At 43.2% G+C, this 64458-nt stretch overlaps 1 protein-coding gene and 15 non-coding genes across 16 annotated transcripts in view; 1 reads left to right on the top strand and 15 right to left on the bottom strand.

Annotated features, from left to right (window-relative positions):
* Window positions 1-27093: 27093 nt before the first annotated feature.
* trnav-cac (transfer RNA valine (anticodon CAC)) lies at window positions 27094-27166 on the bottom strand. The gene has a single exon. It is a non-coding gene; the product is annotated as a tRNA-Val (tRNA).
* A 126-nt stretch (window positions 27167-27292) lies between these two features.
* On the bottom strand, window positions 27293-27365 carry trnav-aac (transfer RNA valine (anticodon AAC)). The gene has a single exon. It is a non-coding gene; the product is annotated as a tRNA-Val (tRNA).
* Window positions 27366-28148: 783 nt separating this feature from the next.
* Window positions 28149-28221, bottom strand: trnav-cac (transfer RNA valine (anticodon CAC)). Its single transcript has one exon. It is a non-coding gene; the product is annotated as a tRNA-Val (tRNA).
* Window positions 28222-28347: 126 nt separating this feature from the next.
* trnav-aac (transfer RNA valine (anticodon AAC)) lies at window positions 28348-28420 on the bottom strand. The gene has a single exon. It is a non-coding gene; the product is annotated as a tRNA-Val (tRNA).
* Window positions 28421-29203: 783 nt separating this feature from the next.
* On the bottom strand, window positions 29204-29276 carry trnav-cac (transfer RNA valine (anticodon CAC)). Its single transcript has one exon. It is a non-coding gene; the product is annotated as a tRNA-Val (tRNA).
* Window positions 29277-29402: 126 nt separating this feature from the next.
* Window positions 29403-29475, bottom strand: trnav-aac (transfer RNA valine (anticodon AAC)). Its single transcript has one exon. It is a non-coding gene; the product is annotated as a tRNA-Val (tRNA).
* Window positions 29476-30258: 783 nt separating this feature from the next.
* trnav-cac (transfer RNA valine (anticodon CAC)) lies at window positions 30259-30331 on the bottom strand. The gene has a single exon. It is a non-coding gene; the product is annotated as a tRNA-Val (tRNA).
* Window positions 30332-30457: 126 nt separating this feature from the next.
* Window positions 30458-30530, bottom strand: trnav-aac (transfer RNA valine (anticodon AAC)). Its single transcript has one exon. It is a non-coding gene; the product is annotated as a tRNA-Val (tRNA).
* A 783-nt stretch (window positions 30531-31313) lies between these two features.
* On the bottom strand, window positions 31314-31386 carry trnav-cac (transfer RNA valine (anticodon CAC)). Its single transcript has one exon. It is a non-coding gene; the product is annotated as a tRNA-Val (tRNA).
* Window positions 31387-31512: 126 nt separating this feature from the next.
* trnav-aac (transfer RNA valine (anticodon AAC)) lies at window positions 31513-31585 on the bottom strand. Its single transcript has one exon. It is a non-coding gene; the product is annotated as a tRNA-Val (tRNA).
* A 783-nt stretch (window positions 31586-32368) lies between these two features.
* On the bottom strand, window positions 32369-32441 carry trnav-cac (transfer RNA valine (anticodon CAC)). The gene has a single exon. It is a non-coding gene; the product is annotated as a tRNA-Val (tRNA).
* A 126-nt stretch (window positions 32442-32567) lies between these two features.
* trnav-aac (transfer RNA valine (anticodon AAC)) lies at window positions 32568-32640 on the bottom strand. The gene has a single exon. It is a non-coding gene; the product is annotated as a tRNA-Val (tRNA).
* A 783-nt stretch (window positions 32641-33423) lies between these two features.
* On the bottom strand, window positions 33424-33496 carry trnav-cac (transfer RNA valine (anticodon CAC)). Its single transcript has one exon. It is a non-coding gene; the product is annotated as a tRNA-Val (tRNA).
* A 126-nt stretch (window positions 33497-33622) lies between these two features.
* Window positions 33623-33695, bottom strand: trnav-aac (transfer RNA valine (anticodon AAC)). Its single transcript has one exon. It is a non-coding gene; the product is annotated as a tRNA-Val (tRNA).
* A 981-nt stretch (window positions 33696-34676) lies between these two features.
* trnav-aac (transfer RNA valine (anticodon AAC)) lies at window positions 34677-34749 on the bottom strand. The gene has a single exon. It is a non-coding gene; the product is annotated as a tRNA-Val (tRNA).
* A 27743-nt stretch (window positions 34750-62492) lies between these two features.
* LOC141323507 (uncharacterized) overlaps window positions 62493-64458 on the top strand; it is a 5776-nt gene continuing 3810 nt past the window's right edge. Inside the window, exons 1-3 of the mRNA XM_073833483.1 lie at window positions 62493-62506; window positions 63126-63572; window positions 63633-63825. Coding sequence (XP_073689584.1) covers window positions 62493-62506; window positions 63126-63572; window positions 63633-63825 — 654 coding nt within the window. The remainder of the gene's footprint in view (window positions 62507-63125; window positions 63573-63632; window positions 63826-64458) is intronic.

Here is a 64458-nt window from a genome sequence, read left to right as displayed (position 1 = left end):
CGCGAGTCTGCTCCAGCTAAATTACAAAAACATGACAACAGAACCTACAACTAACGCTAATTTGGTTCATACTTTTAAATAACATGCACTATCATATAAAAAACAGTCATCAGATTGATAAAGTTTCACATTTAAACACTTACCGCTGAATCCACCGAATGAGACCACGCACGTCAGACAGCTCTGATGATGCTGCCACAGCTGCCACACTCGAAAAAGACGGAATTCACAGTAGTTTCTTGTAAAAGCCCCGTGCCTGCATTATTTTCACAGTAAAAGTCTAAATATGGTATTATTTTGTGAATTATCACAGTTAAAACCTGTGAAGTGGTAATAATGTAATTAACTGTGAAATATTACAGTTATATCTTGTGAAATCCTGGAAAAAATTTACAGTGTAGGCTTTATTTAATAATAAAATTAATAGTGCAGCATGCATCTCACTCTGGGTAAAAAGCTTACCACGAGTTATGTTAAGAATGACATTTCCAAAACTGTAAAAGGTAAACAGTTTACTGTCTTAAGTGCACTCATTTATTTAGTCTACAAATTAAAATAATAATTATAATAATTATTATCAGTATTATTTATGGTGAGCATTGTCACAGAGCACCTTCTCCCAAAAACGTCTCAGGTTACGTATGTAACCCTGGTTCCCTGAGGGAATGAGACACTGCGTCCTGAGACACTTTGGGGAACGCCATTGGCGGGCCGCACTCTGAGTCATGTCCAACGTCCAATGAGAAACGGGAGTGACGTCACAGGCGCGGTGACGTCATCGACCAGGAAGTATATAAGCACGTGCGTTTGAAGCTGGCGTCGGCTTATAGGAATGAAGCGAGCGCAGCAGGGATGCGGGAATTATGGTCCGAGACGCAGTGTCTCGTTCCCTCAGGGAACCAGGGTTACATACGTAACCTGAGACGTTCCCTTCCGGGAACTCTACACTGCGTCCTGAGACACTTTGGGGAACGAGGTATCAATGCCCCCATAATTTCCAAGGCCCTGCCCAGTTTTTGTCTGCTAGGCCAAGAGTGGAAAAGTTGTGTCTTGGTACACTTCAGCCTGGGAAACTTGCCAGGACATGAGTGATAATACATCTCTGTCTGTGGAGCCCACCAGACAAGAGGGAGAGAATGTACCTCGGCCCTCGGGCACACGAGGTTAGCATAATCCAGTGTCTGGAATACTTACCTGATGAGACACTATGGAAACTCCGCCTGGTGATCTTGCCAGGACGCGAGTGATAATGCATCTCTGTCTGTGATAAACCACCAGACAAGAGGGATAAATGAGCCTCGGCCCTCAGGCACACGAGGAGAAATGGTAGTCCTTTGTCTGCGCTACGGCCAGAACAAGAGGGACAAGAAGAAGTGCCTGGTGAACGTGCCAGGACACTGGAATACATCTCTGTCTGTGATCACCACCAGACAAGAGGGATAAATGAGCCTCGGCCTCAGGCACACGAGGCTAGGGTTCTCAACCGCTGCCTGTCACAAGACCAGTGCAGGGGGAGAAAAGGCTCCTCGGCCCTTGGGCACACGAGGAGAAATGGTAGTCTTTGTCTGCGCTACGGCCAGAACAAGAGGGACACAAGAAGTGCCTGGTGAACGTGCCAGGACACTGGAATACATCTCTGTCTGTGATCAACCACCAGACAAGAGGGATAAATGAGCCTCGGCCCTCAGGCACACGAGGCTAGGGTTCTCAACCGCTGCCTGTCACAAGACCAGTGCAGGGGGAGAAAGGCTCCTCGGCCCTCGGGCACACGAGGAGAAGTGGTAGACCTTTGTCTGCGCTACGGCCAGAACAAGAGGGACACAAGAAGTGCCTGGTGGACCGCCAGGACACTAGAAAACATCTCTGTCTGTGATCAACCACCAGACAAGAGGAACACAGGCCTCGGCCCTCGGGCACGCGAGGCAGGATATCACACCTTCGCCTGGAGGACTGCAGGTCGAGAGGGTAGAAATCCTTTTCCTCCATAGAGGAAAGCGCCTATAGCACCTCTGGGCCTAGCAATGCTAGGGCTGAAGGACGACTGAGCCAGGAGTGACTCTGAGGTCTAGTTCGTAGAATCTGACGAACGTTAGAGGTGAGGACCAACCCGCCGCACTGCAGATGTCCTGGATCGGGACACCTGCCATCAGAGCTTTAGGGCTGCAATGCCTCTAGTTGAGTGAGCCTTGACTCCCATCGGGGATGGGAGACCAGAGGACTCATAGGCAGTAGAGATGGCATCAATGATCCACTTACTGATAGTAGGCTTGGAAGCCGGGCACCCCCTCTTAGGGGGCCGTAACAGACCAAAAGTTGCTCTGATTTACGCCACAGGGCAGCTCTGTGGACATAAGTGTCCAGTGCTCTTACTGGACACATTAAGTTATACTTCCTCTGGTCGTGCTCCACGAATGAGGAGGGTAAAAACGCTTGGAGCGTTATTGGCTGTGGTGTCGCTGATGGGACCTTGGGTACGTACCCAGCTCGTGGGTAAAGGAATGCTTTGGCCAACCCAGGGGCAAAGTCAATGTAAGAAGGGGCACTGAAAGGGCCTGCAGGTCCCCGAATCTCTTGAGAGATGTCAGCGCCAGCAGCAGTGCTGTCTTTAGGGTAAGCATCCGATCGGAGGCCTCCTCCAGAGGCTCGAAGGGAGGCTTACACAGCGCCTCCAACACCACAGCTAAGTCCCATGTAGGGACTTTCGGTCTTGCACGAGGCCTCAGCCTGAGTGCACCGCGGAGGAAACGTGAGACCAGGGGGTTCTTGCCCACTGAAAGGCCGCCATGAAGGGCGTGGTAAGCCGATATAGCCGCCACGTACACCTTCAAGGTGGAGTGAGCTAACCCAGCGGACAAACGAGTTTGCAGGAACTCCAGCACTGTACCAACCGGGCAGTGACTGGGTCTAAGCGGCGTTCATGACACCATGACGCAAACAGGTTCCACTTTAGGCCATAAAGTTTCCTCGTAGAGGGAGCTCTGGATTGAAGGATGGTCTCAGCAACCTCGGTTGAGAGACCAGCTTCTATGAGTTGTGCCCCCTCAGGGGCCACACCCATAACTTCCACTTCTCTGGGTGGGGGTGGCATATTGCGCCCCCAGCCTGAGAAAGAAGATCGCTCCTGACAGGAATCTCCCATGGAGAGCCGTCGAGGAGGGCGATTATATCCGAGAACCATACTCGGGCCGGCCAGTACGGGGCTACTAGCAGCAGCCGTACTCCGTACCGGCGCACTCTTTCCAGAACTCCCGGAGCAGAGCGATCGGGGAAAAGCGTACAGACGAAGCCTCGGCCACGTCTGTACCATGGCATCCAGTCCGAGAGGAGCTGGAGGAACTAGAGAGTACCAAAGGGGACATTGCGATGTCTCCTGAGTCGCAAGAGGTCCACCTGGGCTTGACCAAAGACTCTCCATACTGCTTCACCACCTGAGGGTGAAGCATCCATTCCCCGGGCCTCAGCCCCTGCCTCGACAGGACGTCTGCTCCCACATTGAGACGTCCAGGAATGTGAACTGCTCTCAATGAAAGAAGCTCCCTTGTGACACAGGATGATCTGGCACGCCAGCTTGTATAAGGGGCGTGAACGCAGACCTCCCTGGTGGTTTATATAGTAGACCACCGCCGTGTTGTCTGTGCGGACCAGCACGTGACGTTTCTCAGGTCTGGAAGGAAATGCTTCAGAGCCAGGAACACTGCCAACATTTTCTAGGAAATTTATGTGCCAAGAGTGATGCCGGTCGTTCCATAGGCCTTGGGCGGAGCGGCCACTCATGACCGCTCCCCACCCGGTGAGGGATGCATCTGTCGCTAGCGTGACGCGGCGACAAGGAGCTCCCAGCGCTGGACCTTGTAATAGGAACCAGGGCTTTTTCCACATGACTAAGGCACGTAGGCAGCGCCGCGTGACCTTGATCTTGCGGAATGGGTTCCCCCTCGGGGAAAACCCTTTGGTTTTGAAGCCACCACTGCAGTGGTCTCATGTGCAGCAGTCCAAGAGGTATCACGTGGAATGCAGCTGCCATAAGACCTAACAGTACTTGGAACTGTTTGACAGTGAGTAGCAGGCTAGCTTGACGCATTTGCTGCAGTAAGATCGACTCGATCCGAGCAGGTGACAATCGTGCCTGCATCGTGGTCGGAATCCAGATTACACCTAGATAAGTGGTTCTCTGTAATGGAGACAGCACACTTTTCTTGGCGTTGAGTCTCAACCCCAGCTTTTTCATGTGAGCAAGAACAACATCTCGATGTTGAGCCGCTAACTGTTCTGAACTGGCTAGGATGAGCCAGTCGTCTATGTAGTTGAGTATGCGGATGCCCTGGAGTCGCAGTGGAGCCAGAGCAGCATCCACACACTTCGTGAAAGTTCGGGGAGAGAGCGCTAGGCCGAACGGAAGAACTCTGTATTGGTAAGCTTTGCCCCTGAAAGCGAACCTGAGGAACTTCCGGTGTTGAGGAAGGATGGAGACGTGAAAGTATGCGTCTTTCAGATCTATCGTGACAAACCAGTCCTCGGACCTGATTTGAGACACGACCTGTCTGACAGTCAACATTTTGAACTTCAGTTTTCTTACTGAGAGGTTTAGCTGTCTGAGATCTAAAATGGGCCGCAGGCCCCCATCCTTCTTGGGAACAATGAAGTACCGGCTGTAGAACCCGGATTCTCTGTGATGAGGAGGGACCACCTCGATGGCCTCCTTCCTCAGGAGAGTATTCACTTCCTGTTCCAATACCAGAGCCTGCTCGGGGCCTACCAGAGTAGGAAATACCCCGCTGAAAGGCGGCGGCTTGGCGCCGAATTGAATGCAATAACCTTTCTCTACAGTACGCAGGACCCACATAGAAATATTTGGCAGTAGTTTCCACGCTGCCAGAAATTCTACTAAGGGAACCAGCCTCTCGAGACTGGTCTCTGGATTTATTAGAGGAGCTAACTTGGTGACCTGTAGCAGCGAACTGGCAGGATGCACCTGAAGTGAGCGCTCTAGAGACCCCCGTGGGGGTGGCGAACTCTCTGGTTCCGCTACGTTTCCGGGCGGAAGGACCAGAGAATGATGTTCGCGGGAGACTGCCGCGCCCTGTAACACCGGCAGGGTTAGCTGACGAATCTCCTGAGGGCCCCGAAGAGAGGTGGTCACCGTACTCCTCAGAGGCGGTGAAGCACCTAAGTCTTCGAGAGGGGCTGCCCTCATTGGCCCTGGGCCACGACCATCAGGGCCGTTTAGCCGCGGTCCTCTTAGACTGTAGGACGACCCTCAGGTCCGGCCTAGTCTTAGAGGACCCCGGCTTGGAGTGTTGCTGAGCCCGCCCTCTAGGCTTAGCCGGAGGGGTGCGGGTAGCAACACTCCTTTTCTGTGCATCCCGGTGCGAGGAGCTAGCTTGCGGCTGGGGCTGCTCCCGTCCAGCAGCCCCAGAGGAGTAAGTGCGGCGAGGAAGAAACCGCTGGAACGCCGCTGCCTGCCTGCGGGCCTCCTGGTGTCTGCTGACAACAGTGTCCACAGAGTCACCAAAGAGGCCAAAGGGCTGCAGGGGGGCGTCCAGGAGCGTGACCCTGTCCTTCTCCTTCATGTCGGACAGGGTCAACCAGAGATGCCTCTCCGCGGCCACCAAGGCTGCCATAGACCGCCCAATGGCACGGGCGGTCTCCTTGGTGGCGCGGAGCGCCAGGTCTGCGGTCCTGCGCATCTCTGTGACGCTCACTTCCTCACCGTCACTAAACTCCTTCAGCAGGTCGGCCTGGTATGCCTGGAGCACAGACATGGTGTGTAGGCAACCACCAGCCTGACCTGCTGCCGCATATGCCTTACCCATCAGACCAGACGTGATCTTTAGTGGCCTGGTGGGTAAGGACGGAGCCTTCAGGGACGATGCCAGGCCGGGAGACAGATAGCTCGCTAGTGTCTGCTCGACCTGGGGCATCGCCCTGTAACCGTATTCCTCCATCCCCCCCACATTACCGTAGTAATCAGAGGCGGGGGAGAAGAGACGCGAGGAATACGGTTTTTCCCACGATCTCCTGATCTCTTTGTGGAGATCGGGGAAAAAAGGAAGGCTCCGTTTGGGAGGTGCTGGCTTTGCCCGCAGGAAGCGCTCATCGAGCCTGCTTCCCTGCGGTTCATGATCTTGTGCTGGTGGCCAACTGATGTTAAGCTTGGCCACCGCGCTAGTCAGCACCTCCACTAGCTCCTCGTATTGGGGTGAATGGGGGGGCGGTAGTGGGGTGTCAACGCTCTCAACATCAACCTCCTCGGAGGAAGACAGAAGGAGCGCTGACTCCTCCTCTTGGAGGGAAGGAACCGCAGTGCGGGCTTCCTCATCCAAGAGGAGGTCATACGATCCGCTGGGTGAGGAGAGAGATAGGGGATCACCCGTCTCAACTCCCTCCAGCAGATCTACCTGCGAACCCCATGAGTGCAGCTGCCGCTCCGCCTCAGCGGAAGCGGGGCCAGACCCACGGGGAACGCTAGTGAAAGCCCCCTCCTCAAAGAGGGCTTTCCGGGAACGGAGCAACCGCAGCGGCATTCGCTCGCACTGCGGGCAGCCAGCCCCCTCAAGGGCTGACCTAGCATGCTCCGCTCCCAAGCAGACTACACATAGATCGTGTGTATCCCCACCAACAATGAAACGTTGGCAGGGAGGGACACACTTTCTATGTGGCTGCTGAACCGCCTTAGAACGTGCGTTCTTAAAAGAACGTTTTCCCCCTGGCATTTTGCTCAAATAAAAGTAGTGCAAACTGGCACTAAAAAACAGCAAAATGCAGAACAGACAGACAATAACACAGAGCGCTCTCACTGAATGACAAAAGCTGACGCCAGCTTCAAACGCACGTGCTTATATACTTCCTGGTCGATGACGTCACCGCGCCTGTGACGTCACTCCCGTTTCTCATTGGACGTTGGACATGACTCAGAGTGCGGCCCGCCAATGGCGTTCCCCAAAGTGTCTCAGGACGCAGTGTCGAGTTCCCGGAAGGGAACAGTAATAATACTTTAAAGACTTGTAGTATGTTCTTTATGTTAAAATAAACGTTTTCCTGCTTATTCTAGAAGAGTACATTGAGCCCTTTAAAAACTTTAGAACTAAATTGTGTTTTATTCAAGGAACCAAAATAACACATAATGAAATAGTAGAAACTGACCACATACAGACAATTATTAAACAATAAAGAGTTGTAGTGTTTATTAGGGTCAAGTTAACATTTTCTTATGTGTTCAGGAACAGTCCATCAAGCCTTTTAAAAGCTATTGAACTTCATCATGTGTCATTAAAGAAACCTCGGTAATTAACACAGTAATAGCAAACAAAACTACACTTGAGGCACAAATTGTTTATTAAATTTATACTTCAAACTTCCCGGGGTGACGAAACACGGAAGAGCGACACTAGAGCGTCAGTGGACAAAAGAATATTGCATCCGTATTGGTTTAACACTACCATTGAGAATGAATGGGAAACGGTTTAGGGCTGTTTAGCTAAACTATTCTCGGCTGCCGCGCGGGAGGTCCCCAGTTCGAAACTGGGTGGAAACAGCTACTGGCTTTTTCCAAAATTGCTTAAGCCAGGCTCTGCTGCATTCTTAGTCAACACTACAAAGGCCTCTTCTGCCAAGTAGTGTTAAAAGAAGAGAGGCTCCCCGTCAGGTTTCTGTAGTGGTCATCACGTTCGCTTTACACGCGAAAGGTCCTCGGTTCCAAACTGAGCGGAAACAGCTTTTTGCCTTGGACGTAAAACATTAATTGTTTGCATCGTCAGACGAGAGATTTAGTAATCTTTTCCTTTATAGGTTTTTCAACAAGCGATCACCACGAGATTGCTGGCTGTCTTCTCTGCACAAGTTTCTGTAGTGTAATGGTTATCACGTTCACCTCACACACAAAGGCCAGCCGCACGTAGGTGTAGAGCGCTGACTAGCCAATAGGAACAAAGGACGGCCCATGGAGGCGGGCCGAATAAATTACACACAATTAGAGGTTCGAATCCCGCCTCGGCCACAAATAACGCAAAATGAATTTGTAATCGTCTTTCATGTAGATAAACTCTAAGAACGATTTACATATAATAAACGAACTTTGTGCACAAAGATAAAATAAAACTTTAAATAATTATTCTTGTGTAGAATGTACAAAATGTGCAACAATCTTAATAAACATTTACATTATAATAGGGTGTAGTTATGTTTGATATAGAAAATATTTGAATGTGACTAACTGATAATAACATTTTGATCATATTTTAGACCTCTATGTTTAAAGAGACATTCACTTCATATTTGTATAACTATGTTCAGAAAACCCCTATATATGAAATATAACCAATAAACAGCAAAAAAGTAAGTTTCTAATTTTTATTTATAGGCCTAGTTCAATAATATACATATTATATAAAACTGAAAGAATGTAATTACAGTACAGTACTAACCAAAATATATAATAGTTAAATATATATTAAATAATTATAGATTAAACAACAATAATAAAATCTAAAGTTGTGAAGAACACAGGAAAAACTAGAAAAATATGTTCTTTATTAAATAATTATGACCAATTATGAATGTTTAATAGTAACAGTTATTAACATTTAGTGTTTACAAACCTGAGCAAGATAATAACAATGCAAGTCTATAAAATTAACTTAAGTCTATAAAATTAACTTAAGTCTATAAAAGTCTATTAACAAAACACCAAAACACAATGCAAATGTGGCCAATACTGGTACTTTAATGAACAAATGGGAATAAATGAAACAATTTAAATTTAAAGATTAAATAATAATGATAATAATAACAAAATCTAAAGCTGTTTAAAACACAAGTGGAAAAAAACAATTAAATACAGAGTTTAATAGTAACAGTTATTATACTAACGTTTAGAAAACTAAGCAAGATCAAATAACAATGCAAGTCAATAAAAAAACAAAAAAAAAACAACAACAATGCAAGACAATATTACTTTTGGTATTTTAATGAACAAATAGAAATAAATTAAATAATTTTAAATTATAGAATTAATAATAATAATAATAATAATAATAATAATAATAATAGAAACTTAAGTTGTAGATAATACAGGAAAAGACATGAACAAATATTTTAAAATTAAATAATTATATACAGAGTTTAACAGTAACCGTTATTAACATAAACTGGGCACAAACTGCAAGTCAACAAAATAAAACCCCACTTAAATACAAGGAAATACAATACTTGTGGTATTTCAATGAACAAATAGAAATAAATTAAATAATTAAAAAAATAATAATTTTAAAAGTGCAACAAAATATATATACCCACATACATAACTTTGTGCAAGGATTATTATTGGCAAATGACATGCCCAGACCTCAAATACTGTTTTGTAACACAGTGAAGTCATTTTTTCTTTTCCTCCATCCACCTCTGTTTCTCAGCCTCATAGAACGGAGACTGCTGAAAGTCTCTCCACGACATTTCTGCATTCATTCCCTGAGCCTGATAAAGGGAAAACACTTTAGCAGGACAGTAAATGTATTTGCCAGCCACTCCAGGGAAACCAGCATGTATATGAGGACTGTTGGGTCCTTGTTTTAGTGGCAGGTGGCAGAATCTGCACAAACGACCAGAAGGATGCTCCACTGCTGACTTCCGCTTGCTCCTCTCCTCAGTGACCTTCTTCCTTTCTGCCCCTCTTTGCTTAGAGGCCTCTAGTTCCCGCTGAAAAAAAGGAGTCTCTGCAAAGTCTTCAAAAGGCATTCTTGTGTTCGTCAGGCCCTCTGCTGAATATGTGTCAAATACTTTCTTGGAGCAGTAGAAGTATTTAACATCACTACCTTGATAAAAGAAATGAATTGAGGAGCCATCACCCATGTATCGAGACTTAGGCTGGCCACAGGCTAAACATGATCTAGTTTTTTTTTTTTTGTGGTGCCTGCTGCTGTTGTTGTTGCTGCTGAAAGGCCTGCTGCTTCTCTACGATGTCCTTCACCATCTTCTCGAGTGCTGTCTGGTCCAGAGGGACAGCCTCAGGAACAGTCTTTGCAGGTGGATTGACTGGGGCAGGTGGCAGTACTGTCACTGGGACACTGGTAGTTTCACTACCTGAGTGAAGACGCTGCCACAACTGTTGTGTCTCCAAGAGCTTTTCTGGGCTGGTGTTGAGAGAAGCATTGGTGTTCTTTTTTTTAGCAAGGTGTTTTATGTACCTGCTTATGTGCTGCTTTGTGGTTGAGTGCAGAAGGCTGTTGGGGTCAGTGCAGGCACTCTGTACCATAGCAGCATATTCAGCATCCACCTTTGTAAGTAGGTCCTTGCTCCCATGGTGCTTAGCCAGCAAACTATCAATGGCATTTCTCATTGGATCCGTCCATCTGTTATGGTCCAACACAAAGACTCTGCCACCTGTCTTAATCGGTCCAGTGCGAGCAGCACAGGGAGAAGCAGCTACAGGCAGTGGTGATGTGCTTGGGAGTTCTAAAAGAGATTCACAAAAGTACTAAATTAAGTATTTATTTTTTGTGTGCATAGATGAGGCAGACAGAATACACACATTGACGCCTGTATGCATAATATAATTACCTGCATCTAATAGACACTCCACAGATGTTTGTTCCTTCACTGACACAGCACTTGGAGTGGAAAACTGGTGAAAAATGACTGTGGGGTGGTCTCTGGTTCTGGAGCAAGAGGGGTCTCAGCAGAAGAGGTATCGTCTAAGCATTCCTGAAATTGAGCAAAATGAGTGTAATAAAAAAGTTAGTTTTTTTAATCAATAGTCATAGTCTGTTATCAAAAAAGTTTAAAGGCTCACCTGAGATGGAAATGAGAATGGAATGCCAGATGAAGACACTTCTTGCATCTCTGCATCTCCTAGGTCTGTCTTCATGCTTTTGTGTTTGTCAAAGTCAAGAGGCACAGGTCGACAGCCTGGCTCCACATATTGCAGGCCAAACCTCTCTCTTGTGTCCCTGCTGGAGATGTGCAGAGCTGGATATTTGGGTTGCCCTGTCACTCTTATAGATGCCCTGTTTAACTCCATCATCAAAGCAGGGTCAGACACTCCAGGTAAGACAACCCATAGGCAGCTTCAGGTCCACTAGCCGCTGATAATTCCAGCGCGCCACACCAGTCATTCCCTGTGCCTGGAACAACTCAGGAGAGACGCGATTGCCTGTTACCCACTGAGCCTGGTGAAAATGAAACCCCTCCTGCTGGGAAGTGCCTCTGACGGGGATCCAAATGGGGACAGCAGCTCCATCACCCTTGACATGATTGAGCTGTAGGGTTCCACCATGCCTGTAGAGGATTCCTTCCTCCACCTCAGGGTCACTTAGGCAGCCTCTAAGAATGTGGATACGCTGAATCCACCACATTTTTAACATTGATGGTTTAAAAAGAAAGATGTTGTTGGGATCCTTTGCCAGATGGAAATGGTGAAGCACTTCTTCCACTCTTTGGAGCAGCTCTCTGGGATGTGGCACTTTTGTCCTGCAGTGCTCTCTGATGTGCTGCTTGGTGGGATTAGCAGGCTCGATACCACAGAATTTGTATGCGTTCTTCAGTTTTTCCATGTCACTTTGATCAACTACAGAGAAGGCAGAAGAGAGGAACTGGCAGAATGAGCTGTACAGAGGATGGTGCTCCGAAAAACACTCCCTGGTGAACCGCCGCATACAGTGAAACAAGTCCAGTTTAACAACCATGTCCTCATTGAACTTCCGGCAAGCGGCATGTAAATTCTTGAGGTTTCCTGATGTAACCTCTGCCACAATAGCTTCAGTGGTCCTCCAGGCTTCCCACTGCTGGTGCTCATAAGGTCCTGGGTCCATCACTCTGAAAGCGGCACAGCAGTCCCTAATTACATAAAAGGGGAAAGTTAAATTAAGTTTAATGTATTTGACATGCATAACCTTGATTCATGATTCATACCTGTCCACCCACTGGTACTTGGCCTTGGGAATACCAGCAGCACTGTAGCGATTGGCCAGCCCACAGTACATTGACTCCAGGGAGTGCTCACTTTCACTCTGCAGCATCACCCAGGACAGAATCATCCAGTTCTCATTCATCACAGCATAGGATGACATTGTGCCAGATGAGAGGGTCACTTTTCTAGCAACTTTGCGTGTGTGATCTGACCTGAACACCTGTCCAAAAGTGCCTTGTAGGAGCTGAGTGAGAGCTGCTTCCTGCCGCTGATATTCATGAAGAAGGCACTCTACTAAATAGTGTGCAGAGACAGACACCCCATGCCACCCATCAGTGTCTTCGTAACCCCCAAACGGTCCAGGTGTGTCATCCTTCCTCAGTGCCCCAGTGATGGTTTTCTGACCATACAGCCCTGCTTCAGCATCCCTGAAGTTCTGCACACTGAGAAGGTAGGCCAGATGGGCTCTTTCATATTTAAGGTGAAGCGCCTCAGACAGCTGGTTGGCCATGTCATTAGGGGATTTTCCAGAGCGCCTCAGTTCATCCATTACTGTTTTACAGATTGCCTTCTTATGGGTGAGGAAGGCTGGCAAGATGTTTGTGAATCGCTGTGGTAGCATGTCTAGCCACTGAGGTTTATCAGCGAACCAGTATTTTTTGCATGCCTTACAACACAGACGTGAAGCAAGGATGTAATATTGGCTGGTAGTACCAAGGACCACTCGGGGTCTTCCCACACCAGAGGACACAACATTAGGACTTTGACAGCCGTAGAGACAAGGCAGGATGTAATTGTTCCTAAGCCTTTCCATTATACTGTGCTCAGGTTTCCAAATGAAAAAGGGATGGAGCTGGAAGTATTTGGGTGACGGAAGACCAGTGTTTGTCTCTATAAGCTCAGGCTGAGGTGGATAGCGCCACAAGGAGACCATATTCATGAGGTTTCTTACTGGGTATGATCCTGGCCAGAGCCCCATGGACTCCATCTCTGTCTTCATCCAAATTTTTTGATGAAGAGAACAGTTCCAGCGGCTAATATCTTGCAAGTAGCTGGGAACAGGTGCTTCTGTCTGTGCAGATGGCATTGATGCAGGAGTTGTAGGTGCTGATTGTGCTGCAGGAGATGGTACAGAGCCATCAGTCTGTGAAGAAGGCATACTGGGACTGGGAGGACTAGAGACTGCGCGTGATGTCGGCAGAACTGCATAAATCCCAAAGTAAAAGTAAATTTATTAATTTATATTTATATATATATATATATGTGTGTGTGTGTGTGTGTGTGTGTGTGTGTGTGTGTGTGTGTGCGCACGTGTGTGTAAAACACTGATTGCACATGATATGCATTTAACTGTCTTTACCTTTTTTGGCCAAGTAGCTGGGAACAGGGGCTTTGGTCAGTGCAGACGGCATTGGTGCAGGTGTTGATTGTGTTGTTGCAGGTGGTAAAGAGACTTCACCCCATGGAGAAGGCCTACACACAGGAACTGATGTAGATAGAGGCTGCAGCAGACCTGCATGAAACAGCACAAGGAGGAAATTAAAAACATAACAAAACATCTAATTCACATGATGTGTGGTTAACTATCTTAACCTTTTTTGGTCGAGTAGCTGGGAACAGGGGCTTTGGTCAGTGCAGGCGGCATTGATTGTGTTGTTGCAGGTGGTAAAGAGACTTCACTCCATGGAGAAGGCCTACACACAGGAACTGATGTAGATAGAGGCTGCAGCAGACCTGCATGAAACAGCACAAGGAGAAAATAAAAAAAATATATTAAAACACAGAATGTATACAATGTGTATTTAATTGTCTTGACTACATTAAACTACTAGAATCATTGTTTATTCTATCATTCTATTTATTCTTGTAATGCAAGTTATAATAAACATTCCACAACAACAAATAAGACCAGTTTAAATACCATGCATACAATTCATGAAGTGCACTCACCCTCACCACTGGCATGTTCAACCCTTAACAGTAGTTAGAACAAAAGAACATGTTTTTTAGAACAGGCAAGAACACTGCCAAAAAAACAACTAAGATAATTAAATTCAGACATGGAGGATCAGAAGTCTGTATGTAACAGAATAAGCCTCCAAATCTGATGTGATAAATTAACCTGCTGTAGAAAAGACTGTGGATCCCATGGCTTCAGATGATCCTGAAAATTAAGCATTACAATTTGAATAGTTTTCCTCCAGTGTGTGCAATTTAATGCGTCATAAACATGCTGAACTTGACATGGCTCTGTCTAACACACATGACGTGATTCTTAATTCACTTACTCAGCTGTGTTAGATATTTTGTTGGAGAAAGACTCAGCATAATTTTCTCCAGTTCTTCATCCTCCTCCATCACTATAAAACAAAATCAATGCATCAGTAGGCTTTAATAATCAATATAAGCAAATTTGCATGAATTTTATTAACTTACCAGGCTGATCAGAGGCACTACTGGAAGTAACAGGTGGTCTTCCAGTAGAAGCTGATGGTGATTGCAATGGAGGAGTGTTTATCGTTAGCTGTTTTTGCTGCAGTTTTAGAAGATACTGCTGCAAGTTGTACATTTTGCTGCCTGGAACACACTTCTGCTTCATTATAAAGAAAGCATATCCATCTGCCCTGGTATCCCAAATTTTTCTCCAAGTATCTTTTGCTCTTGTTCCAAATCCAACAGTATTGTCATCCTCTATCAAAACTGGCACTGGATTTGGCTTTTGAGACAGATACCGTTTAAGATCCTCAATTTCCTTAAAGCTTCTTGAGTATTCAAGAAAGGAAATGAGGCTGTCCTTGCAAGGACCCTCTGGGTTAAACTGCCCAGCCTGTTCTTCTTCCTCAACCTTATCGAACAGGTACAAAGCATAGCCGACATCATTCTCCAATAACCACCTGAAAGGCTTGCCCTTGTACTTGCCGAACTGAAGAATGTATTCTCCCAACACCTCTTGCCTGTCAGAGACATCCCCTCCTCTCTGTAAGACAACAGAACGGGCATTTCCGGCAACATGGCACTTCCGGCTTTGCTACTGTTCGGACGCTTTTGCTTACTGCTCCGCGCTTTGCTCCCTACTTTTGAACTTTTCTCCGATTTTTCAAATATTTAACTTCAGCAGATGAGCACAGTGCTCATACAACACATTTTTGATACAAATATCACGAAAAAAGGAGACTTTTTGCCTCCCACTGCCAGCAGTTTATATTCCGGAGACGGGAAAACACAGCTGCCTACTTTCAACAGACAAGAAAGAAAATGCCTCTTCTGGAATCTACTTGCTGCACAAACTGCCACAGACTTCTACAAAGGATTGTGATTTTAGAAACAAAGTTACTTGCTGGACTTCCAAAACAGGCGGAACACACAGAAGATCATCATCACGGACCCCCTCAGCATACAGCCGGTGAGTCCTGTGAATCTAGTCAATATCGACAGTTTAGAAATGTAGAGGAACAAGCCAAAACTGATCGACACACAAATCGATGGCAAAAACAGGGAGCGAGACCCAAAGGCACTCGAGACATCAGACTATCAAGAGTATCTCGTATTGCTGCGGTATCATCCTCTACCCCAGATATGGCCACGACAAGGCTTGCAAAAACTGTTGTTTTACCACCCCCTATACAGCTAGAAAACAGATTTGATGCATTAATGAATGTGGGTGAGGAATCCCCAAATGTGACTGAACATATATCATGTCAGCCAACTGCTAACATTGCTATAAACAGGCGCGCAAGGTCGAGCAGACAGCGGCACTCAGCTCAGAGCGCAGCCGAGCCCAGGACTCTGATAGTGGGGGACTCCATTATCAGAAATATCAGTAGCAGAACTACAACTACATGCTGCTGTCCTCAAGCAACCGTCTCTGATGTGAACAAAGAACTTCCGAACATTCTAATGAAGCACAAGACTGCAAATCGAATCATCATCCATGTGGGAAAGAACGATATTCGGAAAGAGCAGTCAGAACTCCTAAAGAAGGATTTCGGTGAACTCATTGAAACACTTCAAAGACTTGAAATTCAGTCGTTCATCAGTGGACCACTCCCAGCAAGGGGAACTAACATGTTTTCACGGTTGCTTGGACTGAATACCTGGCTACAAAGAACCTGCAGTCTAAAAGGAGTCAACTTCATTGACAACTTCAATCTTTTCTGGGGCCATAGAGAACTGTTCAAACTGGACGGCCTTCACCCAAACAAACTTGGTGCCAGAGTGCTTAAGGACAATATCTACTTTTCACTCCGGCATCCTTCAGTAGAATGTGTGAGTCTACCCAACATGAATGGCACACACACACTTGGACAAAGTGACGACAGGACATCTTATCAGCTTCAGAGTCATCATGTGGCCAACACAACCAACAAGGACACTGACAACGCCACGCAGCCACAACAAGCACTGCTTATGGACACTTTACTGGCTGAGCCCTGCGCACAGAGCTTATCACAGACAGACTCAACACCGAAGGACGACTTTCTGGTAAACAGTCAGAGAAGCCAGGACAACAACATTTTCCAGCCACCGGAAACTCCAGAGCCAGAGCTCCATTCACCAGACACATTATCCCTCTCTCCAGCATCTCCACTTCTAAGCTTCTCACAGAAAATGGAGGAACTGGTATATGCTGGAACCAGACTCTCCCACTCTTTTGCTGCAAGCCCCCAGTTATCAACTAAAAAACGGCAGGCGCCACAACCACCAAAACCTGTGGGCCCAGCTCACCCTCCTCCACCTGTGAGAGCTCTCCGGCCGCTGCCACAACGCCAGGGCTCAAACCCTCCTGCACCTGCTGTGAGTGAACCAAAAACAACTGATAACAGCTCTCAGTGATATGTGTCGGGTCCCCGCTACGGTAACAGCAACAATCAGGAATGTTTACAAAACAAGCGGGAACCCAGTGTGCCTGTAGCTTTCCCTATTTCTGTTTTAATATGTGATAGAAAGTCTAAGGCCCTCTCAAATCGTAAAGTTCACACATCTAATCTGAGGCTTATTAGGCATCAAACTAAGATTGCTCTAGAGACAAAAAGTGATGCCATCAAGCTAGCATTTTTAAATGTTCGCTCACTAAAAAATAAATCACTTCTGATCAATGATTTTATAACCACAAACAACCTGGATTTTATGTTTTTAAATGAAACATGGTTAGAAGACAGCGCTTATCAAACAGTCCTCAATGAAACAGCCCCTCCTAGATTTATTTTCATGAATGTCTGCAGAGCTGTTAAGAGAGGCGGCGGCGTAGCTGCCCTATTTAAAGATGTCTATGAATGCAAACAAGTGTCATTTGGTCAGTACTTGTCTTTTGAATATCTAGGGATTGTGCTGAAAGGTGCTCGCATTCTGTTTATCATTATTTACAGGCCCCCAAAATACTCTCCAGCCTTTGTTGAAGAGTTCACAGAACTGCTATCAATGATTTGTTCAGAGTTTGACTGTTTTGCTATTGCAGGGGATTTTAATGTTCACATAGACAATGCAGAAAGCAAAACTACAAAAGAAATTATAACAGTTTTGAACACGTTTGACCTGATTCAGCATGTGCATGGGCCCACACACAATCGTGGACACACTCTTGATTTACTCATCAGTAAGGGTCTAAACATTTCATCCACTGTTATCAAGGATGTAGCACTATCTGATCACTTCTGTATTTTCTTTGATATATTGATCTCTGCTACCACTGAATCTAGATCTGTCTCTGTCAGGAAGAGATGCATTAACGATAACACGAGTGTGCTATTTATGAAGGCTATATCTTCGATGCCAAGCATTTCTGCAGACTCTGTTGATTTTCTCCTGGACTCCTTTAACTCAAAAGTTAAGAATGTCATTGATGACATTGCACCTATAAAAAACAGAAAGATAATTGGACAGAAATCACCGTGGAGAAAATCAACAGCAGTACAGATAATAAAAAGACAATGCAGAAAAGCTGAGCGGATGTGGCGGAAGACAAAACTTGAAATTCACTATAGCATCTATAAAGACAGCCTTCATGCTTTCAATGTTGAACTAGGTAAAGCTAGACAAACATTCTTCTCAAACCTTATAAACAGCAACTTAAACAACACTCGCACTCTTTTTGCTACCGTTGAGAGACTAACAAACCCCCCTAGTCAGATCCCTTGTGAACTGTTCTCTGACAGCAAGTGCGATGAGTTTGCTTCCTTCTTTTCTGAGAAGATCAATAATATCAGAAAGACAATTAGCACACCCTCAAGTTATGCAGAGGTCAGACAGATTCGACCGCAATTTCAAAAAGAAGTCATTATGTCTACTTTTGAAGAAATCGATAGCAACATTTTGGAAGAAACAGTAAAGCACCTCAAATCGTCAACCTGCCACCTCGACACACTTCCCACATCTTTTTTCAAAAGTGTGCTTAGCTGTTTAGAAGCAGATCTTTTAAAAGTGGTGAACACCTCACTTCTTTCTGGGACTTTTCCAAACTCCCTGAAAACTGCAGCCGTTAAGCCCCTTCTGAAAAAGAAAAATCTTGATAACACCATATTGAGCAACTATAGACCAATATCAAATCTTTCTTTCATAACCAAGATTATTGAAAAGGTTGTTTTCAATCAGCTGAACCACTACATAAACTCAAATGGATACCTGGACCATTTCCAATCTGGCTTCAGACAACATCATAGCACAGAGACAGCGCTCATAAAGATAATAAATGATATTCGCCTAAATTCAGATTCTGGCAAAATATCAGTGCTGGTATTACTAGATCTCAGTGCTGCGTTCGACACTGTCGATCATAACATTCTTTTAGATAGACTGGAAAACTGGGTCGGGCTTTCTGGGATGGTTCTCAAATGGTTCAGGTCATACTTAGAAGGGAGAGGCTATTACGCAAGTATAGGAGAACATAAGTCTAAGTGGACGTCCATGACATGCGGAGTCCCACAAGGCTCAATTTTAGCGCCGCTGCTGTTCAGCCTGTATATGCTCCCACTAAGTCAAATAATGAGAAAGAACAAAATTGCATATCACAGCTATGCAGATGATACCCAGATTTACCTAGCCTTATCGCCAAATGACTACAGCCCCATTGACTCTCTCTGCCAATGCATTGATGAAATTAACAGTTGGATGTGCCAAAACTTTTTACAGTTAAACAAGGAGAAAACGGAAGTCATTGCATTTGGAAACAAAGATGAAGTTCATAAGGTAAATGCGTACCTTGACACTAGGGGTCAAAAAACAAAAAATCAAGTCAAGAATCTGGGTGTGATTCTGGAGTCAGACCTCAGTTTCAGTAGCCATGTTAAAGCAGTAACTAAATCAGCATATTATCATCTTAAAAACATTGCAAGAATTAGATGTTTTGTTTCCCGTCAAGATTTGGAGAAACTTGTTCATGCCTTTATCACCAGCAGGGTAGACTATTGTAATGGTCTCCTCACCGGCCTTCCCAAGAAGACCATTAGACAGCTGCAGCTCATACAGAACGCTGCTGCCAGGATTCTGACTAGAACCAAAAAAATCAGAGCATATTACACCAGTCCTTAGGTCCTTACACTGGCTTCCAGTTATGTTTAGGATAGATTTTAAAGTACTTTTACTTGTTTATAAAGCACTCAATGGCCTAGGACCTACATACATTGCAGATATGCTCACTGAATATAAACCTAACAGACAACTCAGATCACTAGGATCGAGTCAGTTAGTGATATCAAGAGTTCACAAAAAACAAGGGGAATCCGCTTTTAGCTATTATGCCGCCCGCAGTTGGAATCAGCTTCCAGAAGAGATCAGATGTGCTAATACATTAGCCACATTTAAATGCAGACTCAAAACTCACCTGTTCAGTTGTGCATTTATTGAATGAGCACTGTGCTACGTCCGAACAGTTTGCATTATTTTATGTATAATCATTTTTTTTTTTTTTTTTATTCTTTATTTTTCCATTGCATTCAGAAACAGACATTCACAGTATACACATTACGTGCACATATTTCTTGCATCTGTTGTCTGCCCTAATTGCCGACATAGTAAACATACAGCTATAGCAACAGTTGAAACTAACAGACAACAAAAAAAAAAAAAAACAACACAAGACATACAACTATGTACAGATATGGAGTGATCTTACTCTTGCATACTCTCATACATCATAAGTACTGGTTTGTGAAAATAAAATCTGGCCTATGAGGCGTGACATATTTGACCCAGTTTTCCCAATATGATGTAAATTTATCCAATTTGTGATTAACAAAAGCTGTTATCCTTTCCATTTTATAGATGTCCATTGTAATATCCATCCATATATTTATGGTTGGGCTCTCCGGTGATAACCATTTTCTGGTAATACTCTTTTTACAGGCCACCAGCAAAATATTTACTAAATGTTTATCCCTTTTCGGCCATTCCTGAGGTACGTGTCCAAAAAACATAGTCTTACTCTCAAGGGGCATTTCACATTTGAAGATATACTGTAGAGCGTTGTGTATTTCTCTCCAATAGTCCCTCAAAACAGAGCAGTCCCAAAAAATATGGTAGTGGTTTGCACTTTGATTTCCACAGTTCCTCCAGCAGACAGGGGAGTTATTATCATAGTGAGACTTCTGGGAGGGTGTTATAAAGTACCTAATCAGGCTCTTCCAGCCGAATTCCCTCCATTTTTGGGAGCTGGTACACCTCCATTGATACCTCCATATTGCCGTCCATTCTTCCTCAGATATATTTATCCCTCCTTCCTTCTCCCATTTTATTTTAATATATGAAGTTGAATGTGATTTCAAGTCCAGTAGACCCTTATACAGACATGAAACAATTCTATCAATAGTTTCTGAGTTATAACTTTTTATGAACAAATCAATCAAACGTGTGCCTGTCTTTGTTACATTTTTCATCTTCGTATCAACATAATGCCGTAGCTGCAGGTATCGATGGAAATCTTGTTTTTCTAATAAGTATGTCCTTTTAAGCGATTCAAAACTAAGCAATTTTCCATCTTTCATTATACTACATAGGTCTGTTATACCCTTAGCTATCCAATCCTTGAAACTAGAATCCAATTTATTAGGTATGAACTCTGAGTCGTAAGCACACCATTTAAGAGCTATAATGTTGGCCTCGAGTTTATGTTCCTTTATGATTGTTTTCCATGTTTTAAGGGTCCATTTCACCCATGGGTTATCAATATTATTTATGTAGGTTTGTAAGTTATTATCAGCTAAAGTTGCCTGAATGGGAATGGGCAACATTTTTTCTTCAAGATTTTTCCATTGGGCAGTGTATGACGGGTTACACCAGCATATCACTGCTCTCATCTGCGCTGCAAAATAATAATATCTGAAAAAAGGCAAGCCCCATCCTCCCTTTTGCTTAGCCAGCTGTAAAGTTTTGAGGCGAACCCTTGGTCTTTTACCTTGCCATATATACCTAGATAACATTTTGTCCCACTCGTTAAACTGATTTTGGTTAATCTCTATTGGTAGGGTTTGAAATAAATATAAGAATCTTGGCAATATATTCATTTTGATGGAGTCAATTCTTGAGCTAAGGCTAAAGAAAGGAGTTAAATTCCATCTTGCGATGTCGTCCTTTATTTTTTTATGAATAGGTAAATAATTCTGTTCAAATAATTTTGTAAGATCTTTTGGTAGGTTGATGCCTAGGTATTTAAAAGACTCTGTTTGCCATGCCAAGGGATAACTACGTTTTATTTCTTCTGGTGGGCTATAATTATATGAGAGTAGCTGGGTTTTACCTATATTGATTTTGTACCCTGATAATTGGCCGTATTGTTCAAATGAATGCATCAGTTTAGGTAAAGAGTACGTTGGGTGTCCAAGATAGACCAGAATGTCATCTGCGTAACAGGCCAATTTATATTCCGTCCCTTTAATAATGATTCCCTTGATGTCTTCGTTTTGTCTAATGAATTGATCTAGTGGTTCCAAATATAATGCGAAGAGTAATGGTGACCATGCACAGCCCTGTCTGGTGCCCCTTTCTAGGGTAAAGCTGTTAGATAAATATCCATTGATTTTAATCCTAGCGATGGGGTTGTCATATAGTGCCTGTATAGTTTTAATAGTTGTACCATGGAAACCAAATTTATATAATACCCTGTAGAGAAAATTCCAATTGACAGAATCAAAGGCTTTTTCAGCGTCTACGCTTATCACAATTGCTTTAATTTTGTTTTTTTGTATATGGTCCATAATATGTAGTGTCTTTCGTATATTGTCTTGTGTTTGGCGTTGATGTATGAAACCTGTCTGGTCGTTATGTATCAATGTTGGTAGAAACTCTTCTAATCGTTTGGCCATGATAGACGTAAAAAGTTTATAGTCCACATTAAGAACAGAAATTGGCCTATAAGATCCACATTCCAATTTATCCTTGCCTTCTTTTGGTATGGCTGAAATTATTGCCTCCTTCCAGCTGGGTGGCGTTTGTGCCTTTTTCAAAGCCCAATTCAATGTGGGAAGTAGAACGGGTATTAATTCTTTTTTAAATTCTTTATACCACTCTGCAGTGTAACCATCAGATCCTGGTGACTTGCTTAATTTAAGCCTACTAATTGCAGCTATTAATTCTTCTTCAGTTATGTCCGCTGTCATGGTTTGATTTTGTTCTTCATCAAGGGTGGGTAGGTCTAGGGAGTTCAGGAAGCTGTCAATCTGAGTTACAGTCCCACCAGGGACTTCAGAGTATAAGGTTTTATAGAATATTTCAAAAGCTTCCTGAATTTCATTTAATTTATTTTTTATCACTTTTGTTCTTGGGTCCCTAATTTTATGAATTGTGTTTTCCGCTATCTTTTTTTTCAGTTTCCACGCCAGTATTTTCGTAGATTTAAAGCCGCTTTCATAGTGTCTCTGTTTCAGAAACATTAAATTTTTCTTAATTTCTTGTGTGGCTAGATTATTAATTTCATTCCTAATATTTTTAATTTCTCTTAATGTATCCTGTGCAGAATCTCCTTTATGTTTTCTTTCTAGTTCCTTTAGTTTGTTTTTTAGGTCCTCTAATTTTCTGTTCCTATTTTTTTTCTTGAATGAGGATATTGATATAATTTTCCCTCTTAGTACGGCCTTCAAAGTATCCCATAATATGGGAGGTGAGACCTCTCCAGTATCATTGAGCTCTAAAAAGAAACTGATTTCTGATTTAATTTGTGCCTTAAAGGATGAATCATTTAACAGGCTTGAGTTCAATTTCCATGTATTATTCTTTAACCGTAGGTCAAAATCAACAGATAGATATATTGGTGCATGGTCACTTAGATCTATCGTCCCCATTCCACAAGAATGTATTTTATGCTTATCTTTGGCAAATGTTATAAAATAATCTATCCTTGTATATATAGAGTGAGAAGCAGAATAATGAGTGTAATCCCTTCTGTTAGGGAAAAGGTCTCGCCATATGTCAATTAAGCCTACCTCCTCCAGAAGTACATTTACCTTCTTATATAGGGATTTCGTATCATGAGTTTTCCTACTAGATGAGTCTAACTTTGGCTGTAAATGTATATTTAAATCCCCTCCACAGATCAAAAGGCCTTCTGTTTCTGTTACCATAATATTAATGATTTTTTGGAAAAAAACAATGTCACTCCCTGGGGGGGCATAAACGTTCAAAAGGGTGATTGGATTCCCGTCTATCTTTCCTTTTACTAAAATAAATCTGCCTTCTTTATCACCCAATTCGGATACTTTTTCAAAATTTAGTTTGCTTGAAATAAGGATTGCAACTCCTCTCCTATGTCCTGATTTGTATGAGGAAAAGAACAAGTTAGTGAAGCCCATTCTCTTTAATTTTACGTGCTCCTTATCTGACAGGTGGGTCTCCTGTAAGTACGCTATATGGGCTTGTTCTGCTCTTACTTTAGATAGAATTTTGCTACGTTTAATTGGGTTTAACAGCCCATTAACATTAAAAGAAATAAATTTTACTTTGTCACTAGCCATACGTATTTACTGTGTGTCCACAAAATAAACAACATAGAACTTAGTAGATCTACTCCCTGAACAAACAAAAGCATCGAACATATGCAACAGATAAAGAAATAAAGCTGTGATTCCAAGGCTGGGGTCTCTAACAAATGACCCTGGTCTGAGCTAGGAATAACATCTAGCTGTGAGGGAGAGCCTCTCCCACCTGTGGGCTGAGGGCCCCCACCATGGCACTTGGAGAAAAGGGGAGAAAAGTCTCTGTTCATTACGCAGAAAGTGTGTCCTTATGCATCCCTCGCTTATATATATATATACATATATATATTTCTCACCCAGCTGGGGTAGCGGTATGTGCAAATATTTTGAGGTGAGCGTAACACCGCATGTTTTGAGTTCAGTTTAGTTTTACCTCACTTTAGAAGTCAATCAGTACTTATAACTCCTCTGAAGAGGGTGTGACCTGTCTTCTGAAGGCTCGCAGTCTCTCCCTGATGTTTTTCTCTCGCTCCTCATCTGTCCCTCGCCGGTTCGACCCTCCCGCTGTTTCCCAGGCGGTGCGGGACAGCTGCTCAGCCAGACTCTCCTTCGGTATAATAACGCTGACTGGTAGCCCTCTGTCCTTCATGTCTGTGGTCGCCTCCTCCGCTGTCTGATACAGACGTGTTCCATCCTCATAAAACACTCGTAATTTAGCCGGGAACGGAGTGTGGAAGCGGATATTTTTCTGCTTTAAAACCCGCTTCGCCTCTGCATATTCCTTCCTCTTCTGCAGTACTGCTGGAGGGTAATCCTGGTCAAAGTATATAAGCCTCCCGTTCAGAAAAACCTTCTTCTTTTCCCAAGCTCTGCGTAGGATCTCTTCTTTAACCTTATAGCGGAGGAATTTGACTATTATTGACCGCGGTTTGTCTTGCCTGTCTCCGGCGGGTCTTGGAGCCAGCGCCCGATGCGCCCTCTCAATGTCGAGCTCCACGGTAGGGTTTATCCCCAGCGTGTCCTGTAATAGTTTTTCCACAAAGTCCATCATAGACGACCCCTCGGCTCCTTCAGGAACATTATATATCCTTAAATTCTCCCGCCGGGATCTTCCTTCATGATCGATTAGCTTGTTTTCTTGTTGGTGTATGACTTTTATCACCTTATTCAGCACTTGCTCCAGATTTTGAACGCGGTCTTCCACTTTTTCAATTCGTATCTCTGCCTCCGCTATTTTTTGGTTAACGCTGGTAATCTCTGATTTAATATCGTTCAGTTGTTCTTTTGTGTCTCTTCGGAAGTCCCGAATCTCCTCCAAAACTTTTGCCAGGCTTGCGGCAGCACATGAGGGGGCTGGGTTAGCATTAGCTTCGCCATGCTGTCCCTTCGTAGGAGAGCTGTTCTCCGAGTTTTCTGCATTTGCAGTTTCTGCGGCGGTGGTTTCTTTGTTTGCACGCGACTTCCCCATTCTTGCCCCTCTTGTCTGTTCGAGTAATATCTGAAGATCTGGTATTTGACGGTCTAAAGGGGCGAAATAACTATTTTCGCGAGGGAGCTGTTACTTTAGGCTGCCATTCAGGATGATGACGTCACCGGAACCCCTATGTATAATCATTTTACTGTTTTAATTAATTTGAAATCATTTTCTTTTTTTTAAAATCATCTTAAATGTTCTTAATTTTGTTTTTATTGTTGTGATTATTATTTTAAATTTTTATGCTATTGTGATTTTAATTCCTTTTTATGTACAGCACTTTGAATTGCCATTGTGTATGAAATGTGCTATATAAATAAACTTGCCTTGCCTTGCCTTTGCCTTGCATTCATCCTGACCAGATCTTCTCTTTGAGGTGTTGACTTATCCTGCAGTGAAGGGTTGTCTTTAATTCTTTTTGCCTCTTCTGATGGGTCCCGGCGTAAATGACCCGATGGTCCTTTCCTGAAAGACACCTTGACTGTCCCAGGAAAAAAAACTGTTTTCTTCATGATGCTGCTCTGAAATCATGGCCACATGAAAATACATAATATAATGAAATAAGACATCAGCATCAGTTATATATAAAATAGTTATTTTAAATTGTAATAATATTTAATAATATAACTGTTTATTAGCTGAATAAATGCAGACTTAGAGCATAAGATACTTTAAATTTAAAGTAATGTTTAATAAATTTGTGTTATGTAATATTTATTATATATTTCGTTTAATATATGTGTGAGTGTGTATATAAAAATATTTAATATGCAAATGTATATATAAAAACAAGTTTAACTAATTAAAAATGTTGTTTTATACACACCTTTTAAATTATAACAGTAAATTACATGCACTTTTTTGTCATTTAAAGGTAATATATGTGTGTAATACATATTAATTACATTATAAGTATCTTATCAATGTTAACATTTGTTTAAACATTTGAAGTACATAGTAAGAGATCAATGATGAAACATTCACTCTCACAAAACCAATACATGAGAATATACATGCAATTTATATGATTTTGTAAATACAATACAGTAAGTTAATACTGCTAAAGTATAGCATTCAACTTACCTTCTCGGTTTGACGGCTTTAATTGCGTTGATCTCGAACTCGACGTAAAAACAGCGGTCATCTGAGCGGTCACTTTTTGAAAAAAGGTAAAGTGTGAGCAAAGGTACTTTTGACAATAAATTCTTGTCAGCAAAATAGTTTTGTTTTGTACAACAATTCGGTAAACAGATACCCACCGATCGTAAAACTGTTCTCCCCTCCTCCACTCACAGCGAATGATTGACAGATGACACTAGACTTCTTAAATTCCCCGCCACGGGAAAAGGCGAAACAGCGCCATGAAATCTACACGTGGCCAAATATATATAGCATCCGTAGTGTTAAGCACTACCGTTAAGAATGAATGGGAAAAGTTAAGGGAAGTTAAGCTTAACTATTTTCGGCTGCCGTTCGTATGTGAGGTGAATGTGATAACCATTGCACTACAGAAACTTGTGCAGAGAAGACAGCCAGCAATCTCGTGGTGATCGCTTGTTGAAAAACCTATAAAGGAAAAGATTAATAAATCTCTCGTCTGACGATGCAAACAATTAATGTTTTACATCCAAGGTAAAAAGCTGTTTCCGCTCAGTTTGGAACCGAGGACCTTTCGCGTGTAAAGCGAACGTGATGACCACTACAGAAACCTGACGGGGAGCCTCTCTTCTTTTAACACTACTTGGCAGAAGAGGCCTTTGTAGTGTTGACTAAGAATGCAGCAGAGCCTGGCTTAAGCAAATTTGGAAAAAGCCAGTAGCTGTTTCCACCCAGTTTCGAACTGGGGACCTTTCGCGTGTGAGGCGAACGTGATAACCACTACACTATGGAAACTTGCAAAAAGTACACAGCCAGCAATCTCCTGGTGATCGCTTGCTGTAAAACGAATAAAGGAAAAGATAACTAAATCCCTCCCCTGACTTTGCAAACAGTTCATGTTTACCCACAAAAGAGAAACACTGTTTCTGCTCGGTTTCGAACCGAGGACCTTTCGCGTGTTAGGCGAACGTGATGACCACTACACTACAGAAACTTGATTACGATCCACCGTTCTTTTAACTCGGCTTGGCAGAAGGCCTTTGTAGTGTTGACGAAGAAAGCAACAGATCCCTACTTAAGCAATTTTGGAAAAAGCCACCAGCTGTTACCACCAAGTTTCGAACTGGAGACCTTTCGCATGAGCCAAACGTGACAACCACTACACTATGGAATCCTTCGCAGAGACGACTGCCAGCAATCTCCTGGTGATCGCTTGTGGAAGAGCGAACTAAGGAAAAGATAATTAAACACCTCACCTGACTTTGCAAACATTTCATGTTTTCCCACAAAAGAGAAACTCTGTTTCTGCTCGGTAAATCCACTTGGCAGAAGGCATTTGTAGTGTTTACGAAGAAAGCAGTAGATCCCTACTTAAACAATTTTGGAAAAAGCCAACAGCTGTTTCAAAACAGTTTCAAACTGGGGACCTTTCGTGTGTGAGGTGAACGTGATAACCATTACACTACAGAAACTTGTGCAGAGAAGACAGCCAGCAATCTCGTGGTGATCGCTTGTTGAAAAACCTATAAAGGAAAAGATTACTAAATCTCTCGTCTGACGATGCAAACAATTAATGTTTTACGTCCAAGGCAAAAAGCTGTTTCCGCTCAGTTTGGAACCGAGGACCTTTCGCGTGTAAAGCGAACGTGATGACCACTACAGAAACCTGACGGGGAGCCACTCTTCTTTTAACACTACTTGGCAGAAGAGGCCTTTGTAGTGTTGACTAAGAATGCAGCAGAGCCTGGCTTAAGCAATTTTGGAAAAAGCCAGTAGCTGTTTCCACCCAGTTTCGAACTGGGGACCTTTCGCGTGTGAGGCAAACGTGATAACCACTACACTATGGAAACTTGCAAAAAGTACACAGCCAGCAATCTCCTGGTGATCGCTTGCTGTAAAACGAATAAAGGAAAAGATAACTAAATCCCTCCCCTGACTTTGCAAACAGTTCATGTTTACCCACAAAAGACAAACACTGTTTCTGCTCGGTTTCGAACCGAGGACCTTTCGCGTGTTAGGCGAACGTGATGACCACTACACTACAGAAACTTGATTAGGATCCACCGTTCTTTTAACTCGGCTTGGCAGAAGGCCTTTGTAGTGTTGACGAATAAAGCAACAGATCCCTACTTAAGCAATTTTGGAAAAAGCCACCAGCTGTTGCCACCCAGTTTCGAACTGGGGACTTTTCGCATGAGGCGAACGTGACAACCACTACACTATGGAATCCCGTGCAGAGATGACTGCCAGCAATCTCCTGGTGATCGCTTGTGGAAGAGCGAACTAAGGAAAAGATAATTAAACACCTCACCTGACTTTGCAAACATTTCATGTTTTCCCACAAAAGAGAAACACTGTCTCTGCTCGGTAAATCCACTTGGCAGAAGGCAATTGTATTGTTTACGAAGAAAGCAGTAGATCCCCACTTAAACAATTTTGGAAAAAGCCAACAGCTGTTTCAGCACAGTTTTAAACTGGGGACCTTTCGTATGTGAGGTGAATGTGATAACCATTACACTACAGAAACTTGTGCAGAGAAGACAGCCAGCAATCTCGTGGTGATCGCTTGTTGAAAAACCTATAAAGGAAAAGATTACTAAATCTCTCGTCTGACGATGCAAACAATTAATGTTTTACGTCCAAGGCAAAAAGCTGTTTCCGCTCAGTTTGGAACCGAGGACCTTTCGCGTGTAAAGCGAACGTGATGACCACTACAGAAACCTGACGGGGAGCCTCTCTTCTTTTAACACTACTTGGCAGAAGAGGCCTTTGTAGTGTTGACTAAGAATGCAGCAGAGCCTGGCTTAAGCAAATTTGGAAAAAGCCAGTAGCTGTTTCCACCCAGTTTCGAACTGGGGACCTTTCGCGTGTGAGGCGAACGTGATAACCACTACACTATGGAAACTTGCAAAAAGTACACAGCCAGCAATCTCCTGGTGATCGCTTGCTGTAAAACGAATAAAGGAAAAGATAACTAAATCCCTCCCCTGACTTTGCAAACAGTTCATGTTTACCCACAAAAGAGAAACACTGTTTCTGCTCGGTTTCGAACCAAGGACCTTTCGCGTGTTAGGCAAACGTGATGACCACTACACTACAGAAACTTGATTACGATCCACCGTTCTTTTAACTCGGCTTGGCAGAAGGCCTTTGTAGTGTTGACGAAGAAAGCAACAGATCCCTACTTAAGCAATTTTGGAAAAAGCCACCAGCTGTTACCACCAAGTTTCGAACTGGGGACCTTTCGCATGAGCCAAACGTGACAACCACTACACTATGGAATCCTTCGCAGAGACGACTGCCAGCAATCTCCTGGTGATCGCTTGTGGAAGAGCGAACTAAGGAAAAGATAATTAAACACCTCACCTGACTTTGCAAACATTTCATGTTTTCCCACAAAAGAGAAACTCTGTTTCTGCTCGGTAAATCCACTTGGCAGAAGGCATTTGTAGTGTTTACGAAGAAAGCAGTAGATCCCTACTTAAACAATTTTGGAAAAAGCCAACAGCTGTTTCAAAACAGTTTCAAACTGGGGACCTTTCGTGTGTGAGGTGAACGTGATAACCATTACACTACAGAAACTTGCGCAGAGAAGACAGCCAGCAATCTCGTGGTGATCGCTTGTTGAAAAACCTATAAAGGAAAAGATTACTAAATCTCTCGTCTGACGATGCAAACAATTAATGTTTTACGTCCAAGGCAAAAAGCTGTTTCCGCTCAGTTTGGAACCGAGGACCTTTCGCGTGTAAAGCGAACGTGATGACCACTACAGAAACCTGACGGGGAGCCTCTCTTCTTTTAACACTACTTGGCAGAAGAGGCCTTTGTAGTGTTGACTAAGAATGCAGCAGAGCCTGGCTTAAGCAATTTTGGAAAAAGCCAGTAGCTGTTTCCACCCAGTTTCGAACTGGGGACCTTTCGCTTGTGAGGCAAACGTGATAACCACTACACTATGGAAACTTGCAAAAAGTACACAGCCAGCAATCTCCTGGTGATCGCTTGCTGTAAAACGAATAAAGGAAAAGATAACTAAATCCCTCCCCTGACTTTGCAAACAGTTCATGTTTACCCACAAAAGACAAACACTGTTTCTGCTCGGTTTCGAACCGAGGACCTTTCGCGTGTTAGGCGAACGTGATGACCACTACACTACAGAAACTTGATTAGGATCCACCGTTCTTTTAACTCGGCTTGGCAGAAGGCCTTTGTAGTGTTGACGAATAAAGCAACAGATCCCTACTTAAGCAATTTTGGAAAAAGCCACCAGCTGTTGCCACCCAGTTTCGAACTGGGGACTTTTCGCATGAGGCGAACGTGACAACCACTACACTATGGAATCCCGTGCAGAGATGACTGCCAGCAATCTCCTGGTGATCGCTTGTGGAAGAGCGAACTAAGGAAAAGATAATTAAACACCTCACCTGACTTTGCAAACATTTCATGTTTTCCCACAAAAGAGAAACACTGTCTCTGCTCGGTAAATCCACTTGGCAGAAGGAAATTGTATTGTTTACGAAGAAAGCAGTAGATCCCCACTTAAACAATTTTGGAAAAAGCCAACAGCTGTTTCAGCACAGTTTTAAACTGGGGACCTTTCGTATGTGAGGTGAATGTGATAACCATTACACTACAGAAACTTGTGCAGAGAAGACAGCCAGCAATCTCGTGGTGATCGCTTGTTGAAAAACCTATAAAGGAAAAGATTACTAAATCTCTCGTCTGACGATGCAAACAATTAATGTTTTACGTCCAAGGCAAAAAGCTGTTTCCGCTCAGTTTGGAACCGAGGACCTTTCGCGTGTAAAGCGAACGTGATGACCACTACAGAAACCTGACGGGGAGCCTCTCTTCTTTTAACACTACTTGGCAGAAGAGTCCTTTGTAGTGTTGACTAAGAATGCAGCAGAGCCTGGCTTAAGCAAATTTGGAAAAAGCCAGGAGCTGTTTCCACCCAGTTTCGAACTGGGGACCTTTCGCGTGTGAGGCGAACGTGATAACCACTACACTATGGAAACTTGCAAAAAGTACACAGCCAGCAATCTCCTGGTGATCGCTTGCTGTAAAACGAATAAAGGAAAAGATAACTAAATCCCTCCCCTGACTTTGCAAACAGTTCATGTTTACCCACAAAAGAGAAACACTGTTTCTGCTCGGTTTCGAACCGAGGACCTTTCGCGTGTTAGGCGAACGTGATGACCACTACACTACAGAAACTTGATTACGATCCACCGTTCTTTTAACTCGGCTTGGCAGAAGGCCTTTGTAGTGTTGACGAAGAAAGCAACAGATCCCTACTTAAGCAATTTTGGAAAAAGCCACCAGCTGTTACCACCAAGTTTCAAACTGGGGACCTTTCGCATGAGCCAAACGTGACAACCACTACACTATGGAATCCTTCGCAGAGACGACTGCCAGCAATCTCCTGGTGATCGCTTGTGGAAGAGCGAACTAAGGAAAAGATAATTAAACACCTCACCTGACTTTGCAAACATTTCATGTTTTCCCACAAAAGAGAAACTCTGTTTCTGCTCGGTAAATCCACTTGGCAGAAGGCATTTGTAGTGTTTACGAAGAAAGCAGTAGATCCCTACTTAAACAATTTTGGAAAAAGCCAACAGCTGTTTCAAAACAGTTTCAAACTGGGGACCTTTCGTGTGTGAGGTGAACGTGATAACCATTACACTACAGAAACTTGTACAGAGAAGACAGCCAGCAATCTCGTGGTGATCGCTTGTTGAAAAACCTATAAAGGAAAAGATTACTAAATCTCTCGTCTGACGATGCAAACAATTAATGTTTTACGTCCAAGGCAAAAAGCTGTTTCCGCTCAGTTTGGAACCGAGGACCTTTCGCGTGTAAAGCGAACGTGATGACCACTACAGAAACCTGACGGGGAGCCACTCTTCTTTTAACACTACTTGGCAGAAGAGGCCTTTGTAGTGTTGACTAAGAATGCAGCAGAGCCTGGCTTAAGCAATTTTGGAAAAAGCCAGTAGCTGTTTCCACCCAGTTTCGAACTGGGGACCTTTCGCTTGTGAGGCAAACGTGATAACCACTACACTATGGAAACTTGCAAAAAGTACACAGCCAGCAATCTCCTGGTGATCGCTTGCTGTAAAACGAATAAAGGAAAAGATAACTAAATCCCTCCCCTGACTTTGCAAACAGTTCATGTTTACCCACAAAAGACAAACACTGTTTCTGCTCGGTTTCGAACCGAGGACCTTTCGCGTGTTAGGCGAACGTGATGACCACTACACTACAGAAACTTGATTAGGATCCACCGTTCTTTTAACTCGGCTTGGCAGAAGGCCTTTGTAGTGTTGACGAATAAAGCAACAGATCCCTACTTAAGCAATTTTGGAAAAAGCCACCAGCTGTTGCCACCCAGTTTCGAACTGGGGACTTTTCGCATGAGGCGAACGTGACAACCACTACACTATGGAATCCCGTGCAGAGATGACTGCCAGCAATCTCCTGGTGATCGCTTGTGGAAGAGCGAACTAAGGAAAAGATAATTAAACACCTCACCTGACTTTGCAAACATTTCATGTTTTCCCACAAAAGAGAAACACTGTCTCTGCTCGGTAAATCCACTTGGCAGAAGGCAATTGTATTGTTTACGAAGAAAGCAGTAGATCCCCACTTAAACAATTTTGGAAAAAGCCAACAGCTGTTTCAGCACAGTTTTAAACTGGGGACCTTTCGTATGTGAGGTGAATGTGATAACCATTACACTACAGAAACTTGTGCAGAGAAGACAGCCAGCAATCTCGTGGTGATCGCTTGTTGAAAAACCTATAAAGGAAAAGATTACTAAATCTCTCGTCTGACGATGCAAACAATTAATGTTTTACGTCCAAGGCAAAAAGCTGTTTCCGCTCAGTTTGGAACCGAGGACCTTTCGCGTGTAAAGCGAACGTGATGACCACTACAGAAACCTGACGGGGAGCCTCTCTTCTTTTAACACTACTTGGCAGAAGAGGCCTTTGTAGTGTTGACTAAGAATGCAGCAGAGCCTGGCTTAAGCAAATTTGGAAAAAGCCAGGAGCTGTTTCCACCCAGTTTCGAACTGGGGACCTTTCGCGTGTGAGGCGAACGTGATAACCACTACACTATGGAAACTTGCAAAAAGTACACAGCCAGCAATCTCCTGGTGATCGCTTGCTGTAAAACGAATAAAGGAAAAGATAACTAAATCCCTCCCCTGACTTTGCAAACAGTTCATGTTTACCCACAAAAGAGAAACACTGTTTCTGCTCGGTTTCGAACCGAGGACCTTTCACGTGTTAGGCGAACGTGATGACCACTACACTACAGAAACTTGATTACAATCACCGTTCTTTTAACTCGGCTTGGCAGAAGGCCTTTGTAGTGTTGACGAAGAAAGCAACAGATCCCTACTTAAGCAATTTTGGAAAAAGCCACCAGCTGTTACCACCAAGTTTCGAACTGGGGACCTTTCGCATGAGCCAAACGTGACAACCACTACACTTTGGAATCCTTCGCAGAGACGACTGCCAGCAATCTCCTGGTGATCGCTTGTGGAAGAGCGAACTAAGGAAAAGATAATTAAACACCTCACCTGACTTTGCAAACATTTCATGTTTTCCCACAAAAGAGAAACTCTGTTTCTGCTCGGTAAATCCACTTGGCAGAAGGCATTTGTAGTGTTTACGAAGAAAGCAGTAGATCCCTACTTAAACAATTTTGGAAAAAGCCAACAGCTGTTTCAAAACAGTTTCAAACTGGGGATCTTTCGTGTGTGAGGTGAACGTGATAACCATTACACTACAGAAACTTGTGCAGAGAAGACAGCCAGCAATCTCGTGGTGATCGCTTGTTGAAAAACCTATAAAGGAAAAGATTACTAAATCTCTCGTCTGACGATGCAAACAATTAATGTTTTACGTCCAAGGCAAAAAGCTGTTTCCGCTCAGTTTGGAACCGAGGACCTTTCGCGTGTAAAGCGAACGTGATGACCACTACAGAAACCTGACGGGGAGCCACTCTTCTTTTAACACTACTTGGCAGAAGAGGCCTTTGTAGTGTTGACTAAGAATGCAGCAGAGCCTGGCTTAAGCAATTTTGGAAAAAGCCAGTAGCTGTTTCCACCCAGTTTCGAACTGGGGACCTTTCACGTGTGAGGCAAACGTGATAACCACTACACTATGGAAACTTGCAAAAAGTACACAGCCAGCAATCTCCTGGTGATCGCTTGCTGTAAAACGAATAAAGGAAAAGATAACTAAATCCCTCCCCTGACTTTGCAAACAGTTCATGTTTACCCACAAAAGACAAACACTGTTTCTGCTCGGTTTCGAACCGAGGACCTTTCGCGTGTTAGGCGAACGTGATGACCACTACACTACAGAAACTTGATTAGGATCCACCGTTCTTTTAACTCGGCTTGGCAGAAGGCCTTTGTAGTGTTGACGAATAAAGCAACAGATCCCTACTTAAGCAATTTTGGAAAAAGCCACCAGCTGTTGCCACCCAGTTTCGAACTGGGGACTTTTCGCATGAGGCGAACGTGACAACCACTACACTATGGAATCCCGTGCAGAGACGACTGCCAGCAATCTCCTGGTGATCGCTTGTGGAAGAGCGAACTAAGGAAAAGATAATTAAACACCTCACCTGACTTTGCAAACATTTCATGTTTTCCCACAAAAGAGAAACACTGTCTCTGCTCGGTAAATCCACTTGGCAGAAGGCAATTGTATTGTTTACGAAGAAAGCAGTAGATCCCCACTTAAACAATTTTGGAAAAAGCCAACAGCTGTTTCAGCACAGTTTTAAACTGGGGACCTTTCGTATGTGAGGTGAATGTGATAACCATTACACTACAGAAACTTGTGCAGAGAAGACAGCCAGCAATCTCGTGGTGATCGCTTGTTGAAAAACCTATAAAGGAAAAGATTACTAAATCTCTCGTCTGACGATGCAAACAATTAATGTTTTACGTCCAAGGCAAAAAGCTGTTTCCGCTCAGTTTGGAACCGAGGACCTTTCGCGTGTAAAGCGAACGTGATGACCACTACAGAAACCTGACGGGGAGCCACTCTTCTTTTAACACTACTTGGCAGAAGAGGCCTTTGTAGTGTTGACTAAGAATGCAGCAGAGCCTGGCTTAAGCAATTTTGGAAAAAGCCAGTAGCTGTTTCCACCCAGTTTCGAACTGGGGACCTTTCGCGTGTGAGGGAAACGTGATAACCACTACACTACGGAAACTTGCAAAAAGTACACAGCCAGCAATCTCCTGGTGATCGCTTGCTGTAAAACGAATAAAGGAAAAGATAACTAAATCCCTCCCCTGACTTTGCAAACAGTTCATGTTTACCCACAAAAGACAAACACTGTTTCTGCTCGGTTTCGGACCGAGGACCTTTCGCGTGTTAGGCGAACGTGATGACCATTACACTACAGAAACTTGTGCAGAGAAGACAGCCAGCAATCTCGTGGTGATCGCTTGTTGAAAAACCTATAAAGGAAAAGATTACTAAATCTCTCGTCTGACGATGCAAACAATTAATGTTTTACGTCCAAGGCAAAAAGCTGTTTCCGCTCAGTTTGGAACCGAGGACCTTTCGCGTGTAAAGCGAACGTGATGACCACTACAGAAACCTGACGGGGAGCCTCTCTTCTTTTAACACTACTTGGCAGAAGAGGCCTTTGTAGTGTTGACTAAGAATGCAGCAGAGCCTGGCTTAAGCAATTTTGGAAAAAGCCATTAGCTGTTTCCACCCAGTTTCGAATTGGGGACCTCCCGCGCGGCAGCCGTGAATAGTTTAGCTAAACGGCCCTAAACCGTTTCCCATTCATTCTCAATGGTAGTGCTAAACCACTACGGATGCAATATTCTTTTGTCCACTGACGCTCTAGTGGCGCTCTTCCGTGTTTCGTCTCCCCGGGAAGTTTGAAGTCGCCATTTTCATACTGACTCGGAGCGTGAAATACATTCAGTGAAGATCTGCCTCGTTCATTTTATTCAGCACATCTATCAAAGGTAAGTTACTGTATTTATATATATTACCTTATAGGTTACGTTTTGGGTGCTGTTAATAATGATATCCAATTAGTTGTTGAGCGAAAACGCCCGCTTCGCTCCGTTGGTCGTTACTAAACTTTACGCTGTCTGCTTTTGTTTACTATTATATCATCAAAGGTTGATTTGCATGCAAAGTTATGAATGAACATCATCGTTTTATATGTTCATGTGTACAGTTTTTATGTCATTCGGTTAAGTTTAGTTACCATGACATCACTCGTTTGGCTTGTGGTAAATACGAGCTAAATAATGAATGAATATGTTGTTGTTTTTTTACGTTTATGTGAATGGTTTTCATTTGGTGATGTTAAATAAGCTATGTATGGCATAGATTTCAGTATTAATGTGTTGATAACTCGCAGATACACATTGCACTGTCTAAGGTAGCTTACTGCTGTAAATTTTTTGTGCAAATTAGATAAGGTAGACTTTAATATATGTCCTTTACGTTGCACAAGGCTTAATAGCCTAATTTTAGAAACAAATGTATGGGCTTTATAATAATTTTACAACTTTCAATGTGTGAAATAATACACATCCATTAAACAACATAACTTTTTGAGATAAAGCTACCAAACCATCTGTAAAAATATCTAAATATTATTCAATGTCATGCACAAGACAGAATATTCCTTAATTATTTTTATATACACTACTAATAATAAAAGGAATATTCTGAAAAAAAAAAAAACTAGTCTTGTGCATGACAGGGAATAATATTTATAGATGTTTACAGTTGATTTGATAACTTTATCTCAGACCGTATGTGTGTGCATATATATATAAGCCTTGCGCTACGTAAAGGGCATATATGTTATAACATAACAGTGCAAAGAGTTTGATTGGTTTTGAATAAAACCTAAAATTCAGTTTTTCTTTCATGGTAGATCAAGATGCAGAAAAAAGTGCTGTTCTTCCCAGGGAGAATGTGCATACTAACTGTCCTAAGGACTATGAATTCGTGCCATGATGAATTGATACCAACTACAATGAGGGTAAGTATGCATTTTTGTTCTGCATTCATGTTTCATTGGGTATTAACACTTGAATGCATGCTTGTTCACTGAGTCAGATTGCTCCTCCTGCTCAGACTAGTGAGTAGTGTTTAGGATAGTACATTGGTTTGGCATGTCTGTGGGATTTAATTAAGTTTTACTTATATAGCTAAAACTAACTAAAAAAAGCACAAAATTAATTTATCCAATCTCTGCGATCTTCAGGGTTAGGCCACATGTTTCCAAACAGGGTTGGGGCCATTCATGAGTTGAATTGAGAATGAATGGTAAATTCCATTTCACTTCCTGGAATGGAATTGGATTTGGAATTGGAATGTCAGGAAAGAGAATTGAAATCAAATAAATTCCACTTGCGGTGCTAAATAAAATAATTTGACTTGTTTTACTTTATAGTTTATAGTACATCAAATATTGTAAATCACATAAACAACAAACATATAAAAGAAATACAAAGTACTGTATGTTTAGTATGTTAAGCATGATCATTTCACATGCCACATTTCAGGAAATGATGATAATTCAATGCAATAGAAAGTGAATGAAATACATGAATGAACATGATTCATTTGTTTGTGAGTTGAGACATATCTTATGTGGTAATCATATATTGAATGTATAGTACATCCAGAAACTTATCACCACTGTCATTCAATTATTACAGTTTTTTTCAGTCGCTAACAAGCGTTTGTCCAAACAGTTGTCACATTTTCAAAACTCTAAACACAATTAGCACAGCATCGGTCTTTTGTGGCCATACCATTTACACATTTTATGTCGTTTTCACCCAATATGGAGTCAGTGAACCCATTTTCACAGTGCTTACATTTTCTTAACAGACAAGCTATACCTACCAACAAAATTATGGATTGTTTTTGTAGTATTAACTAATGTTAACACACAACATCCCACAATAGCAACATCCAACAATATTCCAAACCTTAGATACAGTATAAAAACCTCTGCTTCTGCAATGATATCGTTTCAAAAACAATATCAATATCAAAAATTTATCTCAGCTGATAATAAACAAACATTTGAATAATTGACACACAGCTGATTTATGTTGGGTAAACTGGGCCAACCACAGCTGATTTCAGTGTGGCTTAGACTCAGAAGCAGTGGTTATTTTATTCTATTACATTTACACTTATACAGTAAAAGGAGGACTTTGAGGAGTGATATTTTTGGAAGCAGAAAAAGAAAAAGACAAACACTGTAATGTGCAGTGAGAGATGCAGTGAGAGGAGCAGATGCAGTGAGAGATGCAGTGAGAGGAGCAGATGCAGTTAGAGATGCAGTGAGAGGAGAAGATGCAGTGAGAGATGCAGTGAGAGATGCAGATGCAGTGAGAGATGCAGTGAGAGGAGCAGATGCAGTTAGAGATGCAGTGAGAGGAGCAGATGCAGTGAGAGATGCAGTGAGAGATGCAGGAGCCGTGAGAGATGCAGTGAGAGGAGCAGGAGCAGTGAGAGGAGCAGATGCAGTGAGAGGAGCAGATGCAGTGAGAGGAGCAGATGCAGTGAGAGATACAGTGAGAGATGCAGTGAGAGGAGCAGGAGCAGTGAGAGGAGCAGATGCAGTGAGAGATGCAGTGAGAGATGCAGGAGCCGTGAGAGATGCAGTGATGCAGGGAGAGATGCAGTGAGAGATGCAGTGAGAGATGCAGTGAGAGATGCAGTGAGAGATGCAGTGAGAGGAGCAGATGCTAGAGAAAGACAGAGGAAAAGGCGTTTGCTGAAGAGGTCGCAGGTTCCTGCTTTACTCCAGGAGTCACCACAGAATTCACCATTTAAAACCAGACAGTCTCTAGGGAAGGCTGTAAAACGAGCACTCCGAGCTTTACCTAGCAGCCCACGAAAAAAATGTACAGTTGTAAAAAAGATTGCAACATCACTGTTCCTTCTTGCAGAAAAAAAGAAAATGAATCATGTGTCCGCCACCACTGCTACTGTCACGAATTGAGTCGTCCTGTCATTAACTCTTGCACTACACATCATGGACTTCATTCCCCACAAGCCACTGCACTAATCACTGCATTCACCTGCTCCCTGTTTCTCACCTGCAGCTCATTCACACACACACACACACACCTGCAGCTCATCACACGGACAGCTTATATGCCACTCACACACACAGCTTCCTTGCGAAGTCTTATCGTTCCTCATGGTCGTAATTCCGAGCGTTTCTTCCCGTGTTTGTTTTCCCGTGTGTGTGATTCCTGGACTCCCTCCCGTGTTTGATTCTCGCTGCCAGCCCCGACCTTTCTGCATGTTTTTTGACTACGATTTCTGCCTGCCCCTTTGTGTTTGTTTTGTTGAATAAAATGCTGCAAATGGATCCGCTTGTCTCCGACCATCCCTGTGACAGCTACATATGATCATGTCAGGGAATTCTATGAGAGAGATGACATCTCAAGGCAAGCACCAGGAATGAGGGATGTGGTCACAGTCAGAGAGGGAGGAGTGAAAAAGAAAATCCAGAAACGGCATTTAACAATGTCTATTCTAGAGGCTTACCGCTACTTCAAAAATGAACATCCGGAGTCTATAATTGGAAAATCTAAATTTGCTGAGCTTCGACCATCTCATGTGCTCCGCTCTTCAGACACTCCAAGAAATACGTGTCTTTACCGTTACCACGAAAATACTAAGCTAGCCCTGGACTGTCTGCAAAATGTCATGCCAAGGAAGGCATTCCAGAGCACGCAGGATTTTGTAGAAGCTTGCCTGCAATTCAGATAGTCCCCTCTGCATGTTTGGACAGTGTGCTGAATGCAGGGATGGCAAACTCTTGGAAATGCATACCCTCTGTAACATCCCAGAAGAGGACAAACAAATAAGGGTGTCCTGGTATGCATGGGAAACAACAGAGGGGCTTCCAAATAAGGTCAAAAAAGTGGCACACTAGGTGATGTACTTAATTTTCTCAAGACAGTGGCTACAAAATTTGTACATCACTGTTTTGTTAAAAAACGGCAAAGTGGATTTTTCCAGGCCAAAAAATTGCAGGCAAAAGCAGACAAGGAAACTAGTGCTGCAAGTGGATTTTGCCGAAAATTACACTGCAGCCCACCAAGACCAGATCCAGTCGGCACACTGGCATCAGAAGCAGGTCACCGTGTTTCCCTCAGTCCTGTGGTCTGATGGAGAGCCAGAGTCATATGCCATAGTCAGTGACAGCCTGGATCATGACAAGAGGTCTGTGGCAACATTCCTCTCCAAGATTGTGGAGGACATTAAAACGAAACATCCTGCAATGAAAAAGATTCACATATTTAGTGATGGAGCTGCTTCTCAGTTTAAGAACAAGTTCATCTGGTGTTTCATGTCAACTATACATTCAAGGACCTGTTTCCAACTTTAAGAGTACAGTGGCACTTCTTTGCCACAAGCCACGGCAAAGGTGCAGTGGATGGTGTGGGAGCAACAGTGAAGCGTGCAGTTAACACTGATGTCCTCTGCAGACAGGCAGTTCTTGTGACAGATGCGGCTTCATTTGTAGCTTCTGCCAGGAAGAGCTGCCCAAACATCAACATCAAACTCATTACATCCAACGAAATCACAGATTTTATACAACATCATAAGCTGGATGAGAGATGGGCCATTACAACAGCTGTTCCAGGCACTCAATCAATCCATCACATTGAGCCAGTCTCCTGGGGAGAAGTGCATCACAAAATGTACTCCGAGGCAGAACAGTCAGGTGTCCATACATTTCAGCTCTCGGAAATCACATCTGCTGAAAGTCCCGAACACCAGTCATCTGAGCGTCAGTCAACAGCTGCAGAGAACATCAAAACTGGAGACTGTGTCTTGGTCCAATTCAAGGCAAACAAATCATTCAGGCAGTTTGTCGGACTTGGTAATAACCGAGACCAGAAGGCACTGGAAATAAGGTTCTTAAGAAAAAATGACAGCGCGGGATTAGTCTACATCTTACCTGTGATGGAAGATAAAGCTTGGGTGACACCTGACCAAGTGATTGAGACTTTCAACCCAAAAGTAGACAACAGAGGGAGGTATCACTTTGCAGAGGCAGTCTTTGCAGAACAGAAGAAGAAAAAAACAGAAGTCATCTAATTAATCACATTTGTACTCATTTGTTTGATACTGGGCATGTTTATTTTGCCTTAATCTATGTTTTACATTAGCTTATCATTTGATAATTTCATTTGTACAATATTTAATAACATGTAAAAAGTAAATATGTCTACAAATAATTTTAATGTATTAAATAATTATTTTAAATGTCTTTTTCACGATGATCCATGTTCATAACAATATATACTGTATGCTCACTTTTTTGGAGATCTGTTTTACAGAGCTCTTGTTGCAACAGAATCCTCAACGCTTATCAGTCCAAATGTTGGCCTATGTAAAAAAAAAGTTCATGATGTCAATTATTTACCTTTCAAGTATTTCTTAAAGATGTTAACATTAAACAATGAATGAAAATACCGTGTTTGTTATGCTTACCTTTTTTTGGATGTCTGTTTCACACAGATCGATTTGATGTGTCTTAATCTTCTTACATCCAAATGCCAGCCATTAAACTTGGTAAAACATAACTACTGAAATTTCCTTTGAGACGATAAATAACAGGTATTATTCTGTTCAGCTATTTTGCGCATTTACCAACGTAAACTAAACATTGGTATCAAACATAAGCGATCACTGTGACACGATGGTATTTTGTCACTCTCCACACAGACACACACACACACACACTACTAAACTGCAGTAAAGTTGGTTTCATATTCGCACATTCGGACTTCCGCGTTCAATAACTTTATGTTTTATTGTGCAATAAAGTAATTATTTGCTAATTCTATTCAGCGACATGATTTTCAACCTAGCCTACTACATTTTTCACAATCGATTAAAACGGCCAAGCATTGTTTAAATGGCATACACTACAAACACTACTAACAAGTGGACAATGCTTCAAATTACCTAAGCTTGTTCTGAGTGTAAACCGGCGACCTCCGAAATGCAATAAACATTTATTGCAGCTGATGATGTATATTAGCAGTTCTATATTATTCGGGGTCTGAAGTAAACACCACATTAGCAAACAATATGTCCGAATTCAGTTTTGAATATGTCCGCACTGGTTACATTTTAACACCACACTCGCGCGAACACAAGCTAATCTATAACAAGGTGATTTCAGTTTAAATGTTATTAATTGTGCAAACTTACCATACAGATGTCTTGGAGGGCAGTGTTTGTTGGTTTAAATAAACAACAGAGACCCACAAATAGATCTCGGTTGAAGTTTTTACAGCATTTTATCTGATTTTCCAGAGTCAGGCAAGTGTAAATTTCAGAACTGTCACGTCCGTAACGGAAAGGCGTCACGTCCGTAACAATGGTTTTTCCTCATAAATGCAAAAATGAAAAACAAAATAAAATAAATAATTTATGTTCCATAAAGAGCCAACCCTTATCCTTTTGGCTGGTATTATTTCGTTTGGTTTGTGCATTTGAATTCGCAGAATTTCTACAAAGTATATCGACTGCCAAAAACTCAAGTCCTTTTTTTGTCACATCCGTAACGCATTAATATTTGCCTGATTTAAAATATGAAACGCATGTATAGACAAATTTTTTTCTGATGCCTAAACTTTATGGTGAGGGGTTTCGAAAAATATAAACAGATGTTTCAATATATTGTTAACATTTACATTCTCTGAGACTTTTATGTTTTAAGTTTTTACTGCAAATGTCACGTCCATAACGCTGGAATTGCTCACTAGTGAAATAACCAGATAAATACAGTAAGGAAAATAATAACAATACCGGTTAAGACCATCCTCCAAGCGTCTCCTTTCACAGCCAACGCTGTATCTTCCTCTCAGAGCACTTTACTGGCTTCATACCTCAAATGTAGTCTTTAAAAAAGATAATTGTAGTTGACATTAAATTTCAAGAGCTGACAGTAGTTTATGAAGCTGTCTTTGGTTATGGCAGTAAACGCACCTTCAGCCATCATGTCGACTTGAACTAAAGCTGGACTGGACTTTGGACCACTAAAAGTAGCCTTGTCCTTCTCCAAACTCTTCCTCCTCATTCTCCTCTCAAGCATTAACGGGCTGACGGTTGAACGCCGCGTCGTGCTGAATTTTGGGGTGTACTTGGAAGGGAAGTGTACACTTGAGCGCTAAGAGAACTCAGTTTTCTCCTAATACTCTTGATAATCGATGTTCACTTGAATAAGTCGCTGTGAATGTGTAAAAGTGCTGAATGATCAATCAAACACTATGCAGGATGTGAGCGCGAACTCAAGTAATGCAAAGTTAGCTCTGCTCGCGAGTAGAATGTTGTGATTCAGTTATAACGTCGTCGCCATAGCAACGACTAGTTGTGTACTTTAAAAATATATATGATAATAAATGTTTATGCATTTGTTATATGATTATTAAATAATAATTCAGCAAACAGCTAATTATACATAATATAATTATCAAATCACTATTATTCAATACTTATTAACTTGTTTAATTAATATTTTTATGCATTTATTATTTACAATAACCCTTTAACTGCCACACCAAGAAAAAGGCAATGGAAAAAATTTTTGTTTTCATTTTTTATGTCTTTATGTCACTAATAACCACACTCAATGTTTTTTTTTTCTATAAATCCCATCATTTTTTAAATATTGACCTCTACCAAACGGTTGATATGTCACTTAATGGTAAAAGTACTGGAATTCATACTTATACTATGAAAATCTGAAAATATGAACTATAACAGTAATTTATTTAAAATTATAATCAAAAAAATATTTTTGTATATTGAATCTTCTTTATTTATTGAAGTATGCCATAAAATATTTCAGGTTTTCATTTTATCACGGAAATTATGTTTTCTTGTTGTAACAGTTTTTTCTGATTGCTTAAGCACATTTTTTATAACTATTGGCTATTTTTGCAAAACTCTACACACAAATAAGAAAACCTTTCACCCAATTATCAAAACATTGTAGTTCTCTTGCAAAAGCGAACACAGCTAGATTAACTCTTCACACCTTCGTAAAAAGGGTGTTTTCCTATCAAACAGTAAACACAAGCCATCATCTACTAAGCACACAATGTGCCAACTGCACACTGATGGTATGAATACAAAACACATCTGGCTTTTGCTTTCTCTGTGTACAGATGTCAATTTGAGGTCATACTTTTGTCATAGTGTCATGTAAACATACAAGGATCCAAACTTCAAGTATTGGTGTTTATTCACACTCATTAAAAACAAGACAAAGTCAGAACACAAAATAGTGTTAATGATAGCCATACATGTGTATAATTTTGCTAGGAGTGTGTTGGAAATTTGGTAATTGAGTGTAAGCAGTGAGTTGTGTTTAAAGTTCTGCAAAGTGTGTGTTACAAAATTGCAAACTGAGTGCAAAGCAATGTTTGTGCTTTTAGTTTTGCAAACTCAGTGAGTGGTTTTGCTATACGTATTAATAGTTTTAGAAATTGTGCTACAAGAATCACGATTAGCGCTTAAGCATTCAGAAAAAACTGTAATACCAAAAAAAAAAAGAACTCAAATAACTAAAAGTAACAAAACAAAAGACATTACATTCTTTCTGCATTAAAAAAAATAAATAAGTAATAATAATAAAATAAAAAACAGCAAAAGATAATAATATAATGGCATTTTAGGCTTTTATGTTTCAAAAAACACGCCGGCAAGTGTGGCAGTGCAACAGAATTTTTGTTTCTAGATAAATGAACATTTCTTTGTAAACCAGCAATGTTGTGTAGTGTAAACCAACATTAGAAACAATCATTCAAACAATATAAAAAACTAGTGATTGTAAAACTTTTCAGCAGCATCTCTTGACAGTGAGAGTGCGCATTCTTTTACCATAGAAACTGTTGTAAAAAAACAAAACAAACAAAAAAACAACAAACAAATAAATAACAATCTTAAAATTTTAATGTTAATACACCAGTATTTGTCATTTAAGAAGTATCTGCAACTGATCATTATGTTTTTCAAACATTAATTCTATGATTTCATTATATTTACTTAAAAAATATCCAAAAGTGGCAAAAAAAGACATACTTAAGAAATGATCTAAGTATATTCATGAGGCAATAACAATAGCTGTGTCATATTCATAACTATGAATGATCAGAAGTTTATATTTATCAGCAAATAGTCCATTCTGACTGCAGAAATGGATGATTTGAAAACATTAGCTTAGCATTTCTACCTTTACCATAAAGTGACAAATCAACCGTTTGGTTGAGCAAATTTTTGAAAAATTATTGAAAACATACTGAAGTTTTTTTTTGGCAACAAGCAACATAATTTTGTAAAGTTAGGGCTCCTACAGTGTAATATGTCAAAAAAATATGCTTAGCTTGCAAAATTTCACCAAAAACAGTTCACATGGCAGGAGTGATTTCTTTGATTCTGACATCCATGAGAGAAGGAGTGTTGTCACAAGTACTGCTGATTGACATAATGACATCTAGTGGATTTTTTTGGCATAACATAGCTCAACCAGATGGTAGAGATGGCTCAATCAGCTTACAGTTTTTTACAGACGCTAGGACACATTTCTCAATACTTAGGTCACTTTTGCAAAACTCTTCACACAGTGAGCACAACAGAAGTCTATGTAGGCTAAACTGAGGATCAATTATCTTTGTTTTGGCACAAAATGCATTCAATGAATACATCTCTCAAATTTCATGAATTCTTTTCTCACTCAGACACAACAACTGCCAAAAATCTTTGTACGTACAACACATTTTGTACATGCTTACATACTGTTTTCAAAACTGTTAAACTTATGTTCAAAACAATAACATAATGCAAAACTGAATAAGACAGCAAAATTCAACAGCAATATTTTATTGAAACATATTTCAAATCTAAAAATGCAGTAGATTAGCATTACTATTGTATCTGTATCAGTGGATGGTGTGTATACAAATTCTTGTATCTTGAAATTACTTACAGTTTTTTCTGATTGCTTAAGCACATTTTTTGTAACTATTGGCTATTTTTGCAAAACTCTACACACAAATAAGAAAACCTTTCACCCAATTATCAAAACATTGTAGTTCTCTTGCAAAAGCAAACACAGCTAGATTAACTCTTCACACCTTCGTAAAAATGGTGTTTTCATATCAAACAGTACACACAAGCTATCATCTACTAAGCACACAATGCGCCAACTGCACACTGATGGTATGAATACAAAACACATCTGGCTTTTGCTTTCTCTGTGTACAGATGTCAATTTGAGGTCATACTTTTGTCATAGTGTCATGTAAACATACAAGGATCCAAACTTCAAGTATTGGTGTTTATTCACACTCATCAAAACCAAGACAAAGTCAGAACACAAAATAGTAATTTCACAAAAAAAAAAAAAGGAAAAAAAAAGACAATCAGCCTACATCATGTCGTCTTTCTGGGTCTGGCCACAAAATTTCGTCCACATCACATGCGATATCCTCCAGTCCAAGGCACCGGGGAAAATATCTCCTTGAATGCCGTATCCAGGCCTGACATGATGCCTGGTCAATATCTCCACATGCCTCCTCCATTGCCTGTAAAAGGGCTACCTGTTGATGAGGATGACGGTCGTACACTTTCCAGCGCCAGGCAGAGAAGAACTCCTCGATGGGATTTAAGAATGGAGAGTATGGAGGGAGGTTGAGTGCCATGAAGGATGGGTGGTCTGTAAACCAGTTGCGGACCAAAGCAGCCCTATGGAAACTAACATTGTCCCATATGATGACATATCGGGTATGCTCTGGTCTCTGAACAGTGAGCATGTCATGTAAGGTGTCCAGGAATGCAAGAATGTGTGCAGTGTTGTATGGGCCTATGGTTGCATGATGGTGAACAACACCATTTTGGCTTATAGCTGCACACATGGTTATGTTACCACCACGTTGTCCTGGGACATTGATGATGGCACGGTGTCCAATAATGTTCCTGCCACGTCTCCTGGTTTTACTGAGGTTAAAACCGGCCTCATCTACAAAAAGTAGCTCATGTCCCATGGCATCTGCTTCTAGTTCCATCACTCTCTGGACAAGACAAAACAAATGCAACACATCAGGTCCATGCACAGCACTACAGTATGCACTTCCAAATTCAGAACCAATGACACTATAGCTTACCTGCACATAGTCATATCACAGTTGCTTTACACGTTCTGTGTTTCTCTCGAAAGGAACTCTGTAAATTTGCTTCATTCTTATTCTGTGGCGCGCAAGTACACGACTTAGTGTAGAAATGCTTGCACTGTGTATATTTTGAAAGATGGTGTCATTATCAATTATGCGCTGCTGTATTTCGCGCAGTCTTATTGCTTTATTGGCAATCACCATGTTCACTTTATGGGTCTCTTGCTCTGGAGTGAACATTCTTCCTCTGCCCCCAACATCTGGACGTCTAGCAATTCTGTAAAGTAACAATTTCAGTATTTTTGCATGTATGGTACTGTTGTGTTTCTCATTAGAGTATGGCAGTGCTAAAAAGTACTTACCGATTCTCATTTCGAAATGTCCTAATGATGCTTGCCACAGTGTAGCGGCTCAAATTAGGCTGAACCCGTTGGCCAGCTTCCCTCAGGGTCATCCCATGGTTGATGACATGGTCCACTATTGTAGCTCTGATGTCATCAGTTATTCTATTTCTTACTCTTCTTACCCTTCCTCTTTCCCCTCCTCATCTTCTTCTTGCTCCTCCTTGTCCTCTTCCTCTAACTTCCTCTAACCCTCTCGCTTCTTCAACTCCACGTCCTCTTCCTCCAACTTCTTCACCTCCACGTCCTCTCCCTCGGCCTCCTCGGCCTCCTCTGATTCTCACTCTTCTCACTCTTACTGCTCCTTCCATTGTACTCCACATAGACAGCTTACCTGTGGCTTATTTATAGTGCTTAGGCTGATTGCAAAGTGAACTAATTATCTAAAACAGTTTTCACATGTGAAAGTGTGCCAAACAGTTGGCAAAATAGTGTTAATGATAGCCATACATGTGTATAATTTTGCTAGGAGTGTGTTGGAAATTTGGTAATTGAGTGTAAGCAGTGAGTTGTGTTTAAAGTTCTGCAAAGTGTGTGTTACAAATTTGCAAACTGAGTGCAAAGCAGTGTTTGTGCTTTTAGTTTTGCAAACTCAGTGAGTGGTTTTGCTATACGTATTAATAGTTTTAGAAATTGTGCTACAAGAATCACGATTAGCGCTTAAGCATTCAGAAAAAACTGTAGTACAAAAAAATAAAAAATAAATAAACAACATAAAATATTGACGAATTCTGCATCATGTCTGATTCATTCCAGTAACATATATTGCAGTTATAAACAATATATATTGCAATTATAAACAGATGTTTCCTTGTTTTACACAAGAAAACAGTGTGTAATGCTACATGTTGTTAGTGTTTTTTAGTTCATTGTTTTGTGGGTGACAAAGTGTGTTTGTCGGCTGTCAACCTTTGCTAGTGTTCTGGAAGAATAAGTTTATTTGAGACCTGAATAAAGTGTTTTGGTAGTTGTAGTGCATTTTGAATGTGAAATGAACTGCTTTGCCAAGCTGAAAGTCAGTTAGGAGACTTGTGTGAAGAGTTTTGCAAAAGTGACCTAAGTATTGAGAAATGTGTCCTAGCGTCTGTAAAAAACTGTAAGTTAAGTTAGGTACTCCTCTTAATAAAATATAGTGACTCAAAATGTGCTCAACCATTTGGTCGAGCGGGCAGTTAAAGGGATAAATAAATAAATTACTAATTAACGATCAATAGCAAATAATCGCATCCAAAATAAGTTTTTGTTCACATGTGTGCGTGCTGTGTATATTTAGTATGTATAGGCCTGTATAAATACGCTCATAGTTTATATATTTGAAAATATTTACATTTATATAGTTTGTATTGTACACTGCTCAAAAAAAGGGAACACTAAAATAACACATCCTAGATCTGAATGAATGCAATATTCTTATTAGATACTTTGTTAAAGTTATATAGTTGAATCAGCAGCATTAACTAGTTTTATGTGAATTTAATGGCGAGGTATAAGTATAAAGTATAGTGTTTTGATAGTACACAAAAAATAGAGAAAAATACTATAGTTAATAACTTTAGAAATTCATCATCATGTGGGCACGGAATTCTATTCTATAATCAACATTTCTAAGATGTGTTTGTGATTCTAGAGAGCTGTGCTCCAATAGACTTTTATTTTGGTCTGCTGAAGTGACGTCATAAAGCTGCGCTCCTCATCTGTTTGTGGTTCACCTGAAGAAAGGTTTGTGGTTTTAAAGTTTTAAAGTTTAAACCAATGCACACTGTTACATCAATTAAAGCGTTTTTACAAGCTATGTAAAATGAATGCATCATTATTAAATATAACGTTGTAATGCTATATTTAGTGTTACTTAAAACATTACCCTTCAGTAAAGACAATGGCTGCGTTCGAAACCGCATACTCAATGAGTAGGTACTTAATTTCAATAAATACTTACTTAACGAGCGCTAAAAGAGTACATACTCTACAGCCAAATCTCGTTGGCTGTGTCCAAATTCAGGGTCTACATCCTTCGGACTCATTTGAAGGATGTTACGTCACAGCGCCGTGACGAAGGCTGTCCAAATTCGTAGGATCCTTCAAATGCGGCCCACAAATACGTCCTCCTTTTCCCCGAATTGGAAGGATGGGTCTGGTGGATCCTTTCCCGTCCTACCTATCCCATAATTCCTTTCAGCAGAGCGCTTCCGGAATTTTCAAATAATAGCGGACGAAGCGAGCGGTAGTTATGATGTAAGTTTTAAAAAAAAACTGGCGTTTAAAAAATATTTTTTTTACAGCGGTTGTCTAGTTAGGCCTTTGGTTTTAGCATTAAGCTTATTTTTTTATTTTTTTACATTTGTATGTTTATATGTTAAAAAAACATCTCTTTCGTGAACTAGCTTCTTTCTTACTGCCTGTGTGAATATCCCCTTACACACAGCTAATTTCTTGTTAGTGATTGAAGCTGTTTCTAACGCTTTTAGGGACGATAGAGCAGTTCTTTTGTTTTGTGCAGTACAGATAACCTTACTTCTAGCTTAGCGCTGTCACGGTTGCTAGGCGACCGAATATGAGCAACGGGTAGGGGAGGGAACTGAAAGAAGGGTAGGCTGTCCAAATTCACAGACACCTACTTCCAGGTTTTGCGGTCTTCGGAGGACCCCTCCTCCTTCAACCGGGTAGGAAGGATCCTAAGGAGGATGCAGACCCTGAATTTGGACACAGCCGTTGAGTATGAATGTGAGCTGCCATGTTGACGTTACCTTCTTCTTCTTCTTTAATCGCCGTTCACTCCTACGGAGTATTACCGCCACCTACTGTACAGTTTACTCACTTACATGAATGAATCTGATGTTGATGAATCTGCATTGACGTTACCATGTGACCTGTGACGTTATACCAAGCGCAACAACTTAAAAGGTATGACTGACAGGTGCACTAACACCTGATTTCATCAGTGGAATATACCACTATGTATAGAAGAATGTTTGCAAGAAAAATAACTGCAATATTGTCATCCAAAAGGAGACGTCGGGCAGCTGCTCGAAGATCTCACCTTTGGAGAAGAATGTTCATTCTACAATCAAAAAATGTAAGTATCAATACTTAAAAATTCAGAAATTAATTGCATTGCTAGCTCACTCCTACAATTATGTAATAATGTTGATAAATGCTGACCAATAGTAAATTATATTGCATAATTTGTCACTGAAAATTATATATTTTAGTAAAACAAAGAAAAAAGCAACTTAATTGTATTGTTATATGACCTAACTATACATGAACTAGACAAAATCAACCAATGTGAATACATGCATTTTCAGTTAATTTTCATGTTAATGCATGAATTAAGGTATATTCTATTTACTGACCACAATGACAAATTAAAAATAACCATCACAATAAATCAGTTCAAGTCCACAACATATGAAACAATGCTTTATTTAAATGTATTGTGCTAACTATCACATATTTACAGGCGGTGAACCCCACATCCTACTGCGGTCTTAATGCAGCTGTGCCGATTCTGCAGCTGTATTTGGATGAAGCAGCTGACCACCGTGCCCACGTTCGCCTGTCTTTGCCGTCTATCAGGTCCTTCATTGGTGTACTCAGACAGGAATCTGACCATGGGTGGGAAATGGATATCAAGGTGCTGGTGTTCCTCTACTGGCTTGCCCATGCAGCGTCCTACAGGCTAGTGTCACAGACCTTCGATATCCCCAAGACCTCTGTGCATGACATTGTGCACAGAGTGAGCAAAGCAGTCCTGGGAATTTTAAGGAAGGTGATTTGCTTTCCAACCGGTGATGACCTGGAGGCAGTGGGAGCAGGATTTGCACAGCAAAATTAAGTGCAGTTGGTGCAATCGACGGCTGTCATATCCGCATGAAACCTCCAGCAAATAACTCCCACTGTTACTACAACAGGAAGTTGTTTCACTCCATCCAACTCCAGGCCATCACTGATCACCGGGGGAAATTCCTTGACATCTTTGTGGGATATCCTGGGTCTGTGCATGATGCCAGGGTACTGAGGAACAGCCCTGTGTATTTGGGCAGCCTGTACCCACCACCAGGAAAGTGCATCCTTGGGGATGGTGGCTATCCTTGTCTGAGTGCACCCATCTGTCTCATCACCCCTTACAGAGAGCCTGTACAGAGCCCTGTGCAGGCTCGTTTCAACAGCAAGCACTCCCGTGCCCGTAACATCGTTGAGAGAGCTTTTGGGATGATGAAGACGCGCTGGCGCTCTATCTTCTTCAAGGCCTTAGAGATCAGCCCTGCCTTTGTGCCTGAGGTTGTTGCGTGCTGTGCTGTGCTTCATAATCTGGCTCTTCTCAATGGGGACATCGTTGAGGCAGAGGATGAGGAAGACCATGATGACGGCCCCCCTGAACCCCACAACCCTCAGGCAAGAGCGGGAGATCATGTGCGGGACAACCTGGCTGCAGCTGTGTCTGCCCCAAACATCTGTGTGGCTGCTCTCCATGAGCATGACTACCTATAATACATTTAAACCAATTAAAACATTTAAAATGAGTATTGTCAGCATTTCAGTTCTTGCGTAATTTAATTTCAAATGTTTACAAAGATATGCTCATTTCTGGTGTAGCCTTATTACTTTTGTGGTGTAGTTAGCTAAACTGCTGAACTGGTAAGTAGAAGGTTGCTGGTTCCATCTCTGCAGCAGCCATCATAACCAGTGTGTCCTTGAGCAAGGCTCATTTCTCCGGATTGCTCCAGAAGCACTGGGGTCCCTGTAATAAGAACACTGTAAGTCAGTTCGGATAAAAGCATCTGTCAAATGCAGAAATCAAAATGATTTTAGAAAAACCTTTTTTGATAGCGTCTCGGAACAAACTCTCTATAAAGCTTCTGTTTTCTTACTGTTTTCTAAAGCTGTTACTATAATATAACTGCATGTCATACATTTTTTATTTGGGGGCTTAAAAGGTTAGTTCCCTATCAGTCGGTCTCTTCGACGTCTCGTCGAGACCGACGAATTGGGATATCGCCTGGATAGACCAATCTACTTCGTGTGTATACAAACGAGCCAATGAATATTGGCATGCATGATTGCAGCCAGCTGCGGCTGATCACAGCGTGAGCATATAATGCGCAGCAGGTGCATGCATCATCAAGCTTTCGCTTCGGAGCTGGACCATTCTGTGTGGGACGAGTCAGAAGCAACACTTACCTCCTTTTCTTCTCTTTTGTGTTGGCGGCACGGCGCTTCAGCGGCGTGGTCTTCCGTGTCGAGTGGAAGCACACAGCTGGTTTTCACCATCCACCTTCTGTGTTGCTGCGGCCATTTCCCCTGTGCGCCTCAGCACTAAAAGAGCAAATTCCTATAAGAGCAATTTCCTTAAAGAGTGAATTTGTAAAGGAGCTCCGCGGGTTGAGCGTCTTTTTAAAGACGAGGCGTCATGCCTTTCTCCCCGTGCGTTTCTGGGTGCGGCCGTTTCCTGGCGCCGGGTGATGGCCATGCACACTGCCTCACGTGTCTGGGCTTACAACACGCTGAGGCAGCGTTCGTGGATGAGTCATGTCCCCATTGTGTGAGTATGACCATCGCGGAGTTGCGGACCAGACTCCGTTTCCTGCAAAGGGGCGGGGTTCCAGTCCCTCTGCCCAGAACGAACGTTCCTCCAGGCAAACGCCGGGTGGGGGGTTGTCGCTGGAAGCAGAGGGCTGCCCGGTCTGACGGTGACGGTGAGGAACCCCCCGCCCATTCCATCGGCGGGGGCTCCTCCTTCCACCGACGCTCCGTCGCCACCGGGGCTCTCAGAGGAGCGGGTTGGACCTCCCTTAGGGGTACCGCCCGTTACTTTTGGGGCCCCCCTCGACGAACAGATGTCGGTCGCAGCATCGGGGGGAGAGCCAGACCTCTCTGAGGAGGAGGACGGCACACTGTCGTCCACTGGGCGATCAGCGGTGCCCGATACTGACCCGGAAATGATGGCTATGCTTGCCCGGGCCGCCGAGAGGGTAGGGCTTGAATGGAATCCTCCATCACGTCCCGACCCCTCCCGGCTGGATGACTGGTATCTCGGGGTGGCCCGCGCTGGTTCTCAGCGCCCCACCCCGGTGCCATTCTTCCCGGAGGTGCATGAAGAACTCACCCGAACGTGGACGGCACCTTTCACTGCCCGAAACCGCTCGAGTGGGACTTCCTCCCTAACCACCCTCGATGGCGGACCAGCGCGGGGATACACGGCAGTCCCGCCGGTGGAGCGTGCGGTTGCGATGCAACTGTGTCCGGGCGCCGCTTCCACTTGGCGGGGCAACAATCCGTCGCTCCCGTCCCAGGCCTGTAGGCACTCGTCGGCTCTGATCGGCAGTGCCTATGCGGCCTGCGGCTCCGCTGGTTCCGCCCTTCACGCTATGGCGTTGCTACAGGTGCATCAGGCCCAGGCACTGAAATACCTGTACGAGGGTGGTCACGACCCGGAAGTTCTTCGTGAACTTCGTATCGCCACGGACCTCGCGCTACGTGCGACGAAGGTGACCGCGCGGTCTCTGGGTCGTGCCATGTCCACCATGGTGGTCCAGGAACGCCATCTCTGGCTGTGTCTGGCTGATATGAGGGACTGCGATAAGACCAGGTTCCTCGACGCTCCGGTGTCCCAGACCGGCCTCTTCGGCGACGCTGTGGAGAGCTTTGCCCAGCAGTTTTCCGCAGCCAAGAAGCAGACTGAGGCCATCAGTCACATCCTGCCCCGGCGTACAGCTGCTGCCTCCACCTGTCCGCCGGCGGCACCCCAGTCTGCTCGTCGCCGAGGGCGGCCCCCGGCTTCCGCCTCCGCTCCACAGCAGCCACCGCAGCAGCCTTCACAACGGCGCCGTGGAGCCGGTCGCCGAGCAGCCGCCCAGCCCGTCCAGGCCCCCACAAAGACCAGTGGGAAGCGTAAGAACAAGAGACCCTGAGACGGGCGACCCAGAGATGGAGGATGCTGCTCTTCGGGAGATGGTGACCGCACCACTCCCTCCCCCGGAGGAGGGCCGGGCGGAGAATCTTTTGTTTGTTTTTTCCCCCGCCCAAATACTCGACAAAAGAGCAAATTTCTCTATCTCAGGGTCCACAAGCGGGACTGCGGGGAGTGCGCAGGCCACCCCTGCGCCTCACCCGTCCTCCCCCCTCGCCAGCGAGCGACGATGGGCGGTTCGAGAGCACGGCAAGACGGACTACTCACGCACCATCGGCTCATGCGCAGGTAAGCGTCTCACACACCCAACATACAGACGCTCTGACCCCGCCCCGGTCCGGCAACGAGAATGTGAGGCAGGGTCCCTGCCCCCCTCTTCGCTGCACCCCCACGGGTACGACGGTGGTCACCCTTGTGCCGCTTGTTCATTTTCTGGGAGCCTGGAAAGAGCTTCCCAGCCCATCTTGCTGGCTCCTTCAGACCATCACTTTCGGCTATGCGATTCAATTCGCCCGGCGCCCTCCCAAATTCAGAGGTATCCACTTCACCTCAGTCAGGGCCGCAGATGCACCCATCTTGCGTGCAGAGATACAGCCGGTCCCTCCAGCCGACATGAGGACGGGCTTTTACAGCCCGTACTTCATAGTACCCAAGAAAAGCGGCGGGCTTCGGCCGATCTTGGATCTGCGCGTCTTGAACCGAGCCCTTCACAGGCTACCGTTCAAAATGCTCACTCAGAAACACATTTTCAGATGTGTCCGTCCCCAAGATTGGTTTGCAGCGATCGACCTGAAGGACGCGTACTTTCATGTCTCAATCCTTCCGCGCCACAGACCCTTTCTGCGGTTCGCGTTCGAAGGCAGGGCATATCAGTACACGGTCCTGCCCTTCGGGCTGTCCCTCTCCCCCCGTGTCTTCACGAAGGTCGCGGAGGCGGCCCTTGTTCCCCTCAGAGAACAGGGCATTCGCATTCTCAACTATCTCGACGACTGGCTCATCCTTGCACAGTCTCGGGTTCAGTTATGCGAACACAGGGACCTGGTGCTCGCACACCTCAGCCAGTTGGGTCTTCGGGTCAACTGGGAAAAGAGCAAACTCTCTCCAACACAGAGAATCTCTTTTCTCGGTATGGAACTGGACTCGGTCAGCCAGACAGCACGCCTCACGCAGGAACGTGCTCAGTCAGTGTTGAACTGCCTAGATACATTCAAGAGCAGGACAGCGGTCCCACTGAAACAATTTCAGAGGCTCCTGGGGCATATGGCAGCAGCAGCGGCGGTTACACCGCTGGGGCTGCTCCATATGAGACCGCTTCAACACTGGCTTCATGGCCGAGTCCCGAGGAGAGCGTGGCTTCGCGGCTCTCACCGGGTTCAAATAACACCGGCTTGCCGCCAGACTTTCTCCCCGTGGTCAGACCTCTCATTTCTACGGGCAGGAGTACCCATGGAACAGGTCTCCAGGCATGCTGTGCTACACACAGACGCCTCCGCCACCGGGTGGGGAGCCACGTACGACGGACAGGCAGTTTCGGGGGTTTGGACGGGCCCCCAGCTGACTTGGCACATCAACTGCCTCGAGTTGCTTGCAGTACGTCTCGCCCTGCTCCGCCTCAAGGGGCACCTACGTGGCAAACACGTGCTGGTCCGTACGGACAATATTGCGACCGTTGCGTACATCAACCGGCAAGGCGGTCTACGCTCCCGTCGCATGTCGCAACTTGCCCGTCATCTCCTCTTGTGGAGTCAGAAGCATCTGAGGTCGCTTCGTGCCATTCACATTCCCGGGTTGCTCAACCGTGCAGCCGACGAGCTCTCACGAGCTGCGCTTCCCGGAGAGTGGAGACTCCACCCCCAGTCGGTTCAGCTGATTTTGAGGCGCTTCGGCGAGGCTCAAGTAGATCTGTTCGCCTCCCCGGAGACAGCCCACTGCCAGCTCTTTTTCTCCCTGACCGAGGGCACTCTCGGCACGGACGCACTGGCATGTAGCTGGCCGCGGGGCCTCCGCAAATATGCGTTTCCCCCAGTGAGCCTTCTCGCACAGACATTGTGCAAGATCAGGGAGGACGAGGAGCAGGTCCTTCTGGTAGCCCCTTACTGGCCCACTCGGACCTGGTTCCCCGAACTCATGCTCCTCGCGACAGCCCCTCCCTGGCAAATCCCTCTGAGGAAGGATCTTCTGACTCAGAGACGGGGCACCTTATGGCACCCGCGTCCAGACCTCTGGAAATTACATGTCTGGTCCCTGGACGGGACGCGGAGGTTCTAAGTGACCTACCCCAAGGGGTAGTTGACACTATTACTTCGGCGCGAGCGCAGTCTACCAGACATGCCTACGCCCTTAAATGGAACCTGTTCGTTGATTGGTGTTCCTCCCGGGGAGAGGACCCCCGAAGATGCCCGATCAGAGCCGTGCTCACCTTTTTGCAGCAAGGGTTGGAGCGTAGGCTGTCCCCCTCAACCCTTAAAGTCTATGTGGCTGCTATATCCGCTCACCATGACCTCATAGAGGGAAGGTCGGTAGGGAAGCACGACCTGATCACCAGGTTTCTTAGGGGCGCCAGGAGGTTGAATCCCACTAGGCCCCCTTCCGTGCCCTCTTGGGACCTGTCGCTAGTGCTCACAGCACTGCAGCAGGCTCCCTTTGAGCCCTTGCAGTCAGTAGAGCTGAAGTTTCTCTCGATGAAAACTCTGCTCCTGCTTGCATTGGCTTCCATCAAGAGGGTAGGAGACCTGCACGCATTTTCGGTCGACGATTCGTGCCTAGAGTTTGGCCCGGCGGATTCCCAGGTAACACTGAGGCCCCGGCCTGGTTATGTGCCCAAGGTTCCCACGACTCCCTTCAGGGACCAAGTGGTGAGCCTGCAAGCGCTGCCCTCGGAGGAGGCAGACCCAGCCCTGGCTTTGCTTTGTCCCGTCCGAGCACTAAGATGCTACGTTGACCGGACACAAAGCTTTAGGACCTCAGACCAGCTCTTTGTGTGTCATGGAGGCAGGCAGAAGGGGAATGCCGTCTCCAAGCAGAGGATGGCCCACTGGATAGTGGATGCCATTACCCTGGCCTATCAGGTTCAGGGTGTGCCCTGCCCCCTCAGGCTGAGAGCACACTCGACTAGGAGTGTTGCATCCTCCTGGGCATTGGCTCGTGGCGCCTCACTAAATGACATTTGTAGAGCGGCGGGCTGGGCGACCCCTAACACGTTCACGAGGTTCTATAGCCTTCGTGTAGACACAGTCTCCTCCTGTGTTCTCACCTCAAACGGGTAGAAACGGAGAGGCCTCGGGTCGGCTTGCTATATTGCTCCAGAGTAACCTTAGAGTAGCTCTGTCGAGCTCCTCCCCCGAGCTTGACGACCGACGTAGCGGAACCTCAGGCGTCAGGCCCTCACTCGATGAATCCTTCAGAACCGGTAGAGGGCTAGGCTCTACGTAGAGACTTAATTGCATCTCTTACAAATTCCACATTGCGCCCTAGAGGCTGTGTGTTTTCCCGGTAGTACTTCTACCAGTATATGAGGGTTCAATCACCTCCAATCTTCCATATAAACCTGAATTGAATTATATGTGTATTGCTCCGAACCTCCTATCGGAAGGACGTGAGCTCCGCATATTCCCAGTGCTCCAGTTTCACTGAAATGGATGGTGCTGAGTTATACAGTGACTGGCTCTCCTTGATGCGAGCCCCTGGCCAAAGCCAGTAACAGGACCCAGGGGGGCCCGCTCAGGACACTGGAAGGGGCAGCAGCCACGGCGCTTTGTTAGGGATCCCAATTCGTCGGTCTCGACGAGACGTCGAAGAGACCGACTGATAGGGAACGTCTCGGTTACGTATTGTAACCCTCGTTCCCTGAAGGAGGGAACGGAGACGTCTCGTCCCGTCGCCGCGGCTCCTGTACCACCGCTGTACGGCCGGGCCTGTCCCAGCTCCTCAGTGAAACCTTGATGATGCATGCACCTGCTGCGCATTATATGCTCACGCTGTGATCAGCCGCAGCTGGCTGCAATCATGCATGCCAATATTCATTGGCTCGTTTGTATACACACGAAGTAGATTGGTCTATCCAGGCGATATCCCAATTCGTCGGTCTCGACGAGACGTCTCCGTTCCCTCCTTCAGGGAACGAGGGTTACAATACGTAACCGAGACGTTCACCTGAACATAAATTCTATCATTATTTACCTGCCTTCATGTTGTTCAATCTCTCTTTTTTTATTATTCCGTTAATACAATATCAGTCAATGGAGCCTGATTTTCAGGAGCTTCATGACATTATTTGATGATGCTTTTGAAACTTCTGAAAGTCCACTGACTGATACTCAGCTCTTGTGTAAAAGGCGGGAAACACGGGGATCAAACAACATAAAGTGAATACTGATTAAATTTATATAGTTTGTTAAACTTTAATCACTTTGTTACTAGTGTGTAGTTAATGCAAAACTTAAGGCAGTTTGTGCAAGCAGTCTCAAGTTCAATTCAGGTCATGGAGGGACATTGTTCTGCAGAGTTTTTCCTACCCTAATTAAACACACCTGAACAATCTAATCAAACCAATTAATAACAGCTGCTTTGAAAATTACAGACAGGTGTGTTGGAACTAAACCCAACAGAGCAGTGGCCAGCATGATATTCCTTTAAGTGCTCTATATGCATTTAGGAATCAGACACACAATAATAAAACTATCCTTTTAAAGTGTGTGTGGTACATTACACCCCACATATGCACAAACTGTTCATCACTTTATATTTTAACAATTTATGAATGCTATCTTCTGAATGCATCACCAAATGTCTATAAGTCCACAGTGTACTGTGAATAGAAATTGTTTTATATGCATCGTATCAGGCATAATGTCTCAGGCCACCATTTGATGTTGTTTTAGCAATGCTATTATGAATAGATGATTAGAAATATATATACCCTGGAGCACAAAACCTTAAAGTCTTAAGTCGCTGGGGTATATTTGTAGCAATAGCCAAAAATACATTGTATGGGTCAAAATTATTGATTTTTCTTTTATGCCAAAAATCATTAGGAAATTAATTAAAGATCATGTTACATTAAGATTTTTTGTAAAATTCCTACTATAAATATATCAAAATGTAATTTTTGATTAGTAATATGCATAAAGTTTGGTCATTTACAGGTCATTTTCTCAGTATTTAGATTTTTTTGCACCCTCAGATTCCAGATTTTCAAATAGATGTATCTCGGCCAAATATTGGCCTATCCTAAAAAACCATATATCAATAGAAAGCTTATTTATTGAGCTTTCATATGTTGTATACATCTCAGTTTTGTAAAATTTTACCTTATGACTGGTTTTGTTGTCCAGGGTCACACATATATATATATATATATATTTGCCTATAGAAGCCATTTTGATCTGATTTTTAAAAATGGTTTAATGTATCTCCTTTATAAAAAACTAAATAAAGGAGATACATAAAACCATTTTTAAAAATCGGAATCTTTTTATCTTATTAAAAGAGACTACAAAATAAATATGGATGGTCATTAAAGCATTGCTAAAACAACAAAGCAAGTAGTGGCCTATGATTTTTGCACAGAACTGTATGCATATCGATAGATCTATAGATAGAATCTATTTTAAAATGTTTGTTCTTTATGTAAACCAAATGAGTAAATGATCAGAACATGCTTTTATTTTACAATTTATTTAATTCATTTTTTTGTGAGAGCCTCAAGGACGCGAAGGAATCTTTCCTCCCTTTCCTTTGCCTCCCTGTCTCTCCTTTCCTCTCTCTCACTTGTTTCCTGCCGCCATCGCTCTTCTCTTTCTCTTGCCTCTCTTTCTCGTCTCTCCTCTCTCTCCTGTCTCTCTCGTTCCCTTCTGTCTTCCTTCTCCTCCATTTCTCGCCATCTTCTTTCCTCCCTCTCAGATGCTTCCCGCTCTCTCTCCGCTTCCCGTTCCTCCATCTCCCTCATCAGATCGGCGAGATCTTTTTTTCTTTTTCCCAGCGCTGGCATCACCGAGGATGAAGAGGCCACAGCAACACCTGGCCCAGATGAGGCAACGAGAGCAGGTGGTGTGATGGAGGGTCTGCTCCCAATTGCCTCATCCATGGCAGTATACCACTTCCATGATGCTGCTGTGGGCTCTCCATCCTCAGTGCTCACGCCAGTTGCTGGACATTTCAGTTCCTACAAAATTGCACAAACACAATACAAAAACAGTCAGTTTAACAGCACAGTGTGATTTGATTTCTTTATTAGAGGTAACAATATGATCTTACTTTGTATTTTTGTTTCAAGTTTTCCCTTTTTTTTTTAATGAATGAAGCAGTGACCTTTCCTTGCAGGCCCTGCTCCACCACAAAAGCTCTGCAGCAAAGGCACAAAATCAAGAAACAGAAAAGTGCTGTAATAACTATTTGAAATTACAATAATTAAAATAAACTACAGCTTAAAATTTAAAAAGATGTTTTATTCATTTCTGTTGTATACTTACTCGAAGCCTTTGATGGCAGCATTTCGCTTTCCGGTGAAGAGGGCTTCATTAGCCGCTCTCCACCGGATAAGCAGATGCGTCTGCTCATCTGTCCCTGTAACATTCAAATAGATTCCCTTTGTGATGTATGCTCTCAATACTACATTCACATGTTGAGTTAGTTACTGATGTGGTAAGTTGCTTTTTATCCAACACAAATGTTTCTCAATACATCAACAGTGCTAATGGACAAATAAAACATTCTTTATGTAATCTAATTTATGTCATCTAATTTCTTTATGTAAATGTACATTACTTACAGTAACATCTAATGTAAGCAGTGATGCTAACTGCATAAAAGCACACATACATCATTCACATGTGTTCATCTGCAAAACTTATCTAAGATTTTCCTGTCAGATGTTAAGTATACATTTGGTTATCATCTTTAAGATATATATGGTGTATTATACATGTATATTCACATTAGAGACGTACGTGTGCTTACTACTGTTAGCTATACATAAAACAAATCAGAAATATAACGTTACTATGCTATGTAGCGTCTTTACACCTGCAACAATTGAAGTTTACAGAATCTCAACAAACAGAAGGAACGGTGTTACTGGTTTCTAATACTCACATTTGAAAACACCCGCGTCCATTTTTTAATTTGAAATGTTTGGATATGACGAATCCTCTTTCTCTTCATCTTTATGACGTATTGATCTCCCGTGGGCTTCTGGGATAGAAAAGTGTCCATCGGATGCACACTTCAGAATCTGGGCTGAAGCAGTAGGACATCCGGGGATTTCTCGCCTACTCTTTTATGAATACCGAGGTTTCGAACGTACTTCTTTCTTCATGTACTCATTTTCCCTACTATATAGTAGGTAAGTAGGCATATTCGAACGCACTTTAAGTAGACGTTCGTCTGAATCTCGCGGGAATTAGTGCATTCGCCTACTCATTCTCGCCTACTCTTTTATGAATACTTAAGATTCAAACAGACTTATTCACTCGCCTACTGCTTTTTGCCTACTATATAGTATGGAAGTATGCGGTTTCGAACGCAGCCAAGGAGAGCACAAGACAGGTATCATCACACTCACCTGCTGGCATCGTTGCGATGGACATCCTTCTGCAAATAAACCTGTTGATTACCTGTGTGAATCCTTTTTTTCTGTGTGAATAACTCAATAAATGAGCATTTATGACATGAATTCTTTGTAAAGGCTATAGAGATAATCATACATGTAATACGCATAACCAATGTCACACATATAACATTCATGCATTTTAAACATTTGCCATTTTTAAAAATGTGTACTTTTAATTTATAACGTTACATTTTGAGGTTTTCCCCAAACTAAATGTAATCATAAACAAACAATAAATCCATCAGTCTATAATCAAGTGTTTAGAACTTTAGTTTATTATGAATGACATAGACAGTCATAAAAATAACATTCATTGTTAACACTTTTCAATCAGGTTCATTTATGAAACATTAGTTAATACATCAGCTAACACAATATATATAAGTAAACAGAGCAACGTTTCTAAAACGGTGTAATGTAAACATGATTTCATTTATTTTACATTTCTGTAAACAGTAAACTGTAAAGTGTGAACAGTTTTCTTTTATTTTGGATGTTTAATATCTAATTGAATCGTTTTAATGAGAGTATCGTTCTTTCTATATTTTAGTTTTTTTTTTTTGAATTTTTGTTATGTATTGTATCGTTTTTTTCTCTCAAAGGTTGGTTGTCCACTGCCTGGTGTGTAAGGAGCCGCAGGACGACATCCACGAGCATCTGGCCAGTGGGTGTCTGACTGACGGCACACCCGATGAAAGGGCTGCGGCGGCGGATCAAGCCCAGGCTTCCACCAGAGACTGGGCACGGAACGCCCGGGTTTGGGACTTCCAACATTTATGTAGGCTACTGCCGGACAGAGGTTACCAGGTGGCAATGGTGAAGGAGCTTCTTCGGCTAGGCTTCCTCATCAGGAACCAGCCGGACCTCAGTGAAGCTCCTCAGCTCCTTCTTCATCTGCCGGCCCTTCCACCTCCACCGCTGCTGTCGTCCAATCTTGTCAGCGCAAAAAGTAAGTGCAGCAAAGCATCGTTTGCAGTGCGACTTTATCGTGTCAAAATAAAGCTTGGTAATAGCAACATTATCATCGGCATGCACCTGTCATGTCTCACGTAATCTTAAAGGTGGCGTCTTAAGTATCCTGTCTGTTTTGACCCGTTTCATCCAAACAGGCGTTCTACTGGCTGTCTTCATCAATGTAAGACCATTTTGCGGGTGGCCAAAGAGGACACGGATAGAATACGTGGGGACCTGGAGTTGGGCTGCAGTATTTCGCGAAGAGACAAGACCGTGTACCATTATTGCTGTGAGGCGGTCCTGGTCTACAATCATGTGCAGGTCCCCATGGCGGTGCAAAATCTAACAGTAAGTCCATCCATTGTGACCAGTTTACACTTTCACAAATTAACTCACACGCACATACTCTCGCTCCCACACACACACACACACACACACACACACACACACATGCGCACACTTGCTCGCTCACTCACTCACTGAGGTTTGTTTTGCTATCCAAGTGAGGACATTCCATGGGCGTAATGGTTTTTATACTGTACAAACTGTATATCGGCCTTACACTGCACCTACTCTAAACCTACCCATGACAGTAAACATTGTGCATTTTTACATTTTGAATTTGTTTTTAAAGCTATTTCAAAAATGAGGACCCACGCAATGTCAGGTTTACGTCGTAATGGTCGTGCCATTATACAAATTGTGTCCTCATGAATCACAAAAACAAGCACACACGCTCGCTCATGCAAAAACTCACTCACAAACTCACCCACCCAGCCAAACAACCACCCACCCACCCACCCACCCACCCACTCACTCACTCACTCACTCACTCACTCCTTTTTAATGACACCTTCGATGTTTTTTTTAATGACACCTTTGATGTTTTCCAGGATGCAGATTGGGTGGGCCGTGTCACCCACAGGAGCAGAGTGGTCCTCCGGAGTCACCAGAAAGACGCTGGCAATTTCAATATAGCAC

The sequence above is a fragment of the Garra rufa genome, chromosome 1, assembly GCF_049309525.1.
Source record: "Garra rufa chromosome 1, GarRuf1.0, whole genome shotgun sequence".
In the NCBI taxonomy this organism is placed as follows: Eukaryota; Metazoa; Chordata; class Actinopteri; order Cypriniformes; family Cyprinidae; genus Garra; species Garra rufa.
The sequence above is the reverse complement of the archived record's forward strand: the minus strand, read 5'-3'. Positions and strand labels throughout refer to the sequence as shown.